Genomic DNA, 72,089 nt, shown 5'->3' with positions numbered 1-72,089 from the left:
ACTATAAAAATTACTTGGATGATATATATATATATATATATAAAGAGAGAGAGAGAGAGAGAGAGAGAGAACATATATAGAGAGAATAGAGAGCATGTGTGTAGATATACATACACTTTATATAGAGAAAACATATAAAAGCATATATATGTATATGTGTGTGTATATATGTGTGTGGGGGGAGAGAAAGAACTGTGTGTATACATTTACATTTGGGCTTCTCAGCAGAGAGCATACATACCATAAATTACCAGTGCTCAACAGTCTGTCCTGGGTCCTACTAGATATCTTTATTCATCCTCCATTCTAGACTAGTTGTCATTACTATGATGGCCACCTGTTGCAGTAGTCTTTTCTAAAATTTTAATCCACTTCTCCCCAGCCCTCAATCCATATGCTTTATAGAAAGGAGAGATGAACAAATGTAAGCTTTCTTGCTCTATGTCTCCAGGTTCAAAGGAAGAGCTACTGCTTCAACATGACTTGTTCATTTAGTCCTATGCTTTTATATATCATTCTATTCTACCCAGAACCACTTGTTCTTGCCCTTCTATCCTACTCCAACTCAAAGACTTCTTTAAAAATATTTTTAGCCAAGAATGGTGGTGTACATTTGTAATCCCAGTACTTGAGAGGCTGAGGCAAAGAGGATCACAGATATTAGGCCAATCACAGCAGCTTATCTAGACCTTCAGCAACTTAGTGAGACTTTTGATTCAAAATAAAAATTAAAAATATGTCTGGGGGTGTAGTTCATAACTAGAATGCCCTTTAGTTTAATCCCAGGACCAAAAATAAATAAATCAGTATTCACTGGAATGGGGGGGGGCTTTCTGGCATTTTGCAGCTGCTGCATAATTTTGAGATACATTTCCTATTAACTTTGCCATTGCCTGAACCCAATTAATAACAGAATTTGATTCTTAAAACTACCACCTCTTTGATTCTTTCAGTGAGGTGGGAATGGATGATATACATCTACCAGTTTATTGTCAGCCCTGTAGAAGTTTAGATCTAGTCCAAATCAGAACCTGAACTATTTTTCTCCCCTCTTCCCCTCCCCTTTTCCCTCCCCTCTCCTTCCTCTACCTCCAAGCTACACCCCCAACACTTTTTAATTTTTATCTTGAAAAATGGTCTCACTAAGTTACTAAGCATCTCACTAAGTTGCTAAGGCTTGACTCACATCTACAATCCTCCTGCCTTAGCCTCCCAAGTACTGGAATCACAGGCAGATGTTACTTTGCCTAGATCTAAAACTGTGACTTTAAAAGTTTCTCTAGAAAACTGAAGAGTTTTGCTTCTTGTTCCTGTTGAAGGTCACGACTTTTGACTGGAAGGGAGGATATGAGAAATTAATATCTTGCTGCTCCAATGATGTCGAAGAATAGGATGTGGTTTTTCTGGACAATCTTAAAATCACAGAGTGATGGACTTCTGGTAAGAGTTGGAGGAAATTTCACAAAGACTAGGAAGAAATGGCCTTGCTGAAGATTTACTAAGATTTACTAATATGATGAATATGGAATGTAAAAATGCTAAAAGTAGCCAGGCGTGGTGGTGCACGCTTGTAATCCCCGTGCTTGGGAGGTGGAGACAGGAGGATCACGCAGGTTTGAAGCCAGCCGCTCTGGCATAAGAGACCCTGTTTCAAAAATATAAAATAGGTCTGGGAGTGTAGCCCGGAGGTAGAAGGGCTTCCAGGAACCCCAGTACCACCAAAAAAATGCTAAAAGTAAAATAGCAACAAATGTGAAATAGAAAGTCCACAGTGGAACAGATACCCATGGTTTCTCAAGGAAAAACAGGGCAAACGAGTAAGAAGAAATACCTAAAAGCCAGGCCAGGTAGTGCATGCCTGTAATCCCAGTACTTGGGAGGCTAAGACAGGAGGAGCACAGGTTCAAAGCTAGCCTCAGCAACTTAGCAAAACCCTGTTTCCAAATAAAACTGTGCCTGGCATTGTAGCTCCAAGGTAAAATGACTCTGGGTCTAATCCCCAGCACCAAAAAAAGTGCCCAGAACCAGAGAAGTATAAATACTGATTTCATAGTGCTGGCAACAAAGTTGTTGGGATGCTTGAAACACCATGTGGCGAATATGATCTCACAGTTGTCATCATGAAAAGCTGTCACTTGGTCATAGAAGGTGGCAGTGTGGTGGTTAAAGAGAGGTGCTTTGAAGTCAGGATGACCCGTATCCAATTCCCTGTGCTGCTATATACTTGTCATGTGATCTAGGTCAGGACACCTGCTCTCCGTGACCCTCAATGGGCCCATTTGTAAATTTGGAATCAGAACACTTACTAAGCGTTTAATGAAAATTAAAGGTTATAATGCATTTAATTTATAATACATTTTTGTGGTACTGGGAGTGGAACTAGGGGCTTCTCTACCTCCGGGCTACACTCTCGGACCTTTTTTATACTTTATTTGGAAACAGGGTCTCACTAAGTTGCTGAGAGCCTCACTAAGTAGCTGAGGCTGGCTTTGAACCTGCGCGATCCTCCTGTCTCAGCCTCCCAAGCGCTGGCATTACAAACGTGTGCCACCATGCCCGGCAATGATACATTTAAATATTGATCATAGGGTAAATCACTTAATAGGCACGCAAAAGGTGACCATTATTGCCATCAACATCGTCATCACCAACATTTGTAGTAAGGGCAGTAATTTCTTACGGAACTCAACAAACCAGAAGGTGGAAATCTGGTAAAAAAAAATATTTGACTAAAAATAGAAAGCAAAGAGAAAGTAGCAGTGTGGTAATTGGACCACACTATGAACTTCCCTGGAATATAAGAAAGGTATAGTATTAAATTCTGTCCTCCATCCTCACACTTCTTTTCCCCTGTAATCAGGCATGGACAACTTAATATGTACATAATCACATGTCTTCTGACCTCCGTTCTCAGTTCCTGGAACATGCAATCCACCCAGTCTAAATTTTTAAGTTACGCTAATCCGTGTAAGATCAGTTTTTAATAAAAGGAATGGTGCAGAATCCATATTGCATGAGCTGAAGACCAAAGAAAAGAAAATATAGGTGGCTCTTTGGACATTTTTTTCTTTTTGGCACTGTGGAAAGAAACAAGGGTAATTCCACGTTTAGGTTATATCTTTAGGCCTTTAATTTTTTTTCAAAACAGGGTCTTGCTAAGCTGGGCATGGTGGCGCACACTTGGGAGGCGGAGACAGGAGGATCGCACAAGTTCAAAGCCAGCCTCGCTGGCTTAAGAGACCCTGTTTCTAAATAAAAAATATAAAATAGATATTGGATTGTAGCCCAGAGGTAGATGGTTCCATCCCCAGTACCATGAAAAAAAAACAAAAAAAAACCCCAAAAAACAGGGTTTTGCTAAGTTGCTGAGGTTGCTCTTGAACCTCCAATCCTCCTGTATCAGCCTCGCAAGTGCTGGAATTACAGCTGTATGCCACTGTACCCAGCTTCTTTCAACATATTTTGAGATAAAGGGAAGGAAAAAGGTATCCCATGAGACTGTGAGGCTGGTCAGATTAAAAAGAACATTTGGGAGGAGGAAGTGAAAAGGAGATTCTTAGATATTTTTGCAGGCAGAAGAAAATGAGCTCTTTGAGAAAAAATATCTCAGGGTGTGTGTGTGTGTGTGTGTGTGTGTGTGTGTGTGTGTGTGTGTGTGCAGACAGACAGACAGACAGACAGGCGGCAGATAGTCCTCAGAAGATAGGTAAAAAGAAAAATAAGGTTAGCCTTGGAAAATATAATAACAAAAAAGAATGAAGATAAAAGTAGCTGTGGAAACAACTGGAGGGAAAGAAAATTTGTGACCAATGGGTGCTCCCTTTGCAAAGAAATATGTAACAAGATTATCTGCAGAGGAGACCTGGAGCTGTGAAGCTAAATTAAGGGGATTGAGGGCGTGGTTAGAAAATGGAACAGTTGCTGTGGGAAATTGGAAAAGAGACCAACTAGGAATGTACAGAAAAGGATTAGTGCACACCCGTTGCAGATCCAGCTGTGGTCAGAAATCACAGTTTGGTCATGCCTATAATAGACACAGTGAGGCAATTTTCCCTAGTACTTACTCAGCAGCCTGGGAACAGGACAGAGGGAAACAGATGCTAAAGTCCATCTTAGTTTGGGGATTGGCAGGGCAGGTGCAGCGGAAGAAGAGGGATGAGAGGGAATCCAGCATACCGTGGGAATTGATATCAAATGGCTGGCAGGGCCAAGCAGGGCTGGGAAATGTTTGCTAAGTGGGAAAGATCCCAGAAGCAGGAAAGGGCTGGAAGGCAGGAGAAAAAGGAAGGTACTAGAAGTGTCAATGAAGTCAAAGAGTAAGGGAACAATGGATGTGGAAGGTCAGAGGTATTAGTTAAAACTGCCAAAGTAATGCCAGCTATGGTGGCACATGCATATAATTTCAGTACTTGGGAACCTGAGTTAGAAAAATTGCAGTTTCAAGGCTAGAGGCTAGCCTCACCTTCTTAGCAAGGTCTCTCAGCAGCTTAGTGAGATTCCGTTTCAAAATAAAAAATAAAATAGGGCCGGAGGGTCTAGCTCAGAGGTAGAAACTACCTGCATTTAATCCCCATTGCAAAAACAAGCAAAAACAAAAAAACTGAACAGTTCCAGATGGTTACATGATTAATCAGTGTGGCCATTAAAAGAGGTTGCTGGGATAGACTGAAAATGAAGGTCATCACTATAGGCCAAGGAAGCATTATACGGGACATTTGACGGCATGACAGTGTGGTCACATCAAGGTCTAGGATGATGCTTGGAGTTGGAGTAGCACAGAAGACTAAGCAAGGTGCCAGCAGCCTTGGAGAATACAAGCAAGTCCCCAGAGATTACTCTATACCACCAAAGTGAGCCAGCGTAATACCTGGGCAGGAGTGTCAAAGAATAAGAGAAAAAAGTTGTTGAGCCAGAAGCATTCTTGAGGTTGAGGAGTTATCAGAGAACAACCACATTCTGTTTAAGAGGGGTATGAAGAGCCAGGTATAAGAATAGGGCTGAGCATGTAACTCAGAGGTAGAATGCCCCTGGGTTCTATTCCCAGGACCACCACCCCAAAAGAGGATTGTGAATAAATCATTATCACCAGAGAAAGAGTTCCAGAAAAGAAGAATGGTTACAAATACATGAACATTTCTTAATCAAATGAAGAGTTCTGGAAGGCACAGGAGATCTGAGAAGGGAGTTTTAGCCAGGAAACAATATGCTTAAGAAAAGGGAAGGGCTGTGCTGAATTTTTAAAAGAATTTTTTTTATTTTTTAGGATACTGAGGAAGCAATAAGAGGAACTACAAACTGTAACTAAGCTTGACTGAAAAATAAGAAGCACTTTGTAAAAGTGGAAGTGAAAGAAATGTTAGGAAATAGGATAAAGACAATACATAAAATAATGATAGGCATAAAGATATTCTCCAGATATTAAGATTAATAATTTCTTTAACAGATCACAGAGACCCTTAAGTGAAATAATATTTAAGAAAATCAAAGATTTAGGTAAAGGTTCTCAGAATACTATCAATCCTAATGATCTTAAAGAAAAATAGGAGCACACTGGTAGGCTACAGAGACTAAATGTAGCTGTAGCAGGTGCAAATTTTTGAAGTTAAGATCATCTACCATAAGTAGAAGATATATGTGAACAGGTGACAGAGGGGAGGGGGACAGAGAGGGAACAAAAATGCACAAGTGTGCAAGCAAGAACACCAGTGGGATGATTCAGTTCCTATTTCTATCCCATCTCAAATGTTAGGGATAACTTTTCAAACTGGGAATGGTAGCACAATCACGAATAAGGGCTCACTAGAGCCCCCATGGATGCTGAGACATGAAAAACAGCAAGAAGTTTCAAATGAATCTGGATCTGTGGGCCCAGATGAAGTATTGAGATAATCTACATTCCTGATTGTGAAGCCTCTGCTAGTGAAATTTGAAAAATCATGGCAGACTAGAAAGATGAAAGAAGACTGTGGTTTGACAACTAACATCCCTATTTTTTTCAAAAACCAGGGCATTTCTGAAATGGCTCAAAAAATAAAAACTACTGATCTTTGATTTGGGGGATGAAAATTGTTTTCAGGGGGTGTATGGGGGGTTGAACCTAGGGACATCCTACATCAGAGCTGCAGCTCCATCCCTTTTAATTTTTTATTTAGTTCTTTTTGTGTGGTACTAGGGATTGAACCCAAGAGTACTCTACCACTGAGCTATACCCCCAACCCTTTATATATTTTATTTTGAAGCAAGGATTTTTAAATTTTTAAATTTTTTATTTTGAAGCTAAGTTTCCTGTCTCAGTTTCCTAAGCACTGGGATTAAAGACATACAACACTGTACCTGGCTAAAAGTGTTGGTGTGTGTGTGTGTGTGTGTGTGTGTGTGTGTGTGTGTTTTACTAGAGATGGAACCCAGGGTCATTCTACCTCCAAGCTATACCTCCAGCCCTATTTTATTCTTTTATTTGGAAACAGCGTATCATTAAGTGCAGAGGGCCTCACTAAGTTGCCGAGGCTGGCCGTGAACCTGTGATCCTCCTGTCTTAGCTTCTCAATTATTGGGGTTACAAGTGTGCATGTGCCACCATGCCCAGCTTAAATTGTTGATCTTAATGGAAAAAAATAGCCTGCAATGGAGTATTAAGCAGCTGGTTGTGAGCAATGATCTAGTTGCAATAATGGTAGATCAAGGTAATGCCACTAGCTTGGTGTTTTTGAGTTTCAGTATGTCACTAAAAGCATTTTTCCTTGTTGAACACATTCGCATGAGACAATGAGGTGTGTCCTGAACTATTATACAAGTATGTTGATTTATGATTGATTGAATAACCTTACTCAAAAAGAATGTTAATGAAAGAAAATAATGCTAAATGCAACAATTTGGATAAAATTCAAGGAAATTATGCTAAGTAAAAAAACCCTATCTCAAAAGGATAAAATCTAAAAGACTGTATATTAAATTCAGGATATAATGTAATTATGGAAATAGCAAATTATTGGCCACCAGGGGCTAAGGATAGTGAAGAGGAAGGGATACAGCTATGAAAGGTAGCAAAGGGAGACTTATGGTAATGGTAGACTTCAGTCATTTTTATTGCTTTTTTATTTGTGTGTTACTGAGAATTGAACCCAGGAGTGCTCTACCACTGAAATACCCCCAGCCCTTTTTTTATTTATTACGAGAGAGAGAGTCCTGCTAAGTTTCCATGCACTGGACATGGCTCTGCAAATTTCCTGTCTCAGCCTCCCAAGTACTGGGATTGTAGGCATGTGCCACCACGCTCATCTAAGTTCAATATCTTGATTGTGATGGTACTCTACACACACACACACACTCAAGTCTGCTCATGCTAGTATTCTCATAGTCTGTCTCTCTCCCTCCCTCTCTCTCCCTCCCTCCCTTCCTCCCCTATAGTCAATTACTTAGTTTGATTTTGTTCTGTAGTTGTGTGGCTTTGGAGGAAGCTGGGAGAAGGGGTGTGTGGGACTTTCCTGTATGTATGTACGTATGTATGTATGTATGTGTACATATATTGGTGGTACTGGGGTTCCTGAAAGCCCTTCTACCTCTGGGCTACACTCCCAGACCTATTTTTATACTTTTTTATTTGGAAACAGGGTCTCTTAAGCCAGCACGGCTGGCTTCGAACCTGTGCGATCCTCCTGTCTCCGCCTCCCCAGTGCGGGGATTACAAGTGTGCGCCACCACACCCGGCTTTCCTGTATATATTTTTTGCAGAAACAATAAATGTCTGAATCAGTAATTACTTTAAAATAAAAAGATTTTTAAAGAATACTACGCAATAGATCAAGGTTTGCCTCACAGAAGGTCTACTTGAATGCCTTGGGGCCGTATACTCAGAAGTACTGAAATGCCATTTTTAACCTGTTAGGAAAGATATTAAAAGCATGTTCATAAAATTTTAAATGGTATAGAAGGAGTTGGACACAGTGACACATTTCTGAAATCACAGTGAATTGGGAGGCTGAGGCATGAGGATTGCAAGTTCAAGGCCAGGCTGGTCAACTTAGTGAAACCCTGTCTCAAAATAAAAAAAAGGCATGTAGTTCAGTGACAGAGCACTACTGAGTTCAATCCTCAGGACCACAAAACAAAAATAGAACTTATATGAACAACACTAGAAGGAACACAACTACCTTGGAAAAGATAAAATATGGCAGATAAAAGTTAGATCATTATTATAATATAAGCTATAATACAATAATAATATTAACTACCTCACTATAATAATATTAACTACCTCACCGCAGGTAACATGATGCTTTACAATTTACAATGTGCTTTCATACTTATATCTTTACATGTTCAATGTCTGAAAGGCTGGCAAGTAGAGAAAGGGTTAGATTTTCTTTTGTATAGCCACAGTGGCTAGATACTACGTTACGATCTGTATAACAATGGGCTAAACAGCGGTAATAGCAATGTGGATGTGCAAGTGAACATTATGTGTACAGTACATTTTATTATCTGATTTAATCATCACAACAGTTCCATAGATGGATTTTATTGTCTCCTTTTCACAGATGAGAGAACTAAAGCACAAAGAGTCAACAGATCTGCCCAGGGAGGTAACCACAGCTAGATGAGTGTCAGAACTAGTATCTGAATGCAGGCAGCCCACGTCCAGAGTCACTTCATTTGGATAACTGAAACTACCACCTGCAGAGGCCACTGCAGGGCAAGTGACCTGCTTATCCTCAGAGGCTGAACTAGATCAAGATATTCCTAGATAACAGGAATCTGACCTTAGATGATAGGCCAGTTTGGATTCGAAACCCAAGGTGAAACCCTTCTGGAAGGAGCAGGGCTCAAGTCTAGAGCTAATATTAGCTCTAAGGCCCCAGAGCATGCAAGTTCAGAGGATAAACAACAGCCCAAAAGCTTAAGGGATTCTCTTACAAGCCCAAAGAGTTAAGGATAGACCTTTGGAAGAGTGTCACAGTTCTAAATATATTGGGATTGGTATGCACTTCACCAAAATTTGCAATTTGAAGATTCATTGAGAAGATCATCATCATTACAACTGAATAATGAGAATATCTGTGTACTATTTATTGCCTATTCCAAGCCCCGCTCCCATCCACAGATGCAACATATATTAAAATTGCAAAGTTCACTACAGCTTGACAGTTTTAATTAACAAGTTCTCTTGGTTCAAACTATTTAAATTGCAATTTCTGCCTCGGGGGAAATAGAACAGTTGGGTTTTCCTTCATTAAAGATTAAAAAAAAGAAACCTGCTACATTTGAAAGTCAGTTTAATAGTTGCTGAGCTGGACTATCTTTGGAGTACACAGAACATCATCAAAATGGGAGACAAAATATAGTGAGTCAAATCTGGATGGATTTCTGAAAAGTATATTGGACAATAGAAAATACAATACAGTCATTATGATAAACAAGCCAGATAGCAAAACACTTGAATTATCTCAAACTTTTACCAATGGCGAGTCTTATGGCACCCCATGCGAGTTGGAGGGCAGAATGGGTATCTAAACAATCAGAAGCCACAAAAACAATATGCCAACTCCATAAAATAGGAGTGGGTTTAGTTTGGCATCTAAAGATACCTGCATTCCCATCCTCCAATTCTAGCTGGGAGTTTAAGGAGCAGAGATTTCAACCAAGGGCTGTAGTTCTGCCACCTTTTGAAACAGTGACAACAATCATCCCAGGGTACGAGGCTAACATTGCCATCACCATAAATGGCATAAGCTGGGTAGAATGGTGGCACCTCAGGGGTGTGATGTGAGTAGGATTCCCTTACTTCCTTATTTAAAGATTCTAGGAAGTTAAGTTGGCCTGTCTAGGACAGGCCAGTTAGTAACAATACTGACCCCAGTCAAACCCAGGTCCGACTGCCTCAAAGGAATGAGCACTAGTCTGTCAGTCATGAGAAATCAGCTGTTCCATTAGCCAGTCCACTCACTGACTCTAGAAAACTCCAACCCAAGGCTCAGTTTCCTCATCTATAAAACAAAAAGTTTGGCATTTTGAGGGAATCAGGTCATTTTTAATCTTACTATATTCTAAAAGGAAACACCAGATGGATTTGAGATTTAAATAGAATTAAAATCGAGCCTAGTTTGGCAGCACACACCTGAAAACCTGATACCTGAGAGGGTGAAACAGGAGGATCACAGGTTTAAGCCCAGCCTTAGCAACCTAGCAAGACTCTCAGCAACCTAGAAAGATATGGCTTCAAAACCAAAATATAAAAAAGAACTGGGGTAGTAGTTCCGAGGTAAATGCCCCTGAGTTCAACCCCTAACACCCAAAATATTAGGATGTTAAAATTTTTCTTTCTTGTCTTTTATTTCTAAAAAGCTGATTTAAACAAGAATGTATTACATTTATTTCTAAGTTTTTTAAGAGTTATCATTTCTGACTAAGAGATTTAGCTACTCTAATATTCCACAAGAGTACCCCTATTGTAGCTTTAACATTTTAGGATTCTATAAAAGGAAAAACCAATTAACTGGATGGTATCCTCTGGAGAGCACGAAGGAGTCACTGTAGTATATTCCACATTAATGGAGCAAATACTATTAGCATAAGACAAATAAACCAAAAATAATAAAAACACACCTAGAAAACAAAGGCAGCTGCCTGCAAATGTGTAAGAGAGATTTCCCACTACTCAAAGCTATAGAGTTCTTTTTTTTCTGGATTTTCTCTTGAAAGCAATATTCTTTTTTCTTTGTTTGCTTTGAAAGGCTTTTCATAATGACAACTTACACATAAAACAAAACTGATTGATTTGATATACATCTGATAAATGGAAGGAAAGGCCACAATTGGACACAATGGTTTGGGTGGAAGTGCGGGGAGTATTTTTTTCCACTTTTCCCATTTCAAGGTAGACAAGTTTCTGTTAGAGTGACATTCCTGGCTTCCTTCTGCTCCCTTCCTTACTCCTCCTCCCCATGGAGGGAGCTACAATTATTTGGCTGAGAGATTAGACAAGAAGACATGCATGTTAAATCTAAATTTCAAGGCAGGACCATTTTAACCATGGTTTAAAAACAATTTATCTGGCTACCCATCCATCTCTACATACCTAAAAACATATGCATAGGCACGAGCTATGCATTTAATCAATGCTTACTGCCTGGATGATCTAGGAGCTCAGAAATCTACTATGTAAGTATTTGGTCTGTTCTGTGACAGGACATTTCTACATATAAGGGAGGAAAGGGTCTGATGGAGAAGGCATAGCAATGTGAAGGGGCCCTAAAAACTCTACATTTCAGCTGAGCATGGTGGCACATATCTATAATCCCAGTAACTGGGAGGATGACATAGAAAGATCTCAGGTTCAAGGGCAGCCTCAGCAATTTAGCAAGATCCTCAGCAACATAGTGAGACCATTTCCAAATAAAAAAGTAAAACAGGACTAGGGGAGTAGCCCAGAGATAAAAAGCTGCTGGGTTCAATCCTCCCCCCAAAAGTCCTATCTTTTTCCAACCAATAGAAATGCCCCCTCCTTAAACTTTCTCTTCTCACATTAGCTGCATATTACCCCTTGTTCTCTCAAGATTATAAGCCCTTTTTTCCTACCACTTATTATATATGAATTTATGTAGTGTGTACATAATCTTTTATTAGATTATAAATTCCTTAATGGGAACTTCCGGGAAGATGGCGACCGAGAAAAGCGGGGCTTAAGAGTCCCGCTAACAACCAATCTCCATTACCACAAAAAGAGCGCCTTTCATAGCCAGAAAACACCATCACCAGAAATACAAAAAAACCACCAGGCTCCAGAGAGAAAGCGGACTGAGAACAGAGCTCAGGGCCACAGAGGAGACACACGCGCCCGAGGACGCGGCAGCAGCGCCATACTGCCGGCGGCAGCGGCGAACTCAGCGGACGGCTACAGCAAGCCGAGGTGAGCCGATGCGGAACAGCCAGGCGGGATCTTTCGGCGCAGACAGCATTTAAAGCTCCCAGTGGCTGAGCTCAGCACACGCTGCAGGGATTCAGAGTGGAAATCAAAACCAGAGAAGAAAAAATACGCCAGCCTCATGGCCGAGGGCGTGGCAGAGGCGCCATATTGCCACCGGCGGCGGCAGCAGCAGTGATTTCACCGAGTCCAGTACAGCTACATCTACGTACTCAAGAACAGTGAGTCAAATTGCGGGCCACAGAGGAGAAATCCCAGTATTGTGCCTCCTGGGACTTGACCCAGTGAGGGAGTGGTGGTGGCAGAGATATCACACCATAGGAGAGCGTGCAACCTGGCACCCCCCATAGGTTAAAGCAGCCTCTATCGACTCCCTGGGTCGGAGACTCTGTGATACAACCCAGTAAAGGAGTAGTAGGGTCTGAGATAATACAGACTCGAGATGCAGAGCACCTTAAGTGAAGCCATAGTGACCCAAGGGAAGAACCCAGAGAAGGCACAAACCTCCGAAATCATGGGAAAGAGGAATAACACTGAAGTAATGAATGTGCACAACCCCACAACATCAGAACCTGATAAAACAGAAAATCAGAGATTTCTAGAAGATCAAATCAGGAAAATAACTGTAGAAATAATAGAGGTGCTTCGAAAAGAACTCAGAGAGAGCCAAAAAGAGATAAAGGATGCAATTAATGAAGTAAAGGCCTCAATTCAAAGCACAAACAACCGATTAGACCACATGGAGAACAGAATCTCGCTCTTAGAAGATGAGCAATCCAAAAATGAATGCATAGTTTCTAATCTAGAAAAAGATATCCAACAGCAGGAATCTGACATTGAAGAAATATGGGCCCATCTTAAGAGAGCTAACCTAAGAATAATTGGAATAGAGGAGGGAAAAGAAAGTGATACCAAAGGGATCAACAATCTCTTCAAGGAAGTAATAGCAGAAAATTTTCCAAATATAGAGCAAGAGGTTGATACACAGATCCAGGAAACTTATAGAACTCCCTTTAGACAGGATCCGAGAAGAGGATCCCCACGCCACATAATTGTCAAAATGACCAATGTGGAAGCCAAGCAGAGAATCTTAAAGGCAACAAAAACAAAGGGCCAAGTGACATTCAGAGGCAAAACAATTAGAATCACTCCAGACTTCCCAAACCAAGTCATGAGAGCCAGAAGGGCTTGGAGTAACATATTCCAAACTCTGAAAGAAAACAACTTCCAGCCAAAAATTTCCTATCCAGCAAAACTTTCTATCAAATTAGATGGAGAAATAAGAAGCTTCCATGACAAACAGAAACTGAAGGAATTTATGTCTTCAAAACCAGCGCTAGAGAAAATACTCAAAGAGATTAACTACAAAGAAGAAATAGGTAACACTCACCAGAACCAGAGAAACAAGAGTTTCCATCCAACAGACAACTAAGATTGGTTATCTGTGGAGATTCATTATTTATGTTAGTCTTTTACCTATCTCTAAATTGTATTGTTTGCCTTTATTGTTGTTAATTTTTAGGATTTCTAGTTGGAATATTAATATACCTTCAGATATAGCATTTGGAAATATTTTATCCCATTCTATTAGTAACTGTTAACTCTGTTTACATTGTCTTTGGATATACAATATTTTCTTTTATTTTTTAGGGAGTTTGTATACTCTTCTGTTGCCTGTGCCATTGAAATCATATCCAAGAAATCACTGCCAATTTCAATGTTGTGAGGTTTTATGACCCAGATTTTCTCCTAAAAGTTTATAGTCTTAAGATTTATATTTAGGTCTTTTATCTAGTTTGAGTTAATACTTGTATGTGGGATTAGGTAAGGGTCCAATTTTATTCTTTTCCATGTAATTATTATTTTTCAACAATATTTAGTTAAAAGATTATTATTTCCACCACCAAATCTTCGTGGAAACCTTGTCAAAAATAACTTGACAATATAGGGAAGAAGTTAGCTCTAGGCTTTTATTTAACTCCAATGGTCTATATATCTGCCTTTAGAACAGTACTACACTGTTTCAATTATTGTAGCTTTATATGGTTTGAAATCAGAAAATATACATCTTCTAGCTTTGTTTTTGCTTCGAGATTGTTTTGGGTATCTAGAGTCCATATTCCATATCAGGATAGATTTTTTTCTGAAAAATAAATATATGATAGTTTCACCTAAAAAAAAGAAAAAAAATATTCTCTGGTAAGAAAGAAAGCAAAAAGAAATATTGAAATGTTATCTTTAAGTCATCAAAAGCTTGGTATCAGACAAATGAAACTGTTATGTGAGATTATCATTTTTAATTTTGGATAAATTGCTATAATACTAGATGTCAACCACTAAGCCAAGCATGGGAGGGAGGGATGGGGAGAGAATGGGGTGGGGATCGGGTGGGGGCTGACTGGGCGATGTGTGCATGTATGTCTACAAAAGTTTGTATCCCACTATGATGTATGAATACAGTGCACCAATAAAATAAAATTTAAAAAAAAACAAATTTTAAAAAAATTAAAAATAAATAAATAAATAAATTCCTTAATGGAAAGATTTAAGTCCATAATTTTACAGGTGCCACAATATCAACACAGTCTTACAGTTTGTGTATATATAATATATACATTATATATATATATATATGACTAAGACTCTAGTATGTTTCTAAGTTTAATTTTTTTTCTGTGCCTCACTACTTGATAATAGTCACTACAGATAGGCCTAATGTTCACCTTGGAGACTTAATGGCTACTACAGCAAAGTTTAGCCCAGTTATTTAAATTTTGTGCTTCCCAGCTTTTAGTTTCATGCATGTGATATGAGGGGGAGATTTTGCCCACTTCCAGGAGCCACCTTGGTAATACACTAGAGCAATATTGTCCAACAGAAGTATAAAAACTACAAGCCACATATGTGATTTTTAAATTTTCTAGAAGCCACATTAAGAAAAGCAAAAAGAAACAGGTAAAGTAACATTTAAGACTATCTTTTATTCAACATAATATTTCTGAAATATTCTCGTTTCAACATGTAACCAATGTAAAAAATCATTGACATATTTTACATTGTTTCATGTGTGATACTGGGGATGGAATCCAGCGGTACTCTACCAATGAATTACTTTCCCAGGCATACACAGTGTGTGTGTATGTGTGTGTGTAACACTGGGGATTGAACCCAGGGGCAATCTACCACCAAGCTATACCCCCAGCCCTACTTTTTATTCTTTTATTTTGAAACACAGTCTCACTAAGTTGCAAAGGGCCTCACTAAGAAGCCTAGACTGGCTGCAAACCTGTGATCCTCCAGTCTCTGTCTCCCATGTACTGAGATTATAAGCATGTGCCACCACACCTAGCTATTTTACATTTTTTTGTTTGCAGTACCAGGGATTGAACTCGGGGGCATTCTACCTCCGGGCTACATTCCCATCCTTATTTTAAGTCTTTATTTTGAAACAGGGTCTCACTAAGTTGCCAAGGGCCTCACTAAGTAGCTGAGGCTGGCTGGGAACACTCCATTTTCCTGTCTTGGCCTCCCAGGTACTGGGACTACAAGCATGCGCCACCACACCAGGATTATTTTACATTTTTTAAACCATTCTAAGTCTTTGAAATCCAATATGCATTTTACATTTATACAATATCTCAATTCATACTAGGCAATACTTATTAGCTACAAATGCTATATGCTGAATTTCTCTTTACCTCAGTTTCCTTGCTTTTCAAAAGGAAATAATATTTGCCTTATAGAGCTGGATTGAAGTTTAATAATGCAATATGTGTAAAGGGTTTATAAAAGTACTCAGCAAACTATAAGGCCTTAATAAATATTAACTGCCATGATCACCATCCACTTATGAAAAGACTGAGCTAAAAAAAAAAGGTATATTTCCCAAGTTTGTAAAGAAATCAATGCTGGTTCTATTTTCTGTCTTTTAAATAGTTGTCTATTAAACCAGGCAAGGAAGCTGGGAGGGATGGAAAATCATATTTTTTACCCATTTAAAATTCCAAACTGCTGGCCAAATGGAGTTTGGGACTTGGTCCAAATGGCAACATTCTTCAAAATGGTAGCTTAGAGAAATGCCATCCAGCTGTGTTATGCTAATAGTCTTTTTACCCTACCACTTCCTTTAAGCTCTGGCCCCACTTGCTATAATATTTTATCCATGTCGATGGGTGCAAAAAATATAACCTTTTTTTTACTCTGCATTATTTTCAGTTGGTTTTGGTGCTTTTAAAAATATTACAGGTAAGATTAAATATCCTTTAATCAATTTACAAAATGCCCACCATGTAAAACCATCCCATCTTTTGTCAAATACTTGATTATGCTCTTTAGGAGACTCAAAGCAGAAAAAATAAGCTGTAAAAGTCATAATCAAATATTTGAAACAACAGGCTAGGAATCAAGGAACCTGATTTTGCCCTTGGGTTGTATCTCAGTTTAAGATAAGGTAATCCCAAGTATTAAAATAAAGAATTTCTCAAGATAAAATTGTATCAAGCTTAGCATTCTTGTTTCTCTAAGTGTTCTGGCAAGTTCCCTTTGGGGAAAAACAAGTTTGGGGATAATTTACTTTAATATTAAAACAGCTAGAATACTTAGAAAAGCAAATAAATCCAATATTTCTGCTACTGTCACTGAGATTCAAGAAATCATCATATCCTCCAGTTTTCAACCAGGCAGCAAGGTTAAGAATTACAGAATATCGGTGTAAATACAACGGGGCATCAATGGTTACAGCCACAAATCTCCAAATTCCCCAGATCTGGATTCTTCAAATTAATCAGCGGTGACATCTTAGGTCAGATAATTCTTTGTTGCAGGGGGCTGGCCTATGTATTGTACAATATTTAGCAGTCTCTGTGGCCTCTTCTCACTACGTGCTAGTAACACCTCCTCACATCTATGACAGCCCAAACCACTTCCAGACATTGGTGAATGTCCCCAGAGGGAAAGCTACCCTGGGTTGAGAACGACTACTCTGGCTACCCTACAATTCTTTGGAATTGAGCTTATACCAACGCCTGCAATTTTCAGCGTGTCACTGTTTATGACACGGTCTCATTAAAATGACACACCGTGATCAACTCTCACTGGCAATCCGGTTTCTCAAAAAGCATACCCTTTCCAGTTAATTTGCATTTTACACACATATAGTGGAATGTACTCTTGCAAAATGACCCATGATGCTACAGGGTTTATCATGCATCTTTTGCAGATGCAAAATAGTGTTTTCACACAAATGGTGATTTGGTAGCTAATATCTGGGATTAAGCTATTTAACTTTCAGAGACCATGAGGTACTTTTATAATGTGAGTATCCTGGCATTAATTCACTGACTAAAGTTTTCCCCACCAAACTTCCCATACATTCTGGTTCCCAATGACCCGGCCTTATTACCACTTTTTCTTTTCTTTTTATATTACTAGGAATTGAAATCAGGGGCATTCTACCTCCATGAAACACACCCATCTTCACTTTTTTTGAAATGGAGTCTCACTACATTGCTGGTAATCTCACTAAGTTGCTAAGGCTGGACTCGAATCTGTGATACTCCTAGCTTTTCCTCCCAAGCAGTGGAATTAATTATAGTCATGTACCACTATATCTGGCTGACCACCTGTTCATCTAAAGTTTTGAGAGGCTTGTTCTCCTTCCTTTAATCTTATGCGTATCAGCAAATTGGGAATGAGCACAAATGAAAGCTTATCAACCAGAAGATAACAGGATTAAACATACACATAAAAATTATCTGTTCTTCAACTAATGGGGACACAAAAAGAAATAATTATCAGGCATGAATGAACCACAGAACAGAAGAACCCTAGAAAGTACCACATCAACTACATTCCCAAGCACTAAATGAGCTGATCTGACATGCTGATAGAATAGTCAAGTAAGGGTACCCTGCTTGCCACTCTGAGAGCTAGAGTTGACAGCTCTATGTATATACATGGGACTGAACAACTGGAGGAAAGCACACACACCAACCTACAAAGATGGTTACCTCGGAGGAGGAGGACATCAGAGGGGAATTTTCACTTTTCACTCTACGCGTTTACATATAACTTTGAAGTGAGTAGATGAAGTCTCAGACGCAGAGAAAATAATGAGAGAAAAGACAAAGAATTTGACACTATTGAGTGTAGACATAAATGGGAGGAGGAGCAAAGGCAATGGGAAAGGAGCAGGAGAGGCTGACAGAAAGAGAACTAGGAGAATACACAATGCTGTGGCTGAGGGAAGGGAATTTCAAAAGGGAACTGAATAGTAAAAATAATCACACCAGGAAAAGTGAGAGAAATAAGTTGATGGCACCGAATTTGGGTCTGAAACAGGCTTCTTAAAAATCATAACTGCTGGGCATGGTGGCACGAGACAGGTTTAAGGTTAGCCTCGGCAACTTGGTGAAATCCTGTTTGAAAATGAAAAAACAAGGCTTGGGTGGAGTTCAGAGGTAGAATGATTCTGGGTTCAACCCCCAATATCACAAAAAATTATAACCTTCTTCCTACCTCACACCCTTGAATCTTTGAGAAAATGGAAGCCTATAATGGCTAAGTGACTAGCCAAATAGGTATTAATAGCTAGAAGGCACAACAAAGGGAAACCTAGACATGTTTATAGATAATCTAGTGAATGGGCTTAGGGAAAAGAAAAAGATACCAGAAGAAACAAGGAATAATTAGATAAGTAGTATCAGGAATAGAAAGAGATGGTGATGAAGGCCAAAACAGATAAAAATAATACAACTTTCTCTCTAAGGCTGGATAACATGTTTGTTTCCTTTTTCACTTTTAGGAGGTCAGGGGAATCCCTCAGAAAGAGGACCTGGATTTCCCCTTGATTTTCAACCTTTGGCATCCTTTGCCTCTCAAATTATACCCATACCATAACCACCACTTACTATCTATACACTAAAGATTCCCCAATTTTATTCCAGCCCAGACCCTCTCCTCAACCCCAGACCCAGGGGAGATGAACATCTCTACTTGGATATGTGATAGGCTCCCAAACTAAAATTATCATCCTCAACACTCCATGCTCCGGTTCTCTTGGTCTCAGCAGGAGGCCCCACACAATGATTGATTTAGCGTGTGTGTGGTACAAGGAAGTAACCCAGGAGCATTCTACCTCCCAGCTACATCCCCAGTTTTTTTTATTTTTTTATTTTTGAAATTGGGTCTTGCTAGGTTATTGATAGACTTAATAAATTGCTGAAGCTGGTCTCAAACCTGTGATCCTCCTCTCACAGCCTCCCAAACACTAGGATTACAGCATGTTCAACCACACTGGCTATAACAAATGATTATAGGCAAAGTACCGAATGTTGCTTCTCACTGGATCACAGCTGTCAAAGCAGTCTTATTAAGTGAGTATTCAGTAACAGATAAATAGCAAATTGAAAAATCTTTAATTAGCCTGATTCAGATCTATGGCAAATATAGCAGATAGATCATAAGGTGACCCCCAATAATGTCCACCTCCTAATGTTCTTTTCCTTGCCCTGAGTGTGGGCTGGACCTGTGACTAAGTTTCAACCAATAGAATATGGCAAGGGTGATGGGATGTCACTCTTTATTGAAATGTGTGTGTGTGCATGTGTGTATGTGTGTGTGTGTGTGCCAATACCTGTCTGTATTGGCTTTTGTGTAATACTGAAGACAGAACATGGCAGTAGCCTGCCACTGAGCTACACACTAGCCCTTTTTATATTTTGTATTTGGAAACAGGGTCTCATAAGTTACCGTGTGTTAGCCTCAAACCTGCGACCCTCCTGTTTCAGCTTCTCAACTACTGGGATTACAGGCATTTAACACAACGCCCAGCTCATATATATCTTATATAGAGAGGTAGATGATAGATAGATTAGGCCTATATAGAGATAGATTTATCAATGTGCATATAACTAATACACACACACATATAAATGATTCCTTTTTGCTATGTGAAAGACTTTGTCCCTTGCTGGCCTTGAAGAAGCCAGCTGTTATGATTCGAACTCCCTATGAGAGGGCCACATGGCAAGCAACTGACAAGTGCAGATGGCTTCTGAAATCTGAAGACCTCATTCCTACAAAAGAATTCAATTCTGTCAACAACTACATAAGCTTGGAAGCAGACCCTGGGCCTAAAATGAGACCAGAGACCCTGTCGACACCTTGACTATAGCCTATAAAACCCTCAGCTGAGAACCCAGCTGAGCCACGACAGACTCCCAACCCATGGGAAATGTGAGATAATAAATGTGTGTTGTTTTGACCAATGAAGTTTGCAGTAATTTAGAAGCGGTAACAGAGAGCAAATATACCAAGCAAAAATTTATTATTTACTTGATTAAAAATATTTATTAAGTATGTATGATAATAAAGGTAAAACTAATAACATAAACAGGAAATGATAAATTACCTACATTAATGTATACCTAAAGATATAGCTTCTTGTTTTAAAAACTGAAAAAAGTCAGGAGTGATGGTATATGCCTGTAATCCCAGTACTTGAGAGACTGAGACAGAAGGATTGCAGATTTGAAACCAGCCTCATCAAATTAGCAAGAGCCTGTTTCAAAATAAAAAAGGCTGAAAGTATAGCTCAAAGGTACAGTGCTCCTAGGTTCAATCTCCAGAACAACAACAACAAAAAAAAAAAACTGAGAGAAAAAGACTGGAGAAGGAAACAGACCAAATAATGTTATATGTATATATGTCCCTCTGACTTGTCACTATCATGTATAATTACAATGTACAAATTTAAAAAGACTGAAAGAATACTCACTTGGGTACTACATATACTAAAACTGGAAACACACATAGAAGATTAGCATGACATGCAAATTTGTGAATTGTTCCTATTTTTTCATTTAAAGGGAGAGGCAAACAGACACTTGGAGAAAAAAACTGTGCCATGGGTCCATTGTGAGCCCATACAAAAACAAAGCTACTAAAACCTAATAATAGAGCAGAGTGTGGTGGCGCACGCTTGTAATCCCTGGGCTTGGGAGGCTGAGATAGGAGGATTGCACAGGTTTGAAGCCAGCCTCAGCTGCTTAGTGAGGCTCTCAGCAAGTTAGTGAGACCCTGTTTCCAAATAAAGTATAAAATAGGTCTGGGAATATAGCCCGGAGCCTGTGGGTTTCACTCCCAGTACCACCAAAAAAAAAAACCCAATAATATTTGATACCATATTAACTGAATATCCCACACAAAACAGAATTCTTATTGTTCCATATAAACTGGTAACATGAAATCCATAAATACCTCCTGGGGGCCTCGATTTCAGTCATTAGGAGCAGTAAAGGGACCATAAACTATGTTCCTATCCCTTGGGTACCTTCTATTGTGTCTGGGGAGCTAAGATAAACACAGAAAAAAGTTACACCATGATAAAGAATTTAAAAAACAGTTTAAGACAATACTAGAAAAAGTTTACAAAGCTGGCTTTTGTAAACAATTCATCTGGCATTATAAGTCAAAGGTGGTAACAGAAGCAACAGTTCAGAGGAGGAGATAACATTATTCTTAATAGTATGATGACTGTTTTGCAATCTGGTGCAAAAGGTGAGCATATTAAATACTAGGATTCAGTTGCACAGTACTGTGCATGAGCACTCAAACTTCAAAACCTTGGGACAATCTACACTAGGTTCAGGGGCTTTTGTAGTGACAGATAACATTATATTTTAAAAGTCGTAAATTTGAGCAAAGAAGAGCTAAATAATTTGTTCATGATTACAAGTCAGTAGATCATTTTAACCAGGAAGCAGATTTTCCCCTAATCAAGGATGCTGATGAAAACCCATATTGCCTTTCTACATTACAAGGGCTACTTTTAGTTAGCATAATATGTTCACTAAAATAATTCAAAATCTTCTATCATCCTTATTCTTCTTTCTCAAAAGTTGGCCAGCAGTCAAACACTGTCACTTTTTCCCTTGTGGTATGTCTCACATCTATCCCTTTCTTTAAATCTCCAAACTCAATATATCTTATATGCAGGCCTTTTAATGTTCTATCTAATCTTTTTCAGTCGTCTAACTGATCTCACCAATCATAGTCTCTCTTTTTCCTCTGTCCTACATAATTCTATGATAACTATCTGCCCAAACCACTTACTTATACCTCTTTGTGTTCAGAAAAAAGTAGAGATCTCTTTGTTTTAGACCCATGGTTGTATTCAAGACCTATTGCCACCACTTTCCAGCTATGTGACAAGAAACCTCATTTTTCTCATGTATTAAATGGAAATAATACCAACTGCTGCATAGGTCCTGGTTTCTCTGTGGCAATCCCTGTTTATGCCTACTCCGTTTGATTAGCATGTCACTCTCAAGTGTCCTGGTTTGACAATCATTTAGTTAACAAATATTTGTTGCCAGGATTTAATGAAATGATGCATATAAATATCACAGGCATTGAGTGACACTTTCTTTTATAATTCTCTCAAATGTTAGTGGTAGTTTTCTGCCTGAAATCATATCTCCAAAAGTTCTAACTATAGAAGAACCTACTTGTGCTACATAGTTGACCTCAGCCACCTTCTTAAAATTTGTCTAACTCTTGTGCTATTTGTGCTAGTCATCTTTCCATTGTTATAACAAATCCCTGAGATAAATCAACTTAAAAAGAAGAAATGTTTATTTTATTTATTGTGACACAAAAACTGAAACTCAGGGCATTCCACATGTTTTTTTTTTTTTTACTTTTTTATTTTTTATTTATTTTTTGTGTGTGTGTGGAACTGGGGATTGAATCCAGAGGCATTCTACCTCTGAGCTACACCCCTAGCCCTATTTATTATTCTTTATTTTGAAACAGGGTGACACTTAAGTTACTAAGTCTGGCTTTGAACCTGTGACCCCCACCCTGTCTCAGCCCTAGGATTGTACTAGGATTACAAGCGCATATTACTACACCCGGTTCAGGGCATTCCATTTCTGAGCTACACTACCAGCCCTATTTTATTTTCTTTACTTTTTGAAGCAAGATCTTGCTAAATTACAACATGGTGCTGGCCTCAAACATGCAGATCCTCCCATCTCACCTCCTGGCATCGGTACTTGCAACGCGGCATGCACAGAGAAATATCGCAGAAAATTAAAACCAGATGCTTCCCCTAATCAGCAATAACTAGGAGGAAAGGGGCAACAGGAAGAGGTCGAGCTATAGAAAGGGCCCTATAGTGAAGCAACTAAGGTGACCAATCAGAGGGTATGGAATAGGGGAGGATGGAGCCTCTTTAAAACGCAGGAGGTACATAAACAAATGTATCAAAGTTAATCACCAAACAAGCATGGGATCGAGGGAGGGGGAGGGAATGGGATGGGGGCTAGATGAGGGCTAATTGGATGAAGTGTGTTTGTATATCCTCTCAAGTCTTGTATTCCAATGTGATATATGATTACAATGCACCAATAAAAATTTTTAAAAAAAGTTGTACTACTCATGATTCTAATTTTTCTATTCCTATAGATGCCTAAAATGGCTTAGTACTCCTCCTTTCTCACAATTATTCCCATCACTCCAATATCTACCACCTGCCTGGATATACAGATTTTTCCATTAATACCCTCAAATAAAACCTATCATGCCAGGAGGAAAGTGCAGGTTCAAAGCCAGCCTTTCTGGCTTAAGAGACCCTGTTTCCAAATTTTAAAAAATAGGTCTGGGAGTGTAGCCCGGAGGTAGAAGGGTTTCCAGGAACCCCAGTACCACCTTAAAAAAACCTGTCTTGCCTCTTAATCTATTAAGATTTCTACATCCTATCTACTAGCTGATATTACAAATATTAGACAACTAGGGTCAGTTAGCAAGAAGAGCCGCTCTTGTCTCTAAACATCCTCAAATAGACAAAGAAACTCTTCATTCACTATGCCAAATTGAGAAGATATTCAGATGGATACTCCTTTTTAGAATTTGTTTTGTTTTGCTTTTTAATACTGGAGATTTAACCCAGGGATAGTCTACCTCTAAGCTACACCCCTATCCTTTTTTTTCTTTAATTTTGAAATAGGGTCATGTTCGGTTGCTGCTGGTCTCACTAGGTTGCTGGGACTGGCCTCAAACCTGTGATCCTCCTGTCTTAGCTTTCAAAGTACCGGGATTATAGACGTGCACCAACATGTCCAGCTCAGCTCAGATGGATATTCTTTCTTGTTAGTGCAGGCCAAAGTCTTCTTTTTGAGATTAATCTGCCAAAATAAGGCTGGAGGATTTGACTATTCAATTTAATCGAAAGTTTATTTATTTATTTTCTGCAGGTCTGGGGATGAAATCCAGGGCATTTTACCTCCTAGTTACACCCCTTACTCTATTTTTATTCTTTATTTTGAAACAGGTCTCACTGAGTTGTGGATGGCCTCACTAAGTAGCTGAGGCTGTCTGCAAACCACGATCCTCTGGTCTCAGCCTCCCAAATGCTGGGAATACAGGTGTGCACCACCACACCCAGCTTTTAATAAAAAGTTTATAATGTAGGTTTGGGGCAACATACATCTTCTCTACTTACATACATAAGCATATATCTACATTTCTCCTCAGGTTTTTAAAACAAAAAAGCTCAAGAAATTGTAGCCCCACATTCGCTTATAACACTCAAACAAGCTGAACAAGAACAACAGCTATTACAGACACTGAGACATTTTTAAACTGAGGCCTGGAACACAATTACTATACTAACTTGGGTATTTCAGACACACAGAAATCAAAACTAATGATATAATTATCATTGTTTCATTAAAAAGCTAATTCAATCAAATTTTTACCTAATCTAATCTTAATTATTTTCTTGGCATTAAGAGTTCTTTTTTGCAGTACTGGGGATTACACTTAGGGCCTCATGCATAGTAGGCAAGTGCTCTGAGATACACATCTCCATCCCTTAGCTTTAAGATTTAATAAACCACAACTCCCTGAAATTCTCTGGCCATAATGATTCCTTTTGTGGCTTTTAGACGCCCTTAGACTTCTGACCTCTGACTCAGCCTCCTGTGCTTGAGACCTGACCCCCAACCTCAACTACGATTAAACCCTTTGTTTCTTAGTACAAATTAAGTCTCAAGGAAAGAATCTAGTGGTATATGGTTTTTGTTTGAACTTTATTATTTGTAAACAAGTCAAGTTTAAAAAACTGTGTCAAGTAAAAAGAAAAAAATTCTTGCCCTGCTATCCCTAAATCTCTACAGTAACTGAGAACTATTTTGTTTGCAACATTTCAGAAATTTTCTAAGCATATATATGTAAGTATTTAAACATACAAATACATATCTATGTCATAATATACCCCTTCTTTTCTTAGACAAATGGGACTCTATAATTCACAACACTCTGTACCATTTTTCCCCCACTTAAAAATGTATCTTGAATACTATTCCCTGTCACTATATATAGATCTTTACTCTACTTATGGTACTGGGGATGGAACCCAGGGACATTCTACCTCCAAGCTGTAATCCCAGCCTTTATTATTTTTTTTATTTTGAAACAGGGTCTCACTGAGTTGCAAAGGACCTCAATAAGTAGCTGAGGCTGGTGGTGAACTGTGATCCTCTTGTCTCAGCCTCCCAAATGCTGGGATTACAAGCATGTGCCACCACACCCACCTTGCTTCATTCTCTTTAATAAAATAAATAGCATCCTATAGTGTGTACATACCATAATTAGCATAATTCAGTCTCTCCTGCTGAACATTAAGATTGCTGATAGTAAAAAGAAGACAACAAGGAAGCAACCAATATCCTAGTGACAAGTGATCTTGGATCAGTACCTTTTTTGAATAGATTTACTGGGACAAACAGTATTCACATTTTACATTTTCAAATGGACTTATAAGTTCCCCTTCTGAAGGACTCTTGCCAATTTATTCTGCCACCAACTGTTCACAGAGGTGGGCTTTTAAGTTAGTGGTCCAGTATAAAGTGTCTGCTGCTCAAATAGAGTATTAGATATTTAGCAAAAGACTAGTAAAGCATTGATAAGGTTGTAATATATTTTTAACAGTTTAGAAAACTAAGTACCAAAATTACTGGTGGCCAAACTCCACTGTGAATTAGCCTTGCCCCCATCCAAATACAAATTCAGTGTACTATTCTAGCTCTTAAATAATGGATTCATTAGACTCAGAGATTTAAAGAGTGAGTTTGCATAGAAAAGAAACCTATTCCACCCCTGGCAACATCGCCCATAATTATCTTTAACACCAGGAGTGCTACGTAATGGTGTGATAAGGTAGTTTCCTCTCACCCGTAATTAGTTAAAGGCATTGGCAATGGAGACACACTTTGAATATGTAAGAACCCTGTACATCAGCGTATTCATTATATGAGGTGATCTAATTGAGAAATTTTGCTAGTTTGAGGGAGAAAGGGAGGAGGGTTTCCTAGTGACAGTGAATGTCTGTAAGCATCATTACATACAATCTAATGAATCACATCTAGAATAACACTTGTTTAACATTTTATGTTTTGCAAAGTACCTTGGCATCCCTTATCTCATTTGATCTCCATGGCAACTCTGGTAGAAAGGCCAAGCAGCTATTATTCATTAAATAAAAATTCATGGCCAGTATATCTGTAACCCCAGTACTTGGGAAGCTGAGACAGAAGGATCATAGGTTCAAGGCCAGAGCACAGTAACTTAGCAAGATCCTTTCAAAATAATAAATAAAATAAAATAGGGCTGGGCATGTAAAATGGAGGTAGAATGCCTTTGGGTTCAACCTCCAGTACCAAAGACAGAAAAAAGAAATAACTACATGTATATTTTTTGCATTTCACTCCCCATAAGATTCCAGGGTTTAGGACAGGGAACATGACCCCAGTACCATCCAACACAGGGCTTGGCACACAGCAGAGAGGAAAACAAAAGGATCAAATAAATGTAGCTAACGCCCTTAAGGCCTATACAATAGAGTAGAGAAAACACACAAACAAGGAAAAGGCTAAATTGTGTGTATGTATGTGTGTGTGGTAATGGAGATTGAACCCAGGGATAGTCCATCTCCAAACTACGCTCCCAGCCCTACTTTATTTTTATTCTGAAACAGGGTCTCACTAAATTGCTGAGACTAGCCTCAAACCTGTGATCTTCCTAAATACTGGGATTACAGGTGTGCACCACCATGCCCAACTTTTTATTTGTTTATCTATTTGGTTCTAGGGATTGAACCCAGGGGCCTTCTACATAGCTCCAAGGTATACGGTCAGCTGTTTTTATTTCTTTTTCAACAGTCTCACTACATTGCTAAGGCGTTCTCAAACCTGAAATTCTCTTGTCTCAGCCTCCCAAATACTGGGATTACCAGCATGTGCCACCCTGACCAGCCAAAAGATCTAACAAAGACAAGCCAGGTGGGTTTTCTATATCTGAACGGTATTTTTTGGCCACAAGATAGCAATGTTATTATTGTGTTTATCTTGTCCCGAGAATATGTCACCCACCTGATAATAACAATTTTATTTCTGCTGGATACTCAACATCTTGGATTTCTTTCTGATTATTCTTATAATTTCTGTGTTGTTCTATATTCCTCAAGAGAAGTAGACAGGGCAGAAAACTTAAAAAAATACAATAAAATGCCACCTAATGCCAGAATGGTATGGTGTTAAAAAGCATCAAAATATGACATTAAAGAGTTACTTCATCCTTGTAGCACTGTGGCCTCAGGGCAGGCAGTGCTCATGGAAACCCTGAGACCCGGGATGCTAAAGTGAATTTATTTATTTATTTATTTATTTATTTATTTATTTATTTTAGTGGTACTGGGTGTGGAACCCAGAGGCTTTCTACCTCCAGGCTATACTCCCATACCTTTTTTATATTTTATTTGAAAACAGGGTCTCACTAGGTTGCTGAGAGCCTCACTCAGTAGCCGAGGCTGTCTTCGAACCCGTGGGATCCTCCTGTCTCAGCCTCCCAAGCTCTGGGATTACAAGCATGTGCCACCACGCCCAGCTTAAAGTGAATTTATTTAGAAAAAAAGAAATTACAGCTGGCCCAGAAGCACATTCTATCAGGGGCCTCTAATAAAAGGAGTATGCCTACTCTTCTTTCCCCTCATGAATAGCTCGATTCTGGGATTTCTTCTGCTGTGCGTGTATGTAGGACTCAGTTTCCTTTGAGGACGTGGCTGTGAAGTTCACCCAGGAGGAGTGGGCTTTGCTAGATGCTTCCCAGAAGAATCTCTACAGAGACGTGATGCTGGAAACCTTCAGGAGTGTGGCCTCTATAGAAAACATTCGGAAGGATCTGAATATTGAAGATACAAAGATACAAAATTCCAGGACAAAACCAGAGGTAACTTACAGGCCAAGAAAGAAGAAAGTGAACTTGAGGGAATCTTCGACATGTCAAAAAATCCTTAAAGCCAGCAAACCAAATAGACACAATTTCAATTTTGTCATTAGTGAGATGCTTACAAAAAGTATACTTCAGTGTAACAATAATCTTCAGTGTTTGCAAAATAATTCACTATATAGTACCAAGAAACTCTATGTAAAAATGTCACTTTTTTTTCTTTGTGATAGGAACACCTTTGTGAAACAATGACTCACTAAATTGCTGAAGTAGACCACAAACCTGAGATCTTCCTGTGAATGGAAATTGTTAAAGCCATCAGTGTTTACAGTTACATACTAGAACATGAGAAACTCATATTAAAGTAAGACTTATAAATCTCAAAAAAAGAGTTACTTCATAGTTAAACAGTTTGTGGGGTCTGTCCACAGGTCTATAAATACCTGGGGTGTTAACAGGAAGTAGCAAGAAGGAGTATCTGACATTTGTTGCCTGCCACCAGTAGTGAAACTTTCTTGTCCGTCCTCCTTCTCCCAATGACACACAGAACAACATTGCATAAAACAGGAAGCTCTGCACCATAATTCTGGTTAAAACCTGAGAACCAATAGTTGATCTTAAAAAATGCTAACACAGTGAAAAGAAGAAAAGAAATATCCCAGAAGAATCAACGAAAAGACAAATTTGTGAGGAGAAATAAGAAATGTACATTTTTCATAGTACCGATAAGGCACGATAGGAAGACAAATAAACATATAACAGAAAACTATAAAATATCCAAGTTAAAAAGGAGGTGGCACATGAAATTGGGTTGAATAAGTATACAGACAGACAAGGGCTAGCTGAGCATCACTGATTATCAGGAACTCCAGGGTCTGGTCCTGGCTCTAGGTACCATGTGACAGTTATGTGGCCTTAAATGTATCACTAGGCCTCAGTTTCTTCCTTTGCAAGATTAGGCATTTGAAACAGATAATCTCTAAAGACCCATTCCAAGTACTATGTGCATGTATGTCCCTATCAATCTGAACTACATTATAATGTAAGACTGCAAGGCACAACCAAACATATGCTTTTTAAAAAAACAAAGTAAAGCCGGGCGTGGTGATGCACGCTTGTAATCCCCGCGCTTGGGAGGCAGAGACAGGAGGATCGTGCAGATTCGAAGCCAGCTTCGCTGGCTTAAGAGACCCTGTTTCCAAATTAAAAAATAGAAAAAATAGGTGTCTGGGAGTGTAGCCCGGAGGTAGAAGGGTTTCCAGGAACCCCAGCACCACCAAAAAAAAAAGGAAAGATCCATTCTACTTTAAAGCATCCCTTTAATAGCATACTTAATTTTACTTTATTTTTCTGATTTTATTGGTGCATTATAATTATACAATATAGTGAGATTCAATGTGACAGATTTATATAATCACATATCATTGTGTTTCCCTCCAGATCCCACCCTGTTCTTCCCCCTCCTCCCTTCCCGTACATGGCAATGAGACTGGTAGTGATATATTCATATATGGATACATAATTTGATCTGTTTCCTTTCTCGAACCTCCTTTTTTCCCTTCCTTTTCTCCACTGCTCCATCCCCTCCCACTATTCTACTGGTCTCTTGCTTTTATCTGAAGTCTCTCTTTTTCTTTTTTTCTCTCTAGCTTCCATATACCAGAGAGAACATGATGATGCAATTATAATAAAATCAAAGGAGCTATAAAGGGCCAGACATTTCCATGATTACCTCATTCTCATCTGGAAGCACATGAGGTACATTTTATCACATCCTTTTGCATTTGACAATGATAAAGACCAGCATTTGCAAGTGCTGAACAAGTACCAGGCAGTGGCCACAGGACTGTGGATGTGACTACTGGCTCCCACACCCTTCCAATAATCCCATAAGTAGGTGTTATCATTAACCCCATTTTACAATAAAAAGGGCGAGGCACAAAGGGGTTAAATAACTTGTTCCATGGCTGATAGTGGCAGTACCAGGAAAAAAAAAAAACAGGCAGTCTATCTCTGGAGACTATACTTGACCCCGGATGAAACAATAGTCATTTGAAGTTTTGGGGGAACTTTGGTTACCCAATGGCAGAGCCAGGTTCAAATCCTGGTGTATCAAATTCCAGGGTCTGTACTCCTTTCCCAGACAAGTACGTGGGGAAGAATGGCCATAAAGAATAACTTTCTGAAAGATCATTTTCATTTATCCCCTGCTCAATACTTCCCTTCAGAAGCCATTCCCCATCTGTTTTTCCAGAAGAGTTGTGGAAAGGTAATAGGTGAAGAGAGACAAATAATTCATTTCTTTTTATAAAAAATATTTCTATCTTTTATTTTTATGGTACTAGGAATTGAACCCATGGGTATGCTATGTCTGAGCTATTCCCCAGCCCTGTTTTATTATTTTATTTTGAAACAGGATCTCACTAAGTTGTTGATGGCCTCCCTATGTTGCCAAGGCTGACCTCGAACCTGTGATCCTCCTGTCTCAGCTTCCCAAGTACTAGGATTATAGAGGTGAACCACCACATGTGCCTTATTACTGTTGTTGTTGTTGTTATTTGCAGTACTAGAGATCTAACACAGGGGCTTTCTACCACTGAGTTACATCACCAGTCCTTTTATTCTTTTTAATTATGAATCAGGGTCTCCCTAATTTTCCCAGGCTGACCTCAAACTTGTAATCCTCCTGTGTCAACCTCCCAAGTGTTTGTTTATTTTTATTTTTAAATTTTTTGGTTTTGGAAATAGTAAGTTTTAATTTATGGACATTAATAAGATACATATATACTAATTAATATTTCTTTTTTTGACAACTCATTTCTTGAGTACCTGCTGTAGGGAAAGCACTGTGCCAAGTAGAGGAAAAGAAGGGGATACTGCTTCTTTACTGCTGCTATAAAGACCTGACTTTCATCCTAGTCACATGGGCATTAACAATTTGGTCAACAGTTGGGACCAGATGGGGTTTTTTTGTAATGATGGTCCAATTAGCAAGCACAGGACTACCCAGATTTCACACTGAACCTCTGTCTTCAATTCATAGACTGCTTTTGTGACACTCCCTCTTAGCTCACTAATTGAAAGCTAAATCCCCATAGTGTTTACAAATAAACTGTGATGTGCTAAAAATCTGCAAAGTTGAAACATATATTTCCATTCAATCTGCAGACAGCAAAAGAGTTTCTCAGTGCAACTATCCATTTTTTTTTGGTGGTACTGGGGTTCCTGGAAGCCCTTCTACCTCCGGGTTACACTCCCAGACCTATTTTTTATATATATTTTTATTTGGAAACGGTTTCTTAAACCGCTGGCTTTGAACCTGCGCGATCCTCCTGTCTCTACCTCCCAAGCACGGGGATTACAAGTGTGCATCACCACGCCCGGCCTGCAACTATCCATTTTACTACAATTTTCCTCAGCCTTATTTTCACATATACTGGATATATTTTACCATAACACCTTATTATGTAGCCACTTCATTAAATATAGTGTAATTTCCTTTTTTTTTCTTTTGCATAACCTCACTGTCCCCACTCTCATTCCTCAAAGGGACAGCTGGAGGCCAGGCGTGGTGGCGCACGCTTGTAATCCCTGTGCTTGGGAGGCGGAGACAGGAGGATAGCGCAGGTTTGAAGCCAGCCGCGCTGGCATAAGAGACCCTGTTTCAAAAATATAAAATAGGTCTGGGAGTGTAGCCCAGAGGTAGAAGGGCTTCCAGGAACCCCAGTACCACCAAAAAAAAGGGGGGGACAGCTGTTGTGGTAGTATGTGCCTATAATCCCAGTACTTGGGAGTCTGAGACAGTAGTATCATAGATTCAAGGCCAGCCTCAGCAATTCAGTGAAGCCCTCATCAACTTAGCAAAAGCATGTTTCAAAAAATAAAACGGAGCCAGGCATGGTGGCACACGCTTGTAATCCTAGCATTCAGGAGGCTAAGACCAGAGGATCAGGGCTCGTGGAAAGCCTTAGCTACTTACCAAGGCCTTTTGCAACTCAGTGAGACTCTGTTTCAAAAATAAAAGAAGACTAAAAAAATAGGGCTAGGGGTGTAGCTTGGAGGTACAATGCCCCTAGGTTCCATCCCCACAAAACAAAACAAAATGAAATGAGCTAGGGGTGGGTACAGCTTAGAGGTAGAATGCCCTTGGATTCAATCTCAGTACAAAAAAATAATAAAAGGAGACAGCCAAAAATTACAAAAGTACTCAAGGAAGTATTAATAGCAAAAAAAAAAAGCCTACACTAACCAAAACCCCAGGAACCAGTTGCTTTTCTTTTGTTTTTTTTTTTTTAATTCAAAGGTGGGGGGTGGTCAAGGAATGGCCGAAGCAGTTGTTCAGAGCTCAAACACTGTGCTCCACCGACTTTTTCTTTTTTTGGGGGGGGGTGCTGGGGACTAAACCCCAAGACCTTAAGACATTCTACCTCTGAGTTATAACCACGTCCTATTTTATTTTTATTTTGAAACAGTGTATTACTAAGTTTCCCAGGCTGGCCTCAAACTTGAGATCATCCTCCTGTTTCAAACTCCCAAGTGTTGGGATTACACTATGCCTGTCAAAGAATCCAATGACTTTTCCATCTCAGTTTCAATTCACTTGTTTGCTGGTTATAAAAGTAATACATATTTGTTGCATAAAATATGGGGGAGTCAGGTGTGGTGATGCCTGCTTGTAATCCCAGCATTTGGGAGGCTGAGACAGGAGAATCAAGGAGGAAGACAGCCTCAGCAACTACATAGCAAGGCTCTTTGCAACTCAGTGAGACCTTGTTTCAAATAAAGAATAGAAAATAGGGTGGGGGGGGAGTAGCTCGGTGGTAGAATGTCCTTGGGTTCCATCCCCAGTACCACAAAAAGAAAAAAAATCTGGGAAAAGTATAAAAAGGGGGGTAGTGTATCCTACCACCCAGATAAAAAACCACTTTCACTGTGTGCGATCATTTCCTTATATTCTATATTTATTTCACAAAGATTTTCTATAGCATTGGTCTTGATTTTTATTTATTTATTTATTTAGTTAGTTAGTTAGTTAGTTATTTTTGTGGGTCTGGGGATGGAACCCAGGGGCATTCGACCTCCGAGCTACAGCCCTGCCTTAATTTTTATTCTTTTATTTTGAAACCGGGTCTCACTGAGTTGCAGAGGGCTTCACTAAGTAGCTGAGGCTGTCCACGAACCACGATCCTCCGGTCTCAGCCTCCCGAATGCTGGGATTAAAAGCGTGCGCCAACGTACCCGGTGCTGGTCTTGATTTTTAATGGCCAGATTTTATGCTGAGTGATTAATTTCCTTATAGTCCCCTAATATGAAAACTGGATCTTCAGTTTTTACTATAAATATATTAGACAAATACATATTTCCTTCAGAAATTATACTTTTCAAAATTAATAATCTATGCTATTTATAGAAAAATAGAAAGGTCTAAATAAGGAAAAATAATATCAATTATAATTTCTTTTTTGTGTGGTACTAGGTATTAAACCCAGGGACATTCTACCTCTAAACTACACCCCCAGCCCTATTTTACTTTTTATTTTGAAACAGAATCTCGCTAAATTGCTCAGGGTCTCCCTAAATTGCTAAGGCCAAGCTCAAACCTGTGATCCTCCTGTTTCAGCTTCCCCAGTGCTGGGATTACAGGCATGCACCACCAAGCCTGGCTAATTTCTTTTATTTAATAAAAGGGACCTCAGATAAATGAAAAGAGTAAAAGGTAAATGGAAGTAGGAAGAGGAAAAAGGAGGATTGAAGAAAGAAAGAGTTCAAATAATGTTATCTCCATATATGAAGGTATCACTACCAATCTCACTAAGATGTACAGGAGAAATGTGGAGGGAAATACACCGTGTGATACATGAATGTACATTTGCTTCATTTTGAATCTCATTAAGATATATAATTATGTTGTACCAATAAAAGTATAAAAATAATTCTGTAGTACTAGGATAGAAACCACGGTATTGTAAATACTAAGCACATACTTTACTGCGCAGCTACATTTATTTGATAGTTTGGGGTATATCCTTTCAAACATTTCTTGATGCCACATGTACATGGATACACACACATGTATTAAAATGTGATCATACTATTAATCATTTTAAAATAACAATAATAATAGGTACTATTATTGAGTACTTGCCACATGCCAGGTATTATCATTTTCCCATTTAATCCACATGTTCTCAACTGCTGCCAAACTTGACTGCACATTGAAAGAATCACCTGGGGAGTTTCCAAACTACTACCCATCCCCAAAGATTCAGATTTAATTAGGCTGAGTAAGGCCTGGGCTTCACAATTTGTGATTCCCTAAGTGAGCCTAATTGGCACAGAAGTTGAGAACTACTAGGTTAGCTACTATTTTGTCCCTGTTTTAATGATAAGAAACTAAGACAAGTAACAACCCAGCATCATACAGATTATTAAGATAGAATTTGAATTCAGGTCTATGCCCAGAACCCATACTTTTAACTATTGATCATTTGAAATCTGCTCTCCCCATTTAACATTATATCATGACTTATTGCTTTGTTAATACATAGAAGTCTCCATTATCACTTTTAGTAACTACAGTATCCTATTTTATAGCTGCAACAAAATGTGTCACTAATTTTTCTCCATTATAGAAAATGCTGCAATTTATATCCTTATGGAGAGATCCTTGAGCACATCCTTAATTATTTCCTTAGAATAAATTCCAAGAAAATGGATTGCTAAGTCAAAAGGTAAACACATTTTTAAGCTTTTGATAAATATTACCAAATTGACATTCCCACCCACAAAGCGTTCGAGAACAGCTGCTTCCTCGTATTCTTGCCAAGACTAAGTTCTGGCATTCCTTTTTAATCTTTGCAAATTATACTGGAGAAAATGGCATGCCATTCTAATTCCTCTTCCATTGACTACTACTGAGATTGTACATTTATTCATGTCTACTGACCATTTGGATTTCTTCTTTTATGTATTTTCCTTGGCACATTTTCCCCATCTGTAGCACATTTATCTAGTAAAATACTTGTGTTTTCCTTATTGCTCTCTACATCTTTATGTGTTAAGGGTAATGAATCTTGTTGCAATTGTTCCTAGTTTTCTCATTAACTTTATTTATGGTTTGTGCAGAAGTTTTTAATTTTCATATAATTGATGTTATTAATCTTTTCCTTTATTTTTCTACCTTCAATATTATGAATACAAATATTCTCCCTGCCCCAAGATTATATTCTCTCCTCTATATATTGAATTCTGCTATCATTTCTCTTTTATTTATTTATTCATTCATTCATTCATTTTTGTGGTACTGAGATTAAACTCAGGGGGATTCTACCTCCAAGCTCCATCCCAAGCCCGTTTAACTTTTTGTTTGGAAAAAGGGTCTTGCTAGGTTGCTGAGAGCCTCCCTAAATTGCTGAGACTGACCTTGAACCTGAGATCCTTTTAACTTAGCCTCCGAAGTACTGGAATTATAGGTATGTACCATCATACCCAGCCTTCTCTCTTTTTAAACTTTTAATAATTTAATAAAGCAGTTTCCAAACAAGTTTACATCAGAATTGCTCACAGCGCTTCTTTAAGTGTTCAGATCTTAGCTAGGTATGGTAATGTATGCCTGTAATCTTAGTACTTGGAAGGCTGAGACAGGAGGATCATAGGTTCAAGGCCAGCCTCAGCAACTGAGTGAGGCCCTCTGTAACTTAGGGAGAACCTGTTTCAAAATAAAAGTTAAAATATGGTTGGGATATATCTCAAAGGTAGAAAGATCCTTATTTTCATCTCCAGCACCACGATAAATAAATTTTTGTGAAAAGGGCTAGGGTATAGTTCAGTTATAGAGTACCCCAGGTTCAATCCCCAGTACCACCAAAAAATGTTTAAGTCTTAAGGCTGAATGTATCAAAGTTTGAGGGGATGGAACCTGAGGAGGAATACTTTTTACAACACTACAAGAAATTATGTTGCCCTTTCTCCTTTATTAAGAAACATTATTTCAATTCTTCTAAATTTATGTCAACATTTCCTCAAATTACTTCAACACATATGTTAAATAATTTTATTAGTTTGAAATGCTACCCTTATCCTACTCGGTAAGTTCCAGGAGAATAGAGAACATGTCTCTTTTCCCTGCATCTCTAGAGCTACAGAAGAGTGCCCAGCATAGAACTCGAGTTTTATAATTGTTAATTGAAAAACCAAATAGCTGATGAGAGAGAACACAAGTTTCTAACCTTAAAGTACCTAGTCTTCTCTTCAACATTTTCCTGACCATTATACAAAAAAGCTAGTGTTACGTCAGGAACAATGTGTACACCTGTAATCCCAGCTACTCAGGAGGCTGAGGCAGGAGGATCACATTTTTGAAGTCAGCCTGAGAAACTGAGTGAGGCCCTGTTGCAAAATAAAATAAACATGCTGTGTCTGTAGCTCAGTGGTCAAGTGTTTACCTAGCTTGTGCAAGGCCCTTGGTTTAAATTTCCCATACAGGAAAATAAAGTTATTAATACTGACCTTAATTTCCTAAAATTGTAAAAGTATGCCTTGTATACTCTGTTTAAAGTGGCCAGAAAAATGTATTGGGGGGCTCCAAGTGAAATCAAAACAATACTTCTAGGCCGGGCATGGTGACCCACGCTTGTAATCCCCGAGCTTGGGAGGCAGAGACAGGAGGATAACGCTGGTTTACGAGACCAACCCTGTTTCCAAATAAAAAAAATATAAAAAAACAATACTTCTGGCCATGTTTAATAGGTGTAAGAATTCTGATCAAATTGTCCATGGAAGAGGCCAGGTGTGGTGGTGCAAGTTTGTAATCCCTGCGCTTGGGAGGTGGAGACAGGAGGATCACGCAGGTTTGAAGCCAGCCGCGCTGGCTTAAGAGACCCTGTTTCCAAAAATAAAATAGGTCTGGGAGTGTAGCCCAGAAGCAGAAGGGCTTCCAAGAACCCCAGTACCACCCAAAAAAAAAATTGTCCATGGAAGAACTAGATAGCAATGACCTAAGAAAACAAGGATATTTGAGTTGTCCTGGCTCTCAATTTCTCAAATAATTTCTCCAGAGATTGACTCAGAAACTTCCTTGAGCTGAAGATAGACCCACACATTCCCTCTTCCATGTGCCTATGGAAAGAACATTGGAATAGGGAATCGGGAGACCTAGGTCTTGGTCCTGTCACTAAAATCAACTACTACCTATATGACCTTGGGCATCTTGCTTGACCTCTAGGTTGAGCTAAATGATTATGAGAATCTCTTCAGATCTAAACCTCTACTTGAAGACACAGACTACCACAAGGCTGTGCTTCAAGGATGACCAAAATGACCTCCACAGAACAGGATCTGAGCCCCAACCAGGATGACACAAAACAATAGTAATAGTAGTAGTAAGAGTAGTAATAGTAGTAGTAATAGCTGTTGGAGCATTTTACCAAACACTTTTATATACTAAACAATATCTAAGCATCTTGTGATTATAAAAAAGGCTCACATTTCTCTGACACTATATTCAAAGTGCTTTGCATATATTAACTTAATTCATCTTTACAACAACCCGGTAAAGTGAGTTCTATTTTCATCCGCATTTTGCAAAGGAGGAAAATGAAAACGAGTAGGTAAGTAACTTGTTCCCTTGTCACAAGTGGCAGAACCAATCAAGTTAAATCCAGATCCACACTGTTAACTATTATACAATGCTGTCTCCCAAACTATCATTGTACTATGTTTGCCACTTTCGGTAGTCCCCAAAACAAGAGATCAGCTGCAGTGATCCAAAGAGCTTACTTATGCGGAATGTTCCCCTTAACTAAAAATGAGGTTTCACATCAATGTAATTTGTAGCCAAGCCTATTTCAAGGTGTGGACTTGAAGATACATTATTTACTAAGAAAATATGGTACTTTTTTCTGTGCATGGTGGCTCACACCTGTAATCCCAGTACTTGGCAAGTTTAAGGCCAGCCTTGGCAACTTAGCAAGACCATAAGCAACTTAGTGAGCTTCTGTTTTGAAATTAAAATAAACAGGGCTAGGGGTATAGCTTGGAGGTAGAATGTCCCTAGGTTCAATCCCTACCACCAAAATAAAAGGGGGGGAGAGCTGGGGTTATAACTCAGTGGTGGAGAATCCCTGGGTTTGGTCCCCAGTATTGAAGAAAATATGCTATTTTTATTAAGACTTGTTAAACATTATAGTATTTTATTATAAAATAAATCATTAACAACTAAAGACATGCCCGTTAGCTGCAGAGGGAAAAAAAGACATAGCCCTTTATGCATCATTAGGATTGAAAGTTTAGGTATCCACCTGCACAAACCAGTTCTGTACTTTCAAAACTGCCTTGGAAACATCGACCTGACAGCCCAAAAGTACCACAACCCAAGCAAGTCAAAACAAAGCTCAGAAATCTCAGAACTTAAGAGGCTGAGATGAGAGGACTGCAAGTTTGAGCCCAAGCTCAGTAACTTAGTGAAGCCCTCAGCAACTTAGTGAGACCCTGTTTGAAATTTTTTTTAAAAAGCTGGGTACAGTGGTGCATGCCTGTAATCCCAGTACTGGTGAGGCCGAGAAAGGAGGATCACAGGCTGAAGGCCAGCCTCAGAAACTTAGTGAGGCCCTCCACAATTTAGGGAGACCCTGTTTCCAAATAAAAATAAAATCTTCTGGTGGTGTAGCTCAGAGGTAGAATGCTCCTGGGTTCAATCCTCAGTATCAAAATAAATAAGTAAAATAAAAAGGGCTGGGGGTGTAGCTCAGAGGTAGAACACCCCAGTGTTCAATTCCCAGTAACACACACACACACACACACACACACACACACACACACACACACACCAAAAAAAGAAAATTACAGGACACTAGCTTCCACCTTTACTATGCACCTCTCATATTTCCCATCTCAGTGAATGGCACCACCAAGAGTCAAACTGGGGTCAATTCTTATCACACAGACAGTAGCAGAACACTCTAGAACCCATCCCACTCACTCGAACCTCACTGCCCTGCTTCTGCTCATACCCTTGCCATCTCTTCCTTCAACTACTCTTCCAGAAACTTCCTGGATGAATCCACGCTTTCATTGTCTCTAGCTCCCCACTCATCTCAGCACCACTGCCAAAGTAATCTTTCTAAAACAAAATCTGCTTATGTTGCTTCCCTGTTTTGAATCTTTGTCTTAAGGATAAAATGTAAAATCCTTCCTAGAACATACAAGGTTCTTTTATTTTCTAGCTTCTGACTACCTTCCATGCTTCATTCTGAGGCGGTGCCATTTTAATACATCTTACACTAGGCAAACAAAGCAAGTTGGAAGTTCTCAGGCAGTGCTGCTCTGTCTGCCCAGAATGCAATGCTCTCTTGTGCCTCTTCAGCTAACTCCTACTTTTTTTTTTCAGCAAAACCAGCCCAAAACTCAAAGTTCACTATGCATTTCTCTTATTTCCCATCATATTTTGCTCTTCAAACCTGTTGTAACACTTATTCAACACAACACAATTATTTACTGGCATGTCTGTCTTGCCCAGACCACCAGAACCCTCGAAGGTTCTGTGTGTTGATCATCTCTGCAATCTGTTTGTTAAATGAAAGAATGTTTCAGGATTGAGGAGAGAATATCTAAACTCCTCTTGGTAAATGCCCATTATGCGAGTCAATGCTGATTTGAAGGCCAAACCCCATTTTGACAAATGTCTTCAAGTTGCAATTCCCTGTACAACAAAGTGCTTGTAACATCTGTGTGCCTACATGTTTTAAACCATAACTAACCCGGTGAACCATTTTTTTTTTTTGTGTGTGTGTGTGTGTGGTACTGGGATTGAACCCAGGAGCATTCTACTTCTGAGCTATACCCCTAGCCCTTTTTAAATTTTTATTTATTTAGTTAGTTTTGCAGGTCTGGGGATAGAACCCAGGAGCATTCAACCCCCAAGGTACACCCCTGCCCTATTTTTATTCTTTATTTTGAAACTGGGTCTCACTGAGTTGCAGAGGGCCTCACTAAGTAGCTGAGGCTGTCCGCAAACCGCGATCCTCCAGTCTCAGCTTCCCATATGCTGGGATTATAAGGGTGCGCCACCATGCCCGGCTAATTTTTATTTCTTTTAAAAACAGAGTCACGCTGAGTTGCTGAGAGTCTCACTAAATTACTAAGGCTGGTCTCAAATCTGCAATCCTCCTGTCTCAGGCTCCCAAGTAATGGTATTACAGGTGTGTACTACCACACTCAGCTATAGTGAAACATTCTAAAAAGATATATTAAACCACCTAGAAACTTAACTGTTGGATATATATATATATATATATATATATATATATATATATATATATACACTTCACTCTACTTCATGTATGTAGCCTTTAACTTTTTGTTGGTGACAGATCAATTTGCTATTGTCTATTGTTTCTTTTCTTTTGTGTGTATGTGTGTTACTGGGGATTGATCCCAGAGGCATTCTATCTTCCAGCTACACCCCCAGCCCAATTTTATTTCTTATTTGGAAACACGGTCTCACTAGGTTGATAAAATTTTCACTACCTGCTGAGGCTATCCTTGAACCTGCAATCCTCCTGTCCCAGTCTCCCAAGTACTGGGATTACAGGCATGCACCACCATGCCCAGCTCATCTATTGTTTCTTAAACCCACACTCCTTTGTGATAAACATAAATATCGCACATCCCCGAAGGTTTCAATATTCTTCCCAAGAACGAAATCCTCAACTACATTAAAAATAAAAAAATAACTTTGTGTGTGGTAGAAATCTGCAGGTTCATCAGAGATGGAATCTATCAGCCACACCCCATTGAAAATTAAAAAAAAAAACTTTGTATGTGGTAGAAATCTGCAGGTTCATCAGAGATAGAATCTATCAGCCACAACCCCATAAAAAAGAAAAAATACCTTTGTGTGTGGTAGAAATCTGCAGGTTCATCAGAGATGGAATCTATCAGCCACACCCCATTGAAAATTAAAAAAAAAACTTTGTATGTGGTAGAAATCTGCAGGTTCATTGGAGATGGAATCTATCAGCTAAGATACTGTTGAGCTTGGCTCTTAGGCAATTTGTATTGTTAAATTGCATTGGTTTTCTTCTATTACCAAATATAAACATGTTAACATTAAATATGCTTTTTCAGGCTGTCTAAATCCCAAGAAAAGTCTTTATTGGGAAGAGGAAGCCAGAGAAGTGCCAACATCTGTTTCTCCCACCTTTAAGGATCTCATGACATAAATTTGCTGGAAACAAATAAAAAACACAAACAGAAAAAAACTATCCTCATTTATGCACATATAACCCCCATAAGCACACATTCAAATGAAGAGAATTCTTTAAAATACTTCTGGCATGACATTTTCCTAATTCCCCCACAACACTGCTTGAAAATAATTTGAACTTCTAGCTAGCAGCAGCTTCTTTTAAACTACTGTGCATTGTCCCTGCAAAGACAAAGGGTTAAATTAAAGAAACAGCTGGCTAGCAGCCACTGGATTGGGGGGGAGTTATCTGGGGGTGGAGTATATAGCAGGAAGAAAAACCAGTTAGAGAAATAAGTGCTCATTTCTTACCCTGCCACATGGCCATCTTGATCCTATCTTCACCACGCTGGGGTCACAGGCTCAGTTTCCCAGAGCCCCCCCAGTTTTATAGGGAGACTTGAATGGGGTGTAGCTGGAAAGGTAGCTGTGTGGTCCTGCTTTCTGCAAGATGCTAAAGTCTCAAACCTGAAAATGCAAACAATAAATAAATAAACACATAAAAGAAAAAAAAACTTCAAATGCTTGAAAATTGTCTTCTCAGAACCTCTCCTTCAAAGATAGACAGACACAAGCAGCGGCATCACATTTCCTCCAAGCAGCTATGAATCACTGAAGAAAGAACCAGAGATCTGGAGTCGGTCACTTTTGCCACTCAGTCCTGTAGGATTCTGCACGAATCACTGAAGCTTCAGTAAATGCAGTTCAGAATCTGAAAGGATGAGTGGTTGGATGAGATAACTGCTGTATCTTTCCTATCTCGAAGTCTCAGGCTTTGGGGAATGAAACGCAGCATTAATATCCAATCCCCTCCTCAATCCCTCACATACCCAACTTTCACCCAGAAATGAGTAGAGAAGAAAATTAATTTTCTGCATGCCTAAAGTTTTCAAATATACCTTGTGTAGGGGAAAAAAGAAAGGAAAGAAGCAGCATAATAAAAAAATGAAGAAATGATGATATCCCTTTCGGTGGTGATTCTTCCTGTCCACCTATACTTTCCTCCACTTTGCAAATTTCCTATAGTGAGCACATGTTGCTTTTATAATCGGGGGAGAAAATAAACAAAGGAAAAATAAAAATACCAGTTTAAATACAATCAAATTAATTCAGCTATGTCCTATTGTTAAAACTTCAAATTTAGTCTTAGCACAATGCTATTTGCAAGGATATAAAAAAGACCTAGGAATGAGAGAGAAAAATGGAAGGTCTGACACTGTATGTAGTTTAATTTGGAAGCTTAATATATTAATATATTAAACACTCAATTTAAGTGCTTTTTCTCAGAAAAGGTCTTCACCTTTTTGACCGACTGACCAAGGAGGTAGACTGCTGTTTTCACAGCTTTTATGAAACCAACACCACCTCAAAACTAAAAAAAAAAAAAAAAAACCAAACACACACACAAAAAAAAACTAAAATGTAAACACTGACGGCTAAAACTAACTTGAAAATCGTGTTGGCCCTCCTTAGTGCCTTTTTCTTTCTTTAAAGGACAAAAAAGACAAAATGTGTACAGCATTCTTTAAAACACCAATAGAGAAAAGACAGTGGTTTGGATAAGGAAAGGTTTACAAAGTCCAAGAAAACTGGAAGCTTAAGAATGAATTCACTCTCCGAAGACTGATCTGAATCTGGCACAATTTGTTTTGGTTTGCTTTTTATTTTATTTTTCCTTCTCTGATTTTTGCGCGCGTCGTGAGGCTAGGCGAAATTTAACATCTTTGAAGCTCAACTCGGAGAGTTGCTAGTAAATGTATTAACCGTATGTACAGCGGATTCTTACAGGCTTTTAATGCTCCTACTTGTGGATTCCCCTCATTTACTCGGGTAGCTTCCACTGGCGTTAACACACAGGCACACGTACAACTTCATTTGGAACTCCGGGCAACTGATTTGCTCTGAAATGTTAATAAAGGTACACGCGCATCAATGCAAAGGTGAAGCTTTCCTACCCCTTGCTGGTAAAGGCGCTGGAGCGCGCAAGGCTAGAAAGTCAGGGGAGAATCAGCTAAGCGCATTCAGTGGCGAAAGTAAACGCGCAGAGACTACTTTTTCGAGAGTCTGGATTCGACTTCGCTGATATCCACGCAGACCTGCGGCAAGTCCAAAGCGGGAGGGAGCAGAACGGGGCCTCTACCGAGCTTTCCCAGCAAACACCACCCTACCCCAGTCCTGGAAAGGAGACCGCGGGCAGCCAGCGTCTCCGATTCAAAAACCAGGCGGGCTTGGCGCCGCTCAGCGAGGAAACTTCGCTCGGGCAGCCGAGGGACCCTTCTCGGAGGACAGGGTTGGGCTCCCAGGAAGATGCCGCCCCGCACTGGCTAGAACGAGCCCGTCTACCTCCTCCGGGTGCCAGGCGGCGGCGGCTGGGCAAGGGGAACCCCCGTCTCCGAGCGACCGAGCCAGCCAGGGAGTGCTTCCCCTGTGTCGCTGCGCTCAGGGGGTTCTCCAGGGGTGGGCCGGGGATCAATGGCCCGCTAAGGACCTGTTGGCGAAAAGACAGCCCATTTGCCTTTACCTGTCGCCGAGGTAAGAAGCTGCGGAACCCGTGTCCACCGCCGGTGGCCAGCGCTCTGGATCCGCTCTGGCTTCCAGGACACCAAGTTGAGCTAGCGCCCCACGTAGCCGGCAGAGCTTCATTCACACAGCCCAGCCAGGGAGGAGGGGGAGCGGAGCGGGCGCGCGGCTCATGTGACAGGCGCCTCAAGAGTATCAGCTCAGCCCAGCGGGCGTCTGCGCGTGCGCGCCACGGAGGCCCTCACCGGGCACCTCGGCCCAGTCGGGCTGGGCGGGGCGGAGGGGGGAGCGCTGCGGGCGGAGGAGAAGGAGGAGAAGCTGCTGGGAGGAGTTTCGACGTGCGCAACCGCAGTCAGGCCGACCGGATCGCTGCCATATTTAATGAGTAATGGGCGGAGCCAAACCCAGGACTGGGCGTGTCGGTTGTATTTGAAATGCAACGCCCCTGTTCTGTTTTAGGAATTCCAGCCTGTCAGTCACTTTTTTTGTTTTTTCCCTTAGAATGAAACTGTTTATCCTAAGCCTCTGTCCCACAGAGTAGTTAATAGTAGAAATCGAATACTGATAACACAAGATTGCATATTTTGAGCCTCTAATATGCCAAGCATTGTTCTAAGCCCTTCACTTGCTCTTTTCATCTCTGATGTTCACAATAGCCCCATGCATAAATACCATTATTTTTCCATATTTACTCATAAGAACACAGAGGCAAAGGAGGTTAAGTATCTTCTTCTACCTCACATAATGGTAGGAATAGTGGTCAAATACAGTGATGTTTGTAACAGCTGACTTGATCCTCAGAGCAACACTGGGAAATCTGTATTGCAGTGATTGATACTGTCTTCATTTTAATCATTGCAAAACAAAGCCTCAGAAAAGCAAGTTACAGGACTAGTGAGAGATAGATTCCAACCAGGATTTGACTCTGAAGCACTTTCCCTGGGGTTGGAAGAAATAGCCCCCTTCCCTTCAGTTTTAAAGAAGAGAAAACTTAGGACAAATAGGCCATTGACTTAAACACAGCTAATTAAGTTACTGAAAGAATTTAGACTGGGATCCATATCATCAATCCAGATAATCTAACAGAAACAAGGACTCTAATTCAAAGTCTACTGCAGTGAACGAATTTAATGCCTACTTTGGACAAGCTAAGTAATCTAGAATATGAGATCTGTAGCCTAGCCCAATCAGCATAAAGCCCATAGATAAATCTGTAATCCAGCATAATCAAGCTTTTAACCCATTGCAATGAGGAGAACACACACCAGAAAAACAATGGTCATCTCACCAAACAAAGAGAAGATAGGGTCATTATAGGATTTGGGGCAAGGATGGAATTTGTATTTTATTTTATTTCATTTCAGTTCTGGAGATTGAACCCAGGGGGCATTCTACCTCCAAGTTGCACCCTGAGTCCCATTTTATTTTTATTTTGAAATAAGGTCTTACTAAGTTGCTAAGTTGCTGAGGCTGGTCTTAAACCTGAAATCCTCCCATCTCAGTCTCCCAAGAACTAGGAATTCAGGCATGTACCACCATGCCTGGCTACTTTAGGTGTATTTAAACGAAGTAAGCTAAAAGCAAAAAGACTGTGCCACATAGGGTCACCATCAGATCTAAAATTTTATATCCTGACAAGCCCAAAGAAAAGATAGATGTGGAATGATGTTTCAGGGTATCCCTTATCTGAAACTGCACGTGGACTGGAAATCAAGACTACTTCTCTGAGTCCAAGAAACTTGTGTCCTACAGACAAATGTGGGATGATTTATTCTCACTGATATGATTTCAAGCAGTTTCTGATTGTCTACAACTTTAGAGAACAAAGAGAATTTTAAAAGTAATGGTCACTCAAGTGTTGTTATCACTTTACAGCTGCAGCCTAGGGCAGAGCAGGGGACTTATGGTAGATAAACCCAAAACTTTGAAGGATCCTGAATTTGAACTGAAATTTGTACTTAATCCAAAAAGTGATAAAGAATTGAGGGCTTTTTGACTTAGTTGTTTTGGGTTTGTTGTTTTTGTCGTTTGTTCTAGAGATGGAACCCAGGGCCTTATGAATGGTAAACATATGCTTTACCACTGAGCTATAGCCTAGCCCAAGAATTGAGAGGGTGTTTGTGTGTTTGTTTGTTTGTTTGTTTGTTTGTTTTGTGGTAGTGGATGCTGAACCCAGGAATATAGACCTCCAAGATACACCCCCAGCCATTTATTTTTGTGGTAATGGAGATTGAACCCAGGGGCATTTTACCTCCTAGCTAGACCACCAACCCTATATTTTATTCTTTATTTGGAGACAGGGTCTCACTGAGATTCAGAGGGCCTCACTAAGTAGCTGAAGCTGGCGACGAACCCATATCTTCCTGTCTCAGCCTCTCAAATACTGGGATTACAAGTATTCACCACCACACTGGGCTCCCTTTATTTTATTTTGAAACAAGTTCTCTCTAGGCTACTGAGAATCTCATTACTTTGCTGAAGCTGTCCTCAAACCTGTGATTCCACTGTCTCAGCCTCCCAAGTACTGGGATCGCAGGTGTGTGCCACCACTCCCAGCTAAGAATTAAGAAAGTTTTGTTTATTTTAGGTTGTTAAATAGAGGGTTTCCTGCAATGAAATCTCTTTACTGGAACTCTTCTTTAAGAATCTGGGGTGGATTTTCAAGGAGAGGTTTGTTTGCTTGCATTTTTTTGCCTAGTAACTGCAGATAGAAAAAGATCATTTGTAGGCAAAGCAGGAAAAGACACTGGTGAAACAGAAATAAATGAGATATTAATAGGCAGACAAATAATGGAGTAATATTTGAAAAGATAGAAAGAAGGTCCAAAGTGCAAGCTAACCTTGAGAAAGATGTCTCCTCTTGATAAATTGAAGAATGGCAATAGGGCCGGATGTAAATTTGTCTCTGGAAATCAAGTGTTCAAAGCTATCTCTGAAAAGCATCATACTAACCTTACTTGGGGTATAGGTTTATTTCAGAAAGCAAGGGGGAGCCAGGCATGGTGGCACACACTTGTAATCAGCATTTGAGAGGCTGACACAGGAAGATCATGGTTCGCCAAAAGCCTCAGTTATTTAGTGAGGCCCTCTGCAACTCAATGAGACGCTGCTTCAAAATAAAAAATAAAAAATAGGGCTGGGGATGTAGCCCGAGGGTAGAATGGCCCTGAATTCTATCCCCAGTACCGAAAAAAACAAAAAACAAAAAACAAAAAAAACCACCAAGGGAAAAGGAGTTATGAAGAGGTGGCAGTACACCATAATGGCCACTTGGTGTCGCCACTGACCGCTAAAAGCTTGGAGGGCTCCAGCTGGGGACTACATTTCAAAAAAATTACATTTCAAAAAAAGGAACATTTTATCTTTTGCAAATTGCAAAACAAAGTAACTGTGACAGTGGGTTCTGGAGACACAGTCTGTGCTCAACAGCAACCAGACTCAGACAAATATGAGCTGTGTCCCCTTATTCTGGTATCTAATTTCACTCTGCTTCAAGTTTCCTATCTGTAAAATGGGACAATAAGTTTAAATATATTAGTAGATGTAGAATAGTTAGAACAGATTAAGCATTCAACAAATGTTAGCTAGTATTACTAATAATGATGGTTGAACTAAGGAACATTCTACCTCCAAGCTACATCCCCAGCCCATTTTGGTTTTGTTTATTAGTTTGGTTTTTGTTTTGAAACAGAGTCTTGCTAGGTTGCTGAAAGTCTCACTAAGTTGTTAAGGCTGATCTTGAACTTGCAATCTTTCTGTATCAGCCTTCCAAGTCCTGGGATTACAATCATGCACCACCAAGCCTGGCTAGGATATTGGGGTTTTTTGTGTGTATGGTCCTGGGGACTGAACCCAGGGATATTCTATTTTCGAGCTACACCCCTAGCCCTATTTTTTTATCCTTTGTTTTGAAACAGGGTCTCACTGAGTTGCAAAGGGCCTCACTAAGTAGCTGAGGCTGCCTGCGAACCCAGATGCATCCTATCTCAGCCTCCCAAATGCTGGGATTACCAGCATGTGCCATCATGTCCGGCTTGGGATATGGTTTTATTTTTTTATCCAAGGGCATTCTATCTCTGACATACACCCCCAGCCCTATTTTTATTCTTTATTTTGAAACGGGGTCTCATTGAGTTGCAAAGAGCCCCAGTAAGTAGTAGCTGAGGCTGTTCACAAACTACCATCCTCCTGTCTCAGCCTCCCAAATGCTGGGGTTACAAGCGTGTGCCACTATGCCCAGCGGAATATAGTTTTAAAGTTAAATATCTGGAGTGCTTAAGGAATGGCAGTGATAGTTCTGAAAAAAATGGGGCAGAATAAAATAATAAAATAAAAAAGGTTTTCTAGCTCAGGGGACCTGTTAAAGCAGTAGGTTGGAAAATTCTGATTGAATGATCTGAAATTAATTGAAATTCCTGGAGGCCTGAGTATCAAAACTAACAAGTCTCTATGTCAATAAGGAATAGTTAACCTAATAAATGGAGAATTACTAATGATAACTATAGTGAGATACCACTGGCAAAGTATAAAATACTGATAAATTGCTGGTGGGTCTGTAATTAGTCAATTAGAACAATGTCACAGTAAGTATTAAAAATTAAATATAAGGACTTTGATTCCAAATTTCCATTCTCAGAATTTCTCCTCTGGTTATGTTTTTATAGATGCAAAATGTTGTGTGTGCAAGGTTATTTCCTGTAGCCTTGTTTGCAATAAAAAAAATTGGAAATAAACACATGTCCTTCAGTAAGGGACTAATCAGATAAATAACAACATTTATACAATAAAAAATAGATTAAGAAAGCTTTTCATGTACTCATACGTAAAATTATCAATCCATCATGTGGAAAAAGCAAAATGCAGAGCTGTGTACTTTCTCAATTCTGTGCCATGGAAAGTTTGTTTCCTGCACTTTTTATATATATTATATATAAAATATATACATATTTACATAAATATATTTAAACATATAAATATGAAAATATATTTACATAAAATATATTCATATTTATATAAAGTTACTGTATTTGCATAAGATATATTTATATATTCAAATATATTATATTTACATAATATATTTAAATATATTTACACAAAATAGTTTGTATATTTAAATATGCAAAATATTATATTTACATAAAGTATATTTATATATTATACATATTTCTTGTAAATACATATATTGGTTCTGGGTATTGATCCCAGGGGCTTTCTACCTCTGAGGTACACCTCCAGGCCTATTTTTTTTTTAAACAGAGTCTCACTAAGTTGCTGAGGCTGTCCTTATGCCTGCATTTTCCTGTCTTAGCCTCCCAAGTACTGGGATTACAGAATGCACCATCATGTATGACTCAATTATATTTTGTAAGTAATACAAAAAAATTTTGAACAACCAACCAAGGATGATGAAGATTTGATTGAAGAGCTAGTTAGCTTACTCCTTAGTGTCAGCCAAAGAAAGATTGTTAGTCTATGAACATATGTTAGAAAGTCACCTTTTTGCTCATCTATGGTTTCTCTTTCTTCATCTAGAGTTCCTTCTATAACCCATTTTCTCCCTAGCTTCCGCATATTAGGGAAATCATCCAATTTTTTTACTTTTTAGTAACTGACTAATCTCACTTAGCATTAGCAAATAAGTCAACCTAACTGAAGAAGGTAGGAGGGGGATATGAGAAATGTCCTAATGTATGTGATATACATTCATAAAATGTCAATCAGTAAGCAAGCCAAACATGAGAAGGAGGGAAAGGGGGGACAGAAATTGAGGAAGGGCTAAATGAGTGATGTGTGCATGTATGCCTCTATCATCTTGTACACCATTAAGATGTATGGCTACAATGCACCAATATAAAAAAGAAAGTCTATGATATGCAAAAATCCTTTATTATTCTCTAATTAGGTTCAGCATAGTGTGTGTGTGTGTGTGTGTGTGTGTGTGTGTGTGTGTGTGTGCGTGCTGGCGTGTGTGTAGTACTGGGAATTGAACCCAAGGGTGTTCTAACTTTGAGCTATACCCACAGCCCTATTTCATTTTTTATTTTGACACAGGGTCTCACTAAATTGCTGGTCTTGAGTCTGTAATCCTCCTATCTCAGACTCCCATGTTCTGGGGTTAGAGGCATGCACCACCATGTCCAGCTGCAAGCATATATTTTAACAAAGGTTTTTGTTTTGTTTTGTTTTGCTTTGTTTTGTTTTGTTTTTGCGGTACTGGGGATGGAACCCAGGGGAATTCTACCTCTGAGCTACATCCCCAGCCCTATTTGTTATTCTTTATTTTGTACCAGGGTCTCACTGAGTTGCAAAGGGCCTCACTAAGTAGTAGCTGAAGTTCTCCTCGAACTGCAATCCTCCTGTCTCAGCATCTCAAATGCTGGGATTACAAGCATGCACCACCACGTCCGGCTGACAAAGGGATTTTTATGAGAATAAAAATCCGGGTCAGATCATCCCCTATGTGAGACAAATCCAAGTCTAGATTAGACTTGAACTAGGCCCATTTCCCCTAAATCCACTGTGTACCTATTCTTTCCTAAAACACAGCACAAGTGAATTACTTTTAAAAAAGCAAAACCAGCTGGATGTGGTGGTGCGCACTTGTTTTTTTTTTTTTTTTTTGGTGGTACTGGGGTTCCTGGAAGCCCTTCTACCTCCGGGCTACACTCCCAGACCTATTTTTGCATTTTTATTTGGAAACAGGGTCTCCTAAGCCAGCGCGCGGGGCTAGCTTCGAACCTGCTCGATCCTCCTGTCTCTGCCTCCCAAGCGCGGGGATTACAAGCGTGCGCCACCACGCCCGGCAGTGGTGCGCACTTGTAATCCCAACATTTGGGAGGCAGAGACCGGAGGATAAGGGTTCATGGACATCCTCAGCTACTTAGCAAGGCCCTTCCCAACTCAGTGAGACCCTATTTCAAAATATAAAAAGACTAAAAGATAGGACTGGGGGTGTAGCTCAGCAGTAGAATGCCCCTGGGTTCCATCCCTAGTACTACAAAAAAGGGGGGGGGGCAAAACCAAAAACATACAAAATGCAAGCCCAATGTTTTTACAATTACATCTTTTTTGTGTGTGATACAGGGTATTGAACCCAGAGGCACTCTAACTCCAAACTACATCCCCAACTCTTTTGTGAATTTTTGTTTTGAAACAGAGTCTCATTAGGTTGCTGAGTCTCCATATGTTGCTGAGGCTAGTCTTGAACCAGCAAACCTCTTGGCTCAACCTCCCAGGTGCTGGGATTACAGGCATGTACTACCCCACATGGCTACTATTATATTCAATACTCTGTCAAATTGTTGTTAAGGTTTGGAAATAATGACTCACAATTTTATTCTGGTTTATACAGACTAACAAAAAGTTTGTGGACAACACTGGGCTGCAGACCACACTTTGAGTAGTACTGTGACAGCTTTAACATAGTACCCAGATCACAGCAGGGATTCAATAAATGCTGGGCTTAATACATCATTTTCCAGAGTATTTTCTACTTTTCAGAGCGTTTGCATGTTTCTTTCTCCCTTCTATCCTCACTCCACCTTTAGAACTGAGAGGAGCAGTTTCTATCATGCCCAGTTGGCAGAAGAGTGGGTTGAGGCACACAGACTAAGCAAGTTCCCTGGTCTGTAATGGCTACTTAGTGTCAGGACCCCAAATTCATCTGTGACTCCTATTGTAGTCGGTGGCAGTGGCACTGGGAAAGCCTGCCAATAAAGAAAATCTTCCAGAGAGTTCCACCAAGTAGGAAAACAACGACCTTGTTTTCCAAATGACAGACTATGAGAGAGCTGAAAGCTAGTTTGGAATCCAGGCTTGAGCAAGAGATTTTACTTCTGAGCCTGTGCCCTTATCTCTAAAGAAGATGATAGCAGCTTCTGTACATATGGTGGAAGTAAACAGCCAGTCACATAGTTCCAGAAGAATGGTCTTTTAACAGTAGGCTCAGATTAAAGGGCATTGGAAAGCTTGTTCCCTACTTTCAACATATGGAATGTTCACCATCTACTGGTAAAGAATGCAGCTCTTGAAAGAGGACATTGCTGCCCATAGGAATGGGCCTGTGAATCATGCCCTTGTCTTCTTCCTCTTTTGCAATGGCCAGCAGAAATTATGAGGTTATCTGAGCGTGGTGGCGCATGCTTGTAATTCTAGTACTTGAGAGACTAAAACAGGAGGATCACAGGTTCATGGCCAGCCTTAGCCACCAAGTGAGGCCCTCCACAACTTAGTATGACCCTGTTTCATAATAAAAGATAAAAAGGGCTGGAGGTGTAGCTCAGAGGTAGAATGTTCCTGGGTTCAATTCCCAGTACTACAAAAAAGGAAAGAAATTATGGGGTCAAATGGTCTACCTCTAGCAGATAAATGGAACTTTATACATTAAATTTTTATCAACCACATCTCTAGTTTCATTTTTTCTTTATCTTCCTTTAACCCTATTATCTCATTTTTACATATTTTGTGGTCACTTTAAATACCTTTAGAATATGAAGAATAATTTCTAAATCATTATCTCTTTTTGGTACTGGGAATTGAACCCAGGGACATTTTACCTCTGAGCTAAAACCCCAGCCTTATTGTTTGTTTTGCAGTACTGGGGATGGAATCCCAGGGCATTTTACCTCTGAGCTACACCACCAGTTCTATTTTTTAGTTTTTATCTGTTTTGAAACAGGGTCTCACTGAGTTGCGAGGGGCCTCATTAAGTAACTGAGGCTGTCCGGTCTCTGCCTCCTGAATGCTGGGATTACCACACCCGGTCATTGTTGTTTTGAAACAATATTTCACCAAGTTACTGAGGATTTCACTAAGTTGCTGAGGCTGGCCTTGAACTGGAGATCCTCCTGTCTTCGCACATTTTTTTGCAGGTCTGGGGATAGAACCCAGAGGCATTTGACCTCCAAGCTACACCCCTTGCCCTATTTTTTATTCTTTATTTTGAAACAGGGTCTCACTAAGTTGCAGAGGGCCTCACTAAGTAGCTGAGGCTGTCAGTGAACCTCGATCCTATGGTCTTAGCCTCCAGAATGCTGGGATTACAAGCGTGCACCACCACGCCCGGCTGTGTCTTCGCTCTTTTAAAATATACTTTTATTGATGCATTGTAACCATACCTATTGAGGTTTAGTGTGATAGAAGCAAACATGTACCCAGCACCCCCATGTTTCCCTCTTTTGCCTCCATTATGTCTTAGAGTTAATTTATTTACTGTTGTTAGATTCTAGAGATTACCAGGATAATGGACTCACAATAACAAAACAACAAAAAATAGAATATATTCTTGTCAAATTATTTTCTAGTTTTTCTTAATGACTTAAACCAGCCACAGTGGTCCATGCCTGTAATTCCAAATACTTGGAATTACAAGTAAGGGGATAGGAGAGTGGGATAGGGGATAGGGGATAGGAGGATCACAGGTTTGAGGGCAATCTCAGCAATGTAGCAAGAGTCTAAGAAATCTAGCAAGATTCTGTTTCAAAATAACAACAAAAATAAGCTTTTTTTAAAAATGGGCTTTAAGCCCTGTTTCCAAATAAAAATGTAAAAATAGGTCTGGGAGTGTAGCCCGGGGGTAGAAGGGCTTCCAGGAACCCCAGTACCACCCCAAAAAAAGAAAAAAAAAAACATTGGCTTTAGCCGGAAATGGTGGCGCACGCTTGTAATCCCCGCGCTGGAGAGGCAGAGACAGGAGGATCACGCTGGTTTGGAGGCAACCTTGCTGGCTTAAGAGACCCTGTTTCTAAATAAATATATAAAATAGGTCTGGAAGTGTAGCCCGGAGGTAGAAGGGCTTCCAGGAACCCAAGTACCACCAAAAAAAAAAAAAAAAAAAAAAAAAAGGGCAGGGGTTTTAGCCAGGCATGATGGCTCTTGCTTGTAATCCCAGTACTTGGGAGGTTGGGAGGCTGAGACAGAGGATCACACAGGTTTGAAGCCAGCCTCAGCTACTTAGGCTCTCAGCAACTTAGTGAGACCCTGTTTCCAAATAAAGTATAAAATAGATCTGGGAGTGTAGCCCAGAGGTAGAAGGCTCCTGGATTTCATCCCCAATACCCCCCCACACACACACACACATACACACAAAGGGCTGAGTATTTGTCTCAGAGATAGAATACCCTGGGTTCAGTCCTCAGTACTGCCCCCATACGCACTCACACAGACATGCACACAGAATATTATGTGATATACATGGAAGGTGCATGCCATAAAAGAATTAAGCCACAAAGGGATATTTAAAGAGATTCAGAGAGTTAAAATTTAAACTAATCAAAGATGGTCTTAAGAGAAGGAGACACTGGGAAGCCGGGCGTGGTGGCGCACGCTTGTAATCCCAGCATTCGGGAGGCTGAGACCGGAGGATCATGGTTCGTGGACAGCCTCAGCTACTTAGTGAGGCCCTCCGCAACTCAGTGAGACCCTGTCTCAAAGAATAAAAAACAGAGATGGGGGTGTAGCTTGGAGGTAGAATATCCTTGGGATCCATCCCTAATACCGAGAGGGGGGGTGAGAGACGGAGGGAGAAGGAGGAGGCACTGGAGAAGGTAGCACTTGAGAAAAAACTCAAAGGCAAAGAGACAGGAAGCCATGCTGGTGCCTGGAAGAAGGTTACTATGATGAGATCCAGGAAAAACAAGTAGGAAGGCTCTTAGTCCCATGTGACTGTAAACAACGGGTGTGATAGAAACTGGGTAAGCAAGGGCAGCAGAAATGGTGATGAGGGACTAGCTATATAAGGACTTTGATTTCTTTCTTGTTTGAGCCATGGCTGGGGAGCCAAGGGATGGCTTAAGCAAAGGGGTAATAGGATCTGACTCCTCTCTTAAAAGGATTTCTCTGGTTACTGAATTACACAGGAGGGCAAAGGTGGGAGGAGAAGCATGGTTAGGAGGCGATTTCAGCAATGCAGGCAAGAGATAACGGTGGCTTGGACCAGGGTGATTGCAGGGAAAAAGATAAGAGGAATTTGTCTTCAAGGTTGCACCATTAGGATTTGCTTGATGGGTTGGATGTGAGGATTAAAAACAGAGACCAGTCCAGGATGAGCCCAAAGTCTGTGGCCCTAGCAACTGGGAATAATCAAGGATGCATGGGTTTGGAGGAGGGTGGAGATCAGAAAATCCGTTTTTTAACCATTTGTATGTAGGTTTGCCTGTTTTTTATTTTTTTTGTTTTAGTATGGAGTATTGAATACAGTAGCATTCTGCCTCCAAATATACTATACCCCAAGCCTTTTTTATTTTTTTGATTTTGAAACAGGGTCTTGCTAGACTGTAGAGAGTATTGATAAATTGCTGAGGCTGGTTATAAACCTGTGATCCTCCTGTCTAAGTCTCTAAACTACTGGGATTACAAGTGTGCCTGCCATATTTGGTTGTTGGTTTGCCTTTTTAAAAACTTTTACTGAGAAATCATTTCGAATTAGCAATTAAGTTGCAAAATTTAGGGCCTGGGATATAGCTCAGTGTTAGAACCCTGTCCTCACATGACCAAGGCCTGGGTTCCATCCCTGGCAGTACAAAACAAAGTCGCAAAATTTGAAGTAGTACAAACACACAAACACATCCATCCTTAATATTTTTCCCTTTTAAGTTTTATTTTCAATTGATATAATAATTGTCCATATTTATGGGGTAAAACGGGATGATTTGAAATGCATACTTCGTGTACTGATCAAATCAGGATAACAGACTTAAATTTGAAAAATATATTAGCTAGTCAAGTGGAGATAGTACATAGGCAGTTAGAGGTACAAGTTGTAATTTAAGGGAAACCTCTGAGTCTGAGATAAAAATTTGAGAGTTGACAGCAGATGACATTTAAAACCATGAGATAAGGTGAAATGACCATAAAAGACAGAAGAGAAAAGAGGATAATGCCAAGCCCAGAACACTCCGCATTAGGAGTTCAGGAAGCTGAGGAAGAACTGAAGAGAAGCTGAGATAAACAGAACAGTGTGGAACTGAAGCAAGTATTTCCAGAACAAGGACATGAAGTGTGGTTGACAAAAATTAAATGATTTTTTCCCGTTCTTTTTTTTATTGGTACACTGTAGTCATACATCTCAATGGGATACAAGATGGTAGAGGATGCATACATGCACACATCACTCATTTAGCCCTTCCCCAATGATTTATTTATTTTTGTAGTACTGAGGATTGAACCCAGGGGCATTCTACCTCCAAGCTACTCCGACAGCTCTATTTTATTCTTTATTTTAAAACAGGATCTCACTAAGTTGTGGAGGACCTCACAAGTAGCTGATGCTGGCTGTGAACCTGCAATCCTTCTGTCTCGGCCTCCCAAGTACTGGGATTACTGGTGTGCACCACCATGCTCAGCTTAATTGAATTTTTAAAATAGCTAGCAGAGAGGTTTTTAATGCCCCCACCATAAAGAAATGATGAATGTCAGCCAGATACTGTGATGCACACCTGCAATCCCAGAACCTGGGAGAGTGGAATAGGAGGGTTGCAGGTTCAGGAGTGCAGGGAGGGTGAAAAAGGAGGATTTCAGGTCCTCAGCAATTTAGCAAAATAAAAAGTCCTGAGGATGTAGCTTGGAGGTAAAATGCCCCTGGGTTCAATTCAGAGTACCAACAAATAAATAGATCATAATAACAATAAGTGTATCTTTTTTGTGGTGGTGCATGCCTGTAATCTCAGTATTTGGGAAGTGGAGATAGGAGGATTGCAGGCTCAAGGACAGCCTCAGCAAGTAGTGAGACTCTCATCAACCTAGCAAGACCCTGTTTCCAAATAAGAAATAAAATAGGGCTGAAGGTGTAGCTTGAATGTAGAATGCCTCTGAGATCAATCGTAAGTACCACAAAAAAGAAGGGAAAAAGGAGGGAGTGATCAGCTGAGTTAAATACAACTGATGGGTCTAGCAAAAGGAGGATTTGGCAATGTGGACATCCCTAATGTCTATAGCAAACTTGTCTTAGCGTCATGAAGGCTGAAACCTTGAGAGTGAGTTTAAGAGAAAATTGGTTGGGAGGCTGAACTAGGAGGATCACAGATTCAAAACCAGCCTCAGCAACTTTATGAGGCTCTCAGCAATTTTGTGAGACTTTGTTTCAAAACAAAAAATAAAATAGGGCTGGGGCTGTAGCTCCAGGTGGAATGTCCCTGGATTCAATCCCAATACAGGAAGGAAGGAAGGAAAAAGGTAGTTCTGTTTGTACTCAGGTTAAGAGTGAATGCACTTATATTTATTTCTTCTGCATAGTAAGTCCATGGATAATATATAGAAAACAAAGTAGGATAGTTCTGAAAGATGGGGAGAATAAAGCGGACCTAGCAGGGACATTGGAATGTGAGGAATGACAGGGAGCTGGAGCGCTATCAGTGGAGGTCAGTGCAGAGCTGCAAGTTCCACATATTCCCAACAGGAGCAAAGAGTCTTTCTTGTCTCATAGTGAAAACAATGTAGGGAACATGGTCTTTGATTCCCAACAAGCAGTAAGAGGCCTTGTCTCTTTCCTGGTGTGGTTTCAGAGGAGGCCAGTTAAAAACCCAAGTGTGGTAGCAAACACCTGTAATTCTAGTACTTGGGAGTATGAGACAGGAGGATCAAAGGTTCATAGCTAAGCTCAGCAACTTAGTAAGACCTTGTTACCAAACAAAAAATAAAAAAGAGCTGGGGTATATCTCAGAGGTAGATCAGTCCTGAGAAGAAGAAGAAGAAGAAGAAGAAGAAGAAGAAGAAGAAGGAGGAGGAGGAGGAGGAGGAGGAGGAGGAGGAGGAGGAGGAGGAGGAGGAGGAGGAGGAGAGAAGGAGGAGAAGGAGGAGGAGGAGAGGAAGAAGAAGAGTATTTAAATAAGATTTAGTGTAGTGTCTCATCACATGATAACCAATTCATCCAGGGGACAGATGAAAATTACTTGTCATCACAAGAACCAGAATGTTGAATAAGAAAAAAACCCAACAGATTCTGGGACCCGTGTGACACCTATGTTGGTTGGAACTGTATGTAAAATAATTTTGAAACATCCAATGCAAAAGTACGTCAAAGAAGAATTGTGAGTAGGCGTGAAGCGAATGAGAAAATAGAAAGTCTGTACCAAGAAAAAGTCTATAAAAGGAAACCCAATGGAAATCTAGAACCCAATAATACAATAACTAAAGTTTTAAATCTCATTGGCCAGGCTCCACAGCAGAATGGAGAATATAGTGGAAACAGTGAGTGAAGTAGAAAACAGAACAGAAACTATGCAGTTTAAACAGCAGATAGCAAATAGAATTGAAAAAATGAACAGAGCCCCAGGGAACTGTAAACTATATCAAAAGATCTAACATTCACATACTAGGAGGCCTAGAAGGAAAGGATTAAATGTGGGGCTAAAAAGGTATTTGAAGAAATGATTGACATTTTACAAAATTGGGGAAAAGACATAAACCTATAGATTCTATATGAGCAAAGCCTAAACAGAATAAGCCCAAATAAGCCCACACAAAGTACATAAAACTTTTGAAAACAAAAGACAAAGTAAATATGTTGAAATCAGCATACCGAAGAAATACCTGAATGGCCATGTTTATTCCAGCACTCTTCATAATAGCTAAATTATGCAATCAGCCTGGTATCCATAAACAGAACAATAGATAAAGAAAATGTCACACATAAACACACACATACACAGGAATATTATTCAGCCACAAAGAAGAATTAAATCCTTCATTTGCAGCAAAAATGGATAGAAGAAACTAGAGGACATTAAGTTGAGTGAGATAAGCCAGATACAGGACAATGATAACATGTACTCTCTCACATATGGAAGCTAAACACAGTTGACTTGAATATAAAAGAAATAGAGTGTGGGGCTAGACATAGCAGCACACACTTGTAATCCCAGTATTTGGGAGGCTGAGACAAGAGGATTGCAGGTTCACAGCCAGCCTCAGCTACTTAGTGAGGCCCTCCCCAACCTAGTGAGACCCTGTTTCAGAATAAAATAATAAAAATAGGGCTGGGGTGTAGCTCAGAGGTAGAATGCCCCTGGATTCAATTCTCAGTTCTCTCTCTCTCTCTCTCTCTCTCTCTCTCTCTCTCTCTCTCTCTCTCTCTCTCTCTCACACACACACACACACACACACACACACACACCTCAAAATCAAACAGTAAAAAAAATGAGCAAGAGCAAAGAGCATAAAGAGGAATTTCATTGAAGAATTCATAAAATAATGTTTAATATCACTAGTCATCAGGGAAATGTAGCTTGTGGTGCAATGCAATATCATTATACACCTAATAGAACAGCTAAATTAAAAATAGTGATAATACTAAATACTGGCAAGGATGCAAAGAAAATGATGTTTCACACATTTCTTCAAGAAATGCAAAATAGTATAGCTGCTTTGGAAAGTACAATAGTATAATTTCCAGAATGATGGTTCTCTCTCTCTCTCTCTCTCTCTCTCTCTCTCTCTCTCTCTCTCTCTCTCTCTCTCTCTCCTCTCTCCTCTCTTCTTTCTTTCTTTCTTTCTTTCTTTCTTTCTTTCTTTCTTTCTTTCTTTCTTTCTGTTTCTTTTTTATGTGGTACTGGAGGCTGAACCAAGGGTTGTTCTACCTCTGAGCTACACCCAAGCCTTTAAATAAATTTTTTTAAACAGAGTCTTAATGAGTTACCACATGTTGGCCTTGAACCTGCAATCCTCCCAAGTACTGGAATTACAGACATGTACCATCACACCTGGGGAATAGTTTCTTAAACTAATATACACTTAACATATGATCGAGAACAAATTCAAGGTTCTATATGAGAAGGAACAGAAGTGGCCTTGACTGTTCTGTGTCATGACAGCAGCCACCTGGTGTCAGCCATGGGTTAGAAAGAATTCCTGTGGCCTCTAAGAGCTGACTGGCCTAGTGTTGATCAGCACCCACGTGCACATCCGCCATGTGAGCAGCGTGGAGAACTTCCTCCTAGTAGCTGACCTCATGAAGAGCATCCCACTGCTGCACTAGCTGGCAGAGAGCAAGACACTACACCTCCAAGCTCCTTGAGATACACAGTATGGACTTGGTGGTAGGGCAGTAGGAGATGGAAACCTCAGGGTGTAAATGTACCTCTTAAAGCCAGGGAGAAATTTGAGGCCATGTGCCTGCTGCACTAGGAAAACTTTAATGTGGGCACCTGTGTGTGCATGTTCCAGAGGACCGCAAAGGAGCCTGCAAAGGGGCTCAGCAAGAGCCCAGAGGTGCAGGAGAATGTACTGAACGATGGCATTAAGCTCTTGGGCTACTGAAAACTTATGGCAGGCTGAGGATACTGCATCAGATGCCAGCCTCCATTCAGCCACACCACGCTGGTCCTAAACCCTTGTGCCTTCTAAATGCTGAGAACACACAGGCCTCCTACATGGTAAAGTATGCCACGATGAGGATCCTCCTTAAGGAACTTCTGCAACCTCTGCCATTTCCTTAGCACCTGGTAGCATGGCCAGCTGGGCAAAAATGATTGGAACCACACCTGATGTTGCCTGGGATAACCCACTAGAGACCCATGATGTAGCCATCCCCTTCTAGCCACGTGGATGTGGCCAATGGATCTGTGTGCTGCCTCCCGGCATTCCCTCTTCTGTTCAAAACCTAAGGAAAAGGAGAAAAGGGATAAATTATTAATAAATGTATTAATACATGAACCTCAAGGACATTATGATGAATAAAAAGCAGCAAGCTCAAAAGGATTTCATTTTTACATTTAGGGGAATAGTGGGGATTGAACCAAAGGGCATTTGTGAGCGTGTGTGTGTGTGTGTGTGTGTATGTGTAGAACTGGGGATTGAACCCAGAGACATTTTATCTCTGGGCTACATCCCAGCCCTGATTTATTTTTTGTTTGAAAATGTTCTCACTAGGTTACTGAGAGTCTTACTACTTGCTGAGGCTGTCCTCAAACCTGTGCTCTTCCTGTCTCAGCCTCCCAAGCACTGAGATTACAGGCATGCACCACTGTGCCCAGCTGAACCCAGAAGCATTCTACGTCAAAGCTACACTCCCAGGCCTTTTTAATTTTTATTTTTTTATTTATATTTTGTAGCACTAGAGGTTGGTTGAATTCAGGGAATTCTACCTCCAAGCTACACCCCTATGTTTATTTTGAAACAGGATCTCATTAAGTTGCAGAGGGCATCCCTAAGTTAATGAGACTGTCCTTGAACCTGTGATCCTCCTGTCTCAGCCTCCTAAGTACTGGGATTACCAGCCTTTACCATGCACCACCATGCATTACCATGCACCACCATGCCTGCCTTTAATTTCATTTTGAAACAAGGTCTCGCTAGGCTGTGGAGGGTCTCACTAAGTTGCTGAAGCTGACCTTAAAACTGCGATCCTCCTGACTCAGCCTTCCAAATACTGGGATTACAAGCATGCACCACTATGCTTGGTTTTCTGTTCGTACAATATTTCTAAATCGTAAAATTATAGAGAACAAATTAGTGGTGGCTAGAGATTAGGAACTGTGAGTGAGGGAGATGTGGATGTGGCTATAAACTGGTAGCAAGAAGATGACTATGACATGGTTGGTGAGATTGCAAATTAATGCAACCACTTTGAAAAACAGTATGGAGGCTCCTCAGAAGAATGGGAATTAACCTACCATATGATCCAGCAATACCACTTCTGGGTACCTACCCAGAAGAATGGAAACCAAACTACCAGAGTTATCTTTGTTTATAGCTGCACAATTCACAATTGCCAAACTATGGAACCAACCAAAATGTCCATCAACAGATAAATGGATTACAAAACTATGGGATATGTACACAATGGAATTCTATTCAACCATAAAGCAAAACACAATTACATCATTTACAAGGAAATGGATGGAACTAGTGAACATTATGCTAAGTGAGATTAGTGAGTAACAAAAAGTAAAAAACCAGGAGCTCTCCCTAATACGTGGAAGGCAGGGAAAAAATAGGACACAGGAGGAAATCCAGACAAAGAAAGAGAAACCATAGATGAGCAAATAAGGCAACCTAACTGAGGGGGATGAGACTGGGGGAAAGGGAAATTCCCTAGTGCACATGATGCACATTCATAAACATCAAAGTCAATCACTAAGCCAAACATGAGGAGGGAGGGAGGAGGGGATGGGGGAGGGATTGGGGGAGGGCTCAATGAGCGATGTGTGGATGTATGCCTCTACTATCTTGTATCCCATTAAGATGTATGACTACAATGCACCAAAAAAATGATGACTATGGCAATGGACCACTTCTGTATATTGATTGCTGTCATTTTATGCAATTCCACACACACACATTATACAATTGCATGGATCTAGGTACACACATTTTACCACCATCAATTTCCTAGATTTGATATTATACTATAGTTTGTAAACTATAACTATGGGGACACTGTAAAATTTACAAAAGGCTTTTCTGTACACTTTTTGTAACTTTCTGTGGATCTATAATTATTTCAGAGTAAAAACTAATGGGAGAAGAGGAATATAGAATTGAATATAGATGACTCTGGAAAGGAATTGTGCTATAAAGTAGAAATGGGGGTGGGTAGTGAGCAAAAAATATCATTTCTCAGAAGAAGTTTTAAATTTTTTTCTTAGGCAGGGTGTGGTGGCGCACGCTTGTAATCCCAGCATTTGGGAGACTGAGACCGGAGGATCGCGGTTCGCGGACAGACTCAGCTACTACTTAGTAAGGCCCTCTGCAACTCAGTGAGACCCGGTTTCAAAATAAAGAATAAAAATAGTGCAGGGGGTGTGTCTCGGAGGTCAAATGCCCCTGGGTTTCATCCCCAGACCCACAATAAATAAATAGATAAGTAAATAAATAATTTTTTTTCTTTTTTGGTCCTGAGTATTGAACTCACAGGCATTCTCTCTCTAAGCCACATGCCTAGACTTTAAAAAAAAATTGAAGCAGAGTCTCACTAAGTTGTGGAGGGTCTCGCTAAGTTGCTAGACTGGCTGCAAACCTGTGATCCTCCTGTCTCAGCCTCCCACGTACTAGGATTATAGGCATGTATTGCCACACCTGACGAAAGAAAGAAAGAAAGAAAGAAAGAAAGAAAGAAAGAAAGAAAGAAAGAAAGAAAGAAGGGAGGGAGGGAGGAAGGAAGGAATGAATGAGAGAGAGAAAAAAACTGATGATAGCATGATTGAAATTGATGGGAAAGAACCTATAGAGGGAAGAATTATACTATAGAGGCAAGAAAGGGGGCTAGACAAGTAAATAGCAAGTGAAATGGTTGGGCTCACTAGGAGCAGGAACAGTTCATGCATAGTCATAGGAGAAATGGTAGAGTCTACGCACAGATTTTGGGAGGCGAGTAGAAATTTGGGGGCTTACTTTTATGATGGCCTCTATTTTCTCTGTGAAACCAGAAGCAAGGTTATGGGCCAAGAATGAGGATGTGTGAGGAGATGTTAGAGGTTTGAAGGGAAAGAGAAGATACGAAATAGTTGTCTAGGAAACCAGCAGAATAAATGGACTAGGATAATATTATGTGATTTCCTGGCAACATTAAGTGCCCACTTGAGGCTCCCGGTCTTGAATTTAAAGCGAGAGTGTCATTTTATGTTATTCTCTAGTCAGGCTTAGCTCTTAGGATACAGGAATGGAGCAAGAGTAACTGGTAATGACAGGATGGAAGCAAGAGCTGCAATTAGGTGGAGGACGAAACTGAAAGAGAGGATTTCAAGGCACCAAAAAGCTAGGGCATTGGAATCAGCAGGTTTCAAAATAATAAAATGGGACTGAAGGTGTAACTCAGAGGTAGGACACCATAGATTCAATCCCCAGCACCAGATACACAAAAAAAGTATTGAAATATTGTCACCAAAAAAAATTTTTTTAATGAGATAATGGAACCACAAAAATTAAAATGACATTAAATAGTGAGAGTGATAATAAAAGAGGAGCTAAAATCTTTAGTAAGTAGAGGGGTGGCTAAGAGTCTATAGATAACAACAGCAAGGTAGTAAAATAGAGACTATATTCTGTGATAGAGAGCCCCAGATGGGGATTTTTCAGGGAGGTGAAAGGAATAGGAGGTTAAAGATAAGCTGGCTGCCAGGTACAAAAGTAGAGTTAGATAGGAAGAATAAGGTCTAAGGTTCTATATTAGAATAGAGTGAGCATAGTTAACAATAACTCATTGTGTATTTCAAAATAGCTAGAAGAGACCATTTTGAATCTTCCCAACACAAAGAAACGTTAAATGCTTGGCCACACACACTGGCACACATCTGTAATTTCTGTACTTGGGAGACTGAAAGAAGAAGATTGCAGGTCTGAGGCCAGCCTCAGCAACTTTTTGAGACCCTCAAAAAGATAGTGAAATCCAGTTTCAAAAATGAAAATTAAAAAGGACTGGGTGTGTAGCTCAAAGGTAGAATGCCTTTGGGCTCAATCCCAGTACCAAAAACAAAATAAAAAAATAAATATTTGTGATTATGGACATACCAATTGCCCCATTTGCCCTGATTGATCATTACATACACTGTATTCATGTATCAAAATATCATACCGTAGCTGGGCATGGTGGCACACGCTTGTAATCCCAGTACTTGGTAGACTGAGACAGGAGGATCGCACAGGTTCGAAGCCAGCCTCAGCTGCTGAGTGAGGCTCTCAGCAACTTAGTGAGACCCTGTTTCCAAATAAAATATAAAATAGGTCGGGGGTGTATCCCAGAGGTAGAAGGGCCCTAGGTTCTATCCCCAGTATCACAAAACAAAAACAAAATATCATACTGTAAATCAGGCATGGTGGCACATGCTTATAATCTCAGTACTTGGGAGACTAAGACAGGAGAACTGCAGGTTCACAGCCAGGCTCAGATATTTAGTGAGGCCCTCTGCAACTTAGTGAAATCCTGTTTCAAAATAAAAAAATAAAATAGGCCTGGGGTTGTAGCTTGGAGGTAAAATGCCCCCTAGGTTCCATCCTCAGTACCACACACAAAAAACCATACTTTAAGCAATGTACAATTTTGTGTAAATTTTAAATGTAAAAGTAGAAAAAACCAGGCTGAGTAGGAAAAAATAATAATTTCCACTACCCACATCTAAAAATCCAATCACGCACGAGCACGATGTTTAAGAGGATGCTTAAGTGTTCAAGAGCTCAGTCCTTTGTTCTCTCTCCTCTCCTCTCCTCTCCTCTCCTCTCCCCTCCCCTCCCCTCCCCTCCCCTCCCCTCCCCTCTCCTCCCCTCCCCTTCTCTCTCTCTCTCTCTCTCTCTCTCTCTCTCTCTCTCTCTCTCTCTCTCTCTCTCTCTCTCTTTGCGGTAATGGGGATGGAACCCAGAGACATTCTACCTATGAGCTACAGCCCCGGTCCTATTTTTAGTCTTTTTATTTTTTATTTTTTGAAACAAGGTCTCACTGAGTTGCAAAGGGCCTTGCTAAGTAGCTGAGGCTGTCCAAAAACCACAATCCTCCTGTCTCCTCCTCCAGAATGCTGGGATAACAAGTGTGCGCCACTAGGCCCAGCTTGTCCTCTATGTTCATTCCACAGATGAGTTCACCCAGTCTTGTGGTTTTAATCACTATCAGTAAGCTGATGATTTCCAGACTCATTTTCCCAGACCTAATTTTTTCCTAAACTATAGATCCTATTACTAACTATGTATTTGGCATTTCAATTTGATTGTCTAATAGATGTTCAACATCAAACTCCCAGTTTTAAAAAATAACTTATTCTAGCCAGGTATGGTATGCATGTCTGCAATTCCAGTACTTGGGAAGCTGAGACAGGAGGATCACAGGTTCAAGACCAGCTCCAGCAATGTAGTGAGGCCCTTAGCAACTCAGTGAGACCCTGTTCCAATCAATCAATCAATCAATCAATCAATCAATGGGCTGTGGGTATAGCTTAGAAGTATAATGCTCCTGAGTTCAATCCCCAGTAACACACACACACACACACACACACACACACACACACACACAAGCATGCATCAAATTTTATTTTTTGTATATGAATATCTACTCATTTTAGCAGCTTTGTTGAAATTACTGTCTTTCACTAGTAAATTGCCTTTGCATCTTCATCAAAAGCAATTCTGAGCCGGGCGTGGTGGCGCACGCTTGTAATCCCCGCGCTTGGGAGGCTGAGACAGGAGGATCGCACAAGTTCGAAGCCAGCCTCAGCTACTTAGTGAGGCTCTCAGCAACTTAGTTGAGACCCTGTTTCCAAATAAAATAGAAAATAGTCTGGGAGTGTAGCCTGAAGGTAGAAAGACTCTGGGTTCCACCCCCAGTACCACCACCAAAAAAAAAAAAAAAGCAATTCTGTGGGCCTGTATTTGAGTGGTGTATTCTATTCCATCAATCAATTTACCTATATTCATGAGTACCATGCTGTCTCAAACACTAGCTTTATAATACATTTTAATTCGGTTGCTATAAGTATTCCAAAATTATCCTCCGTTTTCAAAATTGTCCTTTACTAGTATAGGTTTTTGGAATTAAGACATACATTCTAGAATCAGCTTATCAGTATGGAAATGCAATTAGATTTTGTATACCGATTCATATATTAATCTGCATCACTTACGAGTCCAGGGAGCTTCTTTTGTGGATTTTAAAGGATTTTCTACATAGATTATCATACTAGCTGAGTATAAAGAGAATTTTACTACTTTTCTGCTCATATACCTTCTGTTTCTTTGTCTTGATTTATTTCACTGACTAGAACCTCCACTAGAATACGGAATATAAGTGGAGTGCAGATGTTTTATCCTTGTTTATGATACTGAAGGCAAAGCATTCAGTCTTTCACCATAAATATACTACATTTGTGTGTGTGTGTGTGTGTGTGTGTGTGTGTGTGTGTGTGTGTTACTAGGGAGGGAACCCAGAGACCTTCAACCTCCAGGCTACACGCCCAGCTCTATTTCTTATTTGGAAACAGGGTCTCACTAAGTTGCTGAAAGCCTTACTAAATTGCTGCAATATGCCTATCTCAACCTCCCAAGTACAGGCATGCACCACATGCTTGGCTTCTCTGTGGTTTCTTGATTTTAAAATCAAGACATTAAAATATGTTTATCCACGTAGTTACTTTTTTATTTCTTCATTTATTGATGTAGATTTTGATGTAGATATATTTTATATACACCCAATATTGTCTTTCTACTTAAAAGCCCACCTTTAACATTTCATGCAGCACTGGTCTGCTGATGATAAATTATTTCAGCTCTGTGTGCCTGCAAAGGTCTTCAGTATTTTTTATTTTTGAAAATATTCTAGCTAGCCATGGAATTCTAGGTTGGCATTTTTCTTTTGCTTCTTTAAATATGTTGCTCCATTCTTTTCTGGCTTACCTGGTTTCTGATGAAAAATATGCTATCATTTTTTAATCTTTGTTCTTCTGAATGTAATATGTCTTTTTCTTGTTCATTTGAAAGTTTTTTTCCTACCACTGTTTTTTTAGTAACTTAATTCTGACATCTTCATGTTTCTTGTGTTCGGAGTCTGCTGAGCTTCTTAGATCGGTGGATTCATATATTTATTATATTTAGGGAAAAATTTGCCATTACTTTAAACAGTTTTTCCTTGCCCTCCTTTTCCTCCTGCTTGAGTATTGCACATATATTAATTAGTCTGCTTGCTCATTCCACAGCTTACTAATTTTCTGTTCATTTATTTTCAGACTTTTTCCTTCATATGTTTCTCTTCTCTCTCTTCTCTCTCTCTCTCTCTCTCTCTCTCTCTCTCTCTCTCTCTCTCTTTTACTGGGGATTAAACTCAAAAACATTCTACCTCTTAGCCACACCCTCAGCTCTATTTTACTTTTATTTTATACAGGTTCTCACTAAGTTGCTGAGGATCCTGCTAATTTGCTGAGGCTGGCCAAGAACCTGCGGTCCTCCTCCCTCAGCCTCCCAAGTAATGGGATTACAGGTGCCGTGTATATTTCTTTTTGGATCATTTTCTTGCCATACTCTCAGGTTCATTACTTTTTTTTTTTAGTTCCCACTCACCTTCATCCCTTAATATTTTTTAAATTACAGGATTGAATCTGCTGTAATCCCATCCAGTGTGTTTTATATCATAGACATTATATGTTCATCTCTATAAGTTCATTGTGCATCTTTTTTAATATTTTCTATCTTTTCAGCTTGTGTATGCTTTTCTCTACATATCCGAAATATGGCAGTTGTTGTGATGTCTTTATCTACTATTTCTATCATCTGTGCCATTTCTGGGTCTGTTGCTGTTGATTTTTCCCCCTTGCTATGAATCATGCTCCTGCTTCTATGCATACGTGATAACTTGTCTATTGGATGCCAGATATTGTGAATTCTATGTTGTTTGGCACTAAATTATTTATATTTCTTTTACTCATCTGTAGCATTTTTTGAAGATGTAGTTAAGTTACACTGAAAGAGTTTAATTTTTGTAAGACTTGCTTTTAATCTTTGTAAAGGGAAATCTAGGAATGTAAACAAAAATAAAATTGAATCTTCCCTGCTGCTAAAGGGGAGGGGGAGCTCTTTTCTTGTGATATTTCTTTGAGAAAGCGAGTATTTGTGAGCTCTTCCTCTTTCCCTTTGATATGGATATAAATCTTTTTAAAGACGAAATAAGCCGCTTGCCAGCTTTATAACCCAGAAATGTTTTTCTTAAGGGACTTGGGAGCCATTTCTTTGAATTGTGAACATCAAGGAAGATAGCAGCCCTATCTTCCTATCATCCTGGGAGCTGAGCCTAGATGCCTTGCTCTAAGCCAAAAGCACCTGCTTGTCATAGAGATAGGAGAAGTTTGATTTTTCCTTCAGATATAGGCAATTAGCTAGCACAGATGCTACTCCAATTACTAAGTGAACTTAGGATGAACTATGAAAGAATGTACAGTAGTCTCCCCTTATCTGCCTGCACACATGCTAAGACACTAGACAGATGCCTGAAACCGTGGATAATACTGAACCCTACATATATTTTCCTATTTATTTTTCCCATACATATTAGCAAATCCTATAATTTTCCTATATATTTATACCTATGATAAATTGTAATTTATAAATTGCATATAGAAAGAGATTAACAACAATACTTGATAATGAAACACAATTATAGCAATATAGTGTATTAAAGTTATTTAACACTTATAAACTGTTTTGTATTGTTTTGTTTTTGCATTGATGGGAATGGAATCCACGTTCTCATGAATAATAGGCAAGCACTCTTTCACTGAGATACATCCCCAGTCCTTTATAAGTTGTTTATTGCTGGAATTTTTATTATGATTTTTTATTTGTATATGTATATATATATATGCATACATAGATATACACACTCTAATTGGTGCACTGTAGTCCTACATCATAATATAGTTCAAAGTGATAGTGACATACATGCACACAGCACTTGATGAGCTCCCCCCACCCACTTATTTCTGGGATTTTCCACTTAATATTCTCCAACTGCATTTGTCTTGGATAACTGAAAGGTTGGAAGTATCAAAAGCAAATCCATGGATAAGGTTTACTGTGCAGCCATCCCTCAGTATCTGAGAAAGATTAGTTCCAGAACCTTCTTAGGATACCAAAATCTGCAGATATTCAAGACCCGTATAAGAAGAGGTATAGTGTTTGCATGTAGCCTATACACATTCTCTCGTGTACTGTGGTTTTCTTTGTGTGTATGTGTGTGTGTTGCTGGGGATTGAACTCAGGGACATTCTATCTCTGAGCCACACCTCAGCCCTATTTTATTCTTTATTTTAAAATAGGGTCTCAGTCCGGGCGCACTCTTGTAATCCCAGTGCTTGGGAGGCTGAGACAGAAGGATCACACAGGTTCGAAGCCAGCCTCAGCTACTTAGTGAAGCTCTCAGCAACTTAGTGAGAACCTGTTTCCAAATAAAATATAAAAAAATAGGTCTGGGAGTATAGCCCAGAGGTAGAAAGCCTCTGGGTTCCACCAACAGTACAATAAAATAAAATAAAATAAAATAAAATAAAATAAAATAAAATAGGGTCTCACTAAGTTGCAGAAAGCATCACAAAGTTGGTGAGGCTGGGATCCTTCTTTCTCAGCCTCACAAGCACTAGTATTACTACCATACCCAACTTATTTTTTATTTTGAAACAGAGTCTCTCTAGGTTACCACACATCAGCCTAAACTGTGATCCTCCTGCCTTAGTCTCCCAAGTACTGGGATTACAGGCATGAGCAATCATGTCTAGTTTTTCTCGTACACTTTTAGTAGTGTCTATATAATACCTGATGTTATGTAAAGAGTTGTTATACTGTATTATTTAAGAAATAATGACAATAAAACAGGTTTGTACATTTTTAGTATAGATGCAACATTTCAAATATTTTTTCTCCTCTCTCTCTCTTTCTCTCTCTCTCCCTCTCTCTTGTAATGAGGGTTGAACTTAGGTTCATTCTACTTCCAAGCTGTACCCCGGCTTTAATTAATTAATTAACTAATTTATTTATTTATTTTTGTGGTGCTAGGGAGTAAACCTAGGAGTGTTCTTCTGAGCTATACTCCAAGCCCCAAGGCCCAAGGCCTAGTTTTTATTTTGAAACAGGGTCTTTCTAAGTTACTGGTTATTTAGCTAAATTGTTGAGGTTGACTTCAAACCTGCATATCCTCCTGTCTCACTGTCTCAAGTATGAGGATTATAGAAATGCACTACAATGCTCAACTCTTCAAATATTTTCCTTCTGCTATTGGCTGAATCTACAGATGTGGAATCCACAGGGAAGGCCGACTCTATAGGAAATATGTTGTCAATTCTTTGGACAAAAAGACAAGCTATCATTTATTGTAAGGACATATGTGAAATGGATACATCAAGTACATAAAATGGGATTGTTTCTGTATTTTCACTCTCAATAGCAAGCTGCCTGTGATGCATCACAGTCTGCTTTAATGTTTATTCAATAATAAAACTGTTTTCTTTATTTTCTACACTCATAGATATCACCCCCCCACATTGTCAGGAAATTTTGCTTTTAATTTTCCCCCAAAAGATCAGAATAGCAGTTTAAGGCAAATATTGCCTTATACTCAGGCAATATTCTTCTGAGTACTCAACCCAAAGTCCTAGCCCTGTTAGAGTTCCCAAATGTAGCCAGGTAGGGAAGTGTATGCCCATAATCCCAGTACTTTGGAAGCTGAGCGGGAGGATTACAAGTTGGAGCTCAGGCTCAGCAACTTTGCCAGATCCTATTTATTTTTTAAAAAATGGTAATAAAGGTAATAAAGAGCTAGAGGTATAACTCAAAGGTAAAATTCTCCTAGGTTCAATTCCTGTACCTCCCCCAAATCATCATCCCCAACCCTGTCCTTCACCCCTACGACATCCTCTGACACACATCCCATTCGTTCACACCCCGCAGGGTGGGTATACTAGTCTGGAAGCAGTTTCTCTTCCCCATTCAGTTGGTCCACTTCCTGGCCTGGGTTTGTGGAAGCATCTCCTCATGGTCCAAGGCTCCCATCCACAGGGCAACAGGGCCCCAAACTCCACTTCCCCAGCTTATAAGCACCCCACTACCCATCCACAAGCTCCAGAGAGCCCACGACTCAGGCGGGAAGCCACCCTCTCAGTTTCCTAAAGCTGGAAGTCCCCAAAAAATACCCCAGGGCAGACAGTGCAGGTCAGGTCTGAGACAGGAGGGAAAGGAGATTGCAGGAGGAATGAAAGCAGGGACTAGCCCTGCATGGTGGCACATACATGTAATCCCAGTACTTAGGTGGCTGAGGCAGGAGGATCACAGGTTTGAGGCCAGCCTCAACAATTTAATAAGATCCTCAGCAACTTAGTGAGATCCTCTGCAACTTAGTGAGATCTTGTTTCAAAATAAAATAAAATAGCCAGGCGTGGTGGTGCATGCTTGTAATCCCCACACTTGGGAGGCGAGGACAAGAGGATTGTGCAGGTTCAAAGCTAACCTCGCTGGCATAAGAGACCCCGTTTCCAAATAAAAATATAAAAATAGATCTGGAAGTGTAGCCTGGAGGTAGAAGGGTTTCCAGAAACCCCAGTACCACCAAAAAATAAAATAAAATAAAATAAAATAAAATAAAATAAAATAAAATAAAATATAGCTGGTGTATAGCTTAGAGGTAGAATGCCCCTGGGTTCAATCCCCAACACCAAAAATAAGTAA

Source organism: Muscardinus avellanarius, assembly GCF_963383645.1.
Source record: "Muscardinus avellanarius genome assembly, chromosome: X".
Lineage (NCBI taxonomy): Eukaryota > Metazoa > Chordata > Mammalia > Rodentia > Gliridae > Muscardinus > Muscardinus avellanarius.
This window is presented reverse-complemented; position numbering follows the sequence as displayed.